The sequence below is a fragment of the Dasypus novemcinctus genome, chromosome 23 (assembly GCF_030445035.2).
Source record: "Dasypus novemcinctus isolate mDasNov1 chromosome 23, mDasNov1.1.hap2, whole genome shotgun sequence".
Lineage (NCBI taxonomy): Eukaryota > Metazoa > Chordata > Mammalia > Cingulata > Dasypodidae > Dasypus > Dasypus novemcinctus.
This window is the reverse complement of record NC_080695.1, coordinates 49386557-49457730: the sequence shown is the minus strand read 5'-3', so window position 1 is coordinate 49457730 and position 71174 is coordinate 49386557. Positions and strand designations below refer to the sequence as shown.

Sequence of the window (71174 nt, the reverse complement as noted above, 5' to 3'; positions counted from 1 at the left end):
TTCATATGTAAGTGTTATGTCTTCTCTTTGTCACTTTGTTCTTGTTACTTTACTTTTTTGTTGCTGGGTAAGTTCACTTTGAAGGAGAATAGTAGTGCCAGGAAAAGCAAAGTGAGTAAGAAAAGAAAATGTATAAAGTATTATTGGTAATATATGTTAACAGAGCAACAATGTGAAATCTAGGAGAGTGGATATTAGACTCATGTAAGTAGTGTAGAGTAATAGCAGTAAGTAGAGTACCTATAATGAGACATTCAACTGAATATAGGGAGGATTATAGTATGAATTAAAAGGCCAGTGTTTTCATTTGAGAGGGAAAGAGAATAGAAAGATAATAATATCAAAATGGATAAAAGACAGAAAACAGAACAAAGATATTAGAAATAAAAAGTCAGACAATTTGGGGGCCAAAGAAAGGGAGGTGGAATGTAAGAGAAACAGTAGATGATGGAGGATAGAAAGATGTAGGGGAAGGGGGTTATAGGTGGTCAAAATCAATACACACAGAAAAGAGGAAATGGAGAATGAGGTAACACAGCAAATGTGAAGCACTCCTTGCAGCACCTATTATATAAAGTAAATAAAATAAAAAAGAAGAAAAAGACAGAAAAAGGGGGGCAAAGAAAAAGGGGGGAAACAAGCAAGAACAAGAAAAAGAGGGAAAAAACTAAATAAATGAAAAAGTACCTTGGGGGATAAAATCGGAGAAAAGACCAGGAGAAAATGCAATATTAGCAACCATGACAGAAACAAACAAACACATAAACAAACAAAAAAAAGAACCAAGATTTCAAACTAGGAGTCCTCTTTGCAGTTAGATAATATGCTTAGGGATCTGATCTTCCCCTTTCCCTTCCTCACTTATCTCTCTCCCAGGGCTGCAGGAAAAATGCCTGAGAGGTTGGGTAGGAGATTCAAGTAGGTCCTTGTTGAACCAACTCAACACAGAAGACTATGACTCTTAATTTCCAGAATGAGTGCCCCTACACTTCACCAGAAACCCCAAATATGCTAGTGGAAGCTTGGATAGCAGGTCCTACAGTCCCTTCCCCTTAAGTGTGCTAGAGGAGGTCTAATTGGCTTTCTGATTCCACCTTCTCCCAGACCAAGTTTCCTATCCCAGGACATTTAGGTAAATTGGGCTTTCTCAGAAGATTCGGCTCTCCTTTCTTCCCAGACTCTCCCCAAGTCAGCTGGTACATTCCTCCAAGCTCAGGGATAAAGAAAGGAAAAAAGAAAACAAAACAAAACAACAACAACAAATGCGGAGGGCTAGGGTAATCAAGAACCTCAGACAGACCTCAGGATACGGTGGATTCAGGGATGGGAAGTCCGTGATACGGCAGGCTCAAGGTGTGTGAGTCTCCAGAGCATGGGCCACCAGGGTTTAGGTGACACAGACCTGGGAACCACGCATCCGGTTAACACCAGGTTTGGGAACACTGCAGCACAACAGAGATTTCAGGCATCACCACGGCTGGGCTGCCAGCCCCCAAGGGTTTTGGTGCACCCGAACACAACAAACATTTTGGATCGCTGCAGCTGGGCTGCCAGCCCTAGTGGGATGGGTTCCACCTACAACTTCTGACCTCCGTGTCAGAAACCCAAAATTCCACCTCTTGCAAGAATCTCCTTCATCACTGTCTCACCAAATCGACATCCAGACACCTCCTGCCCTGCAAGCCCCAGAAACAGCCCGCTCAGGGGTTGGGAACACCCCAGCACAAGAAAGCCTTCAGGAATTGCCGCTGTAGGATCGCCAGCCCCAGGGGGAAGGATCCCGCCCACAACCTCCGACCTCCATGCATGAGACCCAAAATTCTACCTCTTGAAAGAATCTCCTCTGTCACTGTCCCACCAAATCGACGTCCAGACACCTCCTGCCCTGCAAACACCCAAAACAGTGCAGTCTAGCAGGACTCCAACCCTACTGAGCCACTTCTTTGCAGGAGAGACTATGAGGTGCACTCACTCAGACACCATCTTGCCCTCCCTCCTCCCCTGTTTGGTTTTTATGAGATGTTTAAATGTATATGCCTGTATCTACAACACAATAAAACAATAAAATGAGCATCAATGTCATCACCACTCACTATAACAAACAATAGGATCAATGCATTTGAAGCCTCTGGTAGGCCCTTGTGCATCTCACCTTCTTCTTCCACTCCCCAAGTAATTACTATTCTGATGAATTCATGTTTATCATTCACTGGCTTCTTTACATAACTACCATATATAGATGAATTCCCATAGTAAACATATAAGTTTACCCCCTTTTGAATTTAAATGAATGAGATCATGAATTATATAAATGAAATATTATTTGTTCTCCAATGGCTTGGTTTGTGTTTTTTTTTTTTGCTTAATACTATGTTTCTGAGAGTGATGATGCTTTGATATCATCATTTTCATTTTTGTACGGTTTTCTGAAGGTGAATATAACACAGTTCACCCATACATGTGTTGAATATTTGAGTCATTTGCATTTTTTTGCTCTGACAAAAAATGCTGCTATGAAAATTCTTGTACATATTACTAGTATACATTTGGTCTTTTAAACTATCTGTATTCATGTTTTAGGATATCAGTTCCAAACAGCCTGTAGTTGGATTGTTTTTTAATTCAATAATAATTAAATAATTACCTTATCTTAATTTTAATTGGGCAGAGTATAGTCATATTTAATAGACTTACTGCTATATTTGAATTTAACTCTACCATCTTAAATTGTGGTTTCTAAGTGTTCCCCTTGTTTTCTTACCTTCTTTTTCTATTGATCAATTTTTATTTTCCCATTCTTTTATTTTAGTGGGTTCCCAAGAAATTTTAGCATGTATTTAAGTCTAATATTCTTACTTTCCTCTCCAGAATCTTAGAACATCTTAATATTGATTGTTCCCTCTGACTTACATTATGGCTGTCAAGTATTTTACATGTTGTTTCTTAAACCCTATAAAGTAGACATAATCATTATTTTGTTTTGTATACCAAATAGATTAAACAGTATTTTAACTTTATACAGTTCATGGTTGTTTATATTTACCCACACATTTAACAATATTATTATTATTATCTAATAAGTTTCCACAGGGATAATTTTCCTATATCCTAAAAAATTTTCTTGAAAATTACCTAAAGTGAGGATGTGTGATGGTTGGGTAATTGTTTATCAAGTATTTGATTCCTTTCCCCTTTTACTATGGATGGAGACTAGCCCTTTTGGTATTGGGTTTGAACATGTGACTTCTATTGCCAATGAGATATTATTAGGGGTGATACAAACAAAGGCTTGACCTTGTGTAAAAGGCCGACCTCCCTACCTTTCTGCTATAAGCATGATAAGGACATGCCTGCAGATCTTAGAAGAGGAAGAAGCACATGAAGCAGAATTGCCTCCGTAAACCTGAAGACCTGAATCTTCAAACAGACCCTCAAAAGTGTAAGAGTCAATATTCACATCTGTGCTCTAAAATAGTGTTGTTTCAGTTCACTCACATTATGTTCAAAGTTTTGGAGTGGCTTGTTATGCAGTGAGACTGACTGATACAAGCAAGGTCTCTGGTGGAAAACTCTCTCAAGTTGTTTTTTTCATTTTGTCCAAAGAACATTTAATCATCCTTTAATCCTAATGTTTAAATTTCTGAGTTGATAGTTGTTTTTTTCTCAATACTGTAAAGGTATAATTATACTATTTCTGGCTGACAATGTTCTGATATCCCTCAGACTGACACTTGTTCATGTCATCTTTCTGTCTTTGAAGTTGTAAAGTTCCACAATAGCCTATGTATGAATTTCCCTTCAATAGTCCTCCGTGGGATTTCTTGGGAATCTTGAATATGGAGATATTGCCATTATAATATTGAATATCACTCCTCTTCCATTCTCCCTGTTCCTGTCTTCTGGAATTTGAATCTGAGAAATGTATCTATGCACCATATCTTAACTTTCCTTTCATTATTTTTTATCTTTCGTCTGACTTCTGGGTAATTTTTTGAGTATCAACTTCCATAATCCTCTCTTCCTCAGTATCAAATTTTTTAAAACCTGTCATTCAGCATACTCATTATTGTGCTTTTATATTAGTTATAATGGATTTTTTCAAATATACTTGGTCCTTCATACGTTGTTTCATATTCATATTTCTTTTATTTTTAAACACATTAAACATATTCATAAATTGAATCTGATAATAATTACAATATCAAATGTAAATAAGTGGTTTGTGATGTTTTAAATTGAAATTCTCTTCCTCAGAGTTTTGCTATGCTATTTATTTGAGGTCTGCTTTGAAGGTACTTTCTTCAAGAGATCATCTGCATTTTATTTTCCCATGTGCCTGGAACAGTGGCAGCATTTGACATATTTAAAAGAAATTCTCAGTTTGAGGCAATTTAGACCACAAAGACATTGTGAATTTGTCTTTAGGCCAGATTTAACCTGCTTTTGATTATGAGTTTATTCATACGTTATATCCATCAGTGTCATCCAGAGATCTTATGTTTTCTTGGTGTCTGTTCACTCTGTGAGGCAAATTCATGTGTTTGTTTCATTCTCCTTACACTAAATATAGAAATCTTTGAAATTGTAGCCATATGATGACTTCTTTTCCTTTTCCTTTTCCTTCTCCTTGTTTTGAGGTACCAGGCATGGTGATTGAACCCGGGACCTTGTATATGGCAAGGCAGCGCTCATGCACTCTACCACATCGACTTCCTATAGTGGTTTTTTTTTTTTCATTTGTGTGCTTGTTGTTTGGTTTGTTTGTTTGTTTGTTTGTTTTCTTCTTTTTAGGACGCATCAGGAACCAAACCCGGGACCACCCATGTGGGAAGCAGGTGCTTAACTGCTTAAGCGACATCTGCTCACCTTCATGTTTTCTTTTCAATATTGGAAAGATCTTAGAATTTGCTTACCACTCCATGAGCCTTATAGGACTCTCTAAATGAGAGATGAATGTCACCTAGGATCAACAGATGCCCTCAAGACAAAGCCAGCTTCTGAGCTTCCATTAGCACTCTGTACTTCAACTTTCATATCATGTGGAGAGCTCTGAAGATTCTCCACTTTCTTGCAGGCTCACTGATGCATTTTAAAAGGTTAAAAATAAATCTTATCATATTCCTTTAGTATATTTATAGTGGATTACTTTCAAATATTTATTTTACTATAATACAGGAAATTGAAGCTCCTCACTCACAGTTATTTCTTAATCCCACAGCATAATGTCTAATACATCCTATTTGCCATCTTTATCATTGTTTTTATCAATATTAGTGTTTTTAGTAGAGGAATTCCCTTCGGAAATAATGTACCCCATGGAGATTAAGAATAAAGGAAGTGTTTGGGACTCAAAGTAGTTTTTTTTTTTTCCAATAGGAAAGAGCAGTAAATAAGAAATAAGTCACTTGAAAAAGAATTTTTAAAGTTTTACCCTCTTCTCCTATCAACAGCAAAGATGAGAGGACAGAAAAGTTAGGAAGTCAAGCATATCATTCCAAAACACTAGTATAGCAGTGAAGAGGAGATAAGATTAGAAGATACACAGTTTATAGTTAGATTGCCATAAATGTCACACTCATAAACAATGTTTATATTACAGAAGAATAACCACAGACTACAATCTCCAGAATCATAACTCATAGCAGCAATAATCCAGGCACCACAATAGCAATGGCATTAAACCAGTATTTTACAAGTTTTCTTGAATTTCTGTTTGAGTAAATTTCGTAAGAATCTAAGACCTACCTATGCTTTATCCTCACTGAGATTCCTCTGGGATTTAGATAACATCATAAGAAAACCCTACTTACTATATACAATCTTGTTCATTGATCCCCATATCACATCCTTAAAACAAATTTCATATTTCCATCAGAAAAGTGGCCACATGCATGATTAAGTACACATTTTCAGGTAACAGTTTCTGTCACAGTTTTATTAAAATAAATTAAGAAGTAAAGTTCAGAAAGTAAGCCAAGAAGATCAGCATGGACTTGAGTCTACTAATTTTAAAGGCCAAGAATTTTTTATAAAATTATTTCCCTTTCACAAATTTTTGCTCAACATACAATAAAAGCAAGATGCATAATACCCACTAAAGAAACTGTACAAAAGGTGCACAGATTTTCACATGGAAAAAAAATTCAATTGATATCAGTCTTTCAAAAACTAGTCCTGTACAATCTTTCTGACAGTTACTAATAGGTATCTGTTCCAATAAGTTTGGTAAATAGTGCATATTCTGGCTCCCTAGTCATGATTTACTTTGCACATTAAAGACTAAAGGTTCAGAGAAGTCCTATAGGAAAGAAACCATTTATTTTCATTGTTTAATCCAGGGGACCCTATATTTATGTGATTAGAAGCATATTTTCACCAGAAAACCTGTTAAAACTCTGCAAAACAAAGATCCACAGAATATTAGTGAATGACACACTAACATATTGAAATGGTTATATGTCCTTTACTAGTATGCAGTTTTACGCATTTTGAAAATACAACTGCTACTTCCATACCACATTTTAATTTGGAATATCTGTAATAATAGAGCACACTATTAAAAAGTTATGTATTCAGGATGGCAATGTTCCATAATAAACAGAAATACTGCATCTACATAACTAGCCAAAGCTTATATCAATTATATGAAAATGTGAGGTACAGCACAATGGTTGTGTATATATGTATGTGTTTATAGAGTATGCATATATTTGCTTTTGTATATCTACAAAGATTATTTGGGGTGATCAATAAATCAATCACTAAGTCTCTGCAGAGTTGAAATGAACCCTAATCCCTGACTTCTTTCTTGTGAAATTATGAAATAAAATAAAGTAGTTCCTAGATTTAAGTGAATTGGATTTAAAAAGCAAGAAGAAGGCTTGAGTGGGAAAACAATTTTTAACAATCCAGTAGGAAATACCATGATTAGGTTGCTGGAATAAATTTCATTTTATTTTCTTTAGTTTTTAATTGTGGAAGATAGTGCTGGGTCGAGGCAATAAAGTTCATTCTAAGACTAATAAAAACACCATCAACCAAAGACATTAAGTTGGGATCAGAAGATGCTTTTTCACCTTCAAGGTTATGACAAAGTTACTGATGAGCATGTACTCATTTCTCTCATATGATTGTATCCTTTTCCGCCCCACAACAAACATTTTTTAACTCATTTTTCTCTTAAATATGTTTCCTTAAATGGGATTTTGGTGCTCTGAATCTCTAGCTTCTTGCCTTAAAGAAGAAAACATTATTTTTCGTTGCATCAATTTTATCCTTCTATTGCCTTAGAAAAAGAAAACATTGTTCCTCAGGGGATGAATATTGTTTATGAATTTCCCACAGGGCTTCCCTGGAACACTTCAAGTCGTAAAGACACTTGCTGTACATCCATTAGTATCTAAGGGAATGTCCACACTATTTGTCCACTTGAATCCAGAACCATTTCAGTCAATTTTGAGCAACCCAAACCTAGAGCATGCACAATACATAAGAGCAATGGAGCTGGCCTTTTGTTTACAATAGGCAGCTATGATACTACAAAATTATAGTACCATAAGAAGCTGCGATAAACACAAATTTCTTTTCAATCAGATAATGTTTATGACACTAGGGACCCCCGATATATGTATTCTTTTATATTTTACCAAAATAAACAACAAGAATTTGGGCCATGTCCTAATAAATGCACAAAGTTCCTGTTTTCTTACTGCAGAAATATTTGAAAGCCTCTACATTTACTCTGTATGGCATAGATCAAACGTTCTCTATACATACAGAAAAATACCAAGAGTGACACCAATATACAATATACACAAGTAGATATATTTAATTCTTAGATTATAACATGACCTCATAAATATACCTTGTATCATTCAACATGTTAGAGAACACTATTATATTTAGGATGAGGCTTTAATGTGTACAAGAGTGTTGGTTAGGTGGAGATTATATTAGGGGACTGGTGAGATACTTCTTTTTTTTTTGGTAACCTGTGAAACTATTTCTTTTTATTAGTGGTATTCTCAGAATCATGCAGTATAACTTGATTTGCCTGGGGGGAAAGATGTAACTTAATATTTCTGTTTTAAGAGAGACAGGCTGTTCATAATAGCTTTTATATTTACAGAAGTGAATTTTGAAAAGGGCCCTTTTGTGAAAAAAGAGAATGAAATTCCAGTCCAGGTGCATATGACCCTGAGGTCGAGAAATACGTCTGGGTGGCCTCTGACCAGGTCAGCTCCTCCAAAGGGAAATTATGGTGGTGGGATGAATTTGAGGCTGCTCAGCCAGGGCTGAAGTATTTTGGAGGAGGCTTAATTCAACCCTGAACATTGTTGAGAAAATCAGCCCTTTAGGACTCAGGAGGATTGAGCTGGTGATGTGAAGTCAAACGAACTGTAAATCCAAGCTTTGAGCATCATCAGTTCATGATAGTAACAGAAGGATGCTTAAGAAATCTTTAACAGCTGTATGATGTGGCAGCAAGTGGTAACTGATGATATTCGAGAAATAAATTTACAGTGCCTACATACGAACCCCTACTCCTGCCAGGGTATTCAAAATTTTGGACTGTGTAAGCCATGAGTTTTATTTCTTGCACATTTCAAGAGAAAGGTGAAGAATCTTGAGAGGGAGATTCTGGATTTTATTCATATAAGAGCAGGAATAAGGATGGGAAGATATTTCAGAAGAACAATTGAGGAGTCTGGAGGAGGGAGTGGCCATAGCACTATTTTGAATTGGTGAAGCAGAACAGGAATTTCATTGAGTTACTAACTGACTGTATTTCCATCTCTGTAAATGCTACCACTGTCTGCCTAGTTGCTCCACCAAAATCCTAATACTTACTCCTGAGTCTCTCCTTTCCTACAGCAAACATCCTTTGGCACGCCCTGCCACATGACCTGTAAAGCACGCCCCACTTCATCACTGGCCTCCAGCATGATCACCACACCGTGCTCTGAAACACCCTTACGATGCCTTTCTTGTCTTTTCCCCTGCACAATCCATTCTCTAGTTCACGTCAACAATGCTTTTTTTAAAATATAAATCAGTTCATGTTATTGCCCTAACTCTAAACCTTTAGTGGGTTCCTATCACCCTAGCATAATACCCCAAATCCACACTCAAGTTCCGGTGGTCATTCATGATAAGGCCCCTGCCTATCTCCTTGTCTTCTCGTTCTTCCCTTGAAGTCAATAAATTCCTCTTTAGAATTCTTCACTAACTGCTCCTTTCCCTGAATCAATCCCTTCTCTGATCTTCGCAAGGCCAGAAACACCAGTTATTTGAGTCACCCTCAAATGTCAACATATCTGAAGGGCTTTCCATGACCATTAAAAAAGCCATTCACTCAGTAACTGTATAATACATTAAACTTTTCATTTTCCCTTTAGAATCCATTACTCTATTTTTCTGTCCAGCAATATTTACACAATTTCTGTTTCCCTACTAGACTGAAAGTCAGAACATTCATTATCTTGTCTAAGCTGTGTATATGGTGTTTAGCCCAGAACAGGCACTCAATGATTTGTGAAATGAATTAGAGTAGGTAAGTTTTTCTTTAAATAAAAGGTTTTAAAGTGAAATAACAAAAATTTCAAGTATAGAGAATTTTTGAATGAATTATTTTTAAATGTAAAGTATCTCTTTTATAGATATTAGTTATCCATATATTCAGTTTTGCATTTATCTCAGCCAAGATCTATTTGCAGAAGGTACTTTAAAGCAGCACACAATTTAATAAGAAAGTGACTCGTAATATATAATGACTGGTGCTGCCGCAGTATTTGTGCGATCCAAGAGAGGCATAGACATGGAAGACAAGCATCCAATAAGTGACACATGCAAAATCATTATGTTTTTATGAACCAAGTTAAAAACAAACCAAAAGTAAATACAAAATATAGGTATCATAAAAGCTAGTATATTATGAGGTAGATTATAAATGACAGAGTACAACTTTTATATAAAGAATTGGTTGGTGAAGCAATGCACAATATTGTGTCCAAATATCCTATCTTGCAGCCATCCCAAGTGAAAGTTGCTGATTATTCCCTTCTCCCAATGCATTATTGTTTCTTTTAGACTGATCTACAACTTTGTGGATAAAAGGACATGTCCCTTGAGGTTTCACTCATCTATTGAACCTGCTTTAATCTCACCCATTCTTTTCTATGCCTACTGTTCTATCTAATCTGCCAAATTAATCAACAACATTAGCTCAGTCTTTCAACTATGAGTCTCACCACCAAAGTTGATGTCTTCAACATTAACACTTCAGGAGCTCAGTGCCATGGCGACCGTCTACCCTATCAGCACACAGAGTCGCTGCAACATGTGTGTGTCTATGTCTACATGTATATCTCACATCTACATCCATATCCACAGCCTGCGCATATCCATAACTATATTACATTGAGATAGATATATAGAAATTACAGTTCAAAGACAATATCTTCTATTTTCCTCTTTAGAAAAGGATTATACAGAGAAGGCTACAAAAAAACTTTCATAAAGATACTCTTCTTAAATTAAATTATTTTTGTACAAAAATTGGTTCACTATGTGAAATTATGATTGATCAGCAATCATTTCTGTATTTGCGGGAAATGTGGGTTCTGAGAAAAACATTTGGGAAGTAAAGCTTCTTGGAAGAAAATTTTTTGACTGGGACACACAGAAGCAAATACTTTTTTTCTTTTTTGCAAGAAAGTAACATTTATTTAAAGAAGGGAGAGGTCATTTTTCCTGTTGCTCTCAGAAGCACGCGAAGGAAGATTTTGGATAAGTCCTCCTCAAGATTAGAAAGAAAATTTGCAAAGACAATAAGTCAAAGAGCAAAGGAGAAAGAAACAAGTCAACGGAACCACTCAAAACCCCCAAACCACCCCGCGAACCCGCCTGGTAGGGGCTTCCCAGCCGCAGAGAGAAGCGAGCAGGCCCAGGGCGACCGGGGCTGGGGAGCGGGAGGACCGAGGAGACTTGGCGGGAGCGAGAGGCGCCCTCCTGCCCCAGCCGCCCCGTGTCTAGCGCCTCAGGCTCCACTTACCCTGCAGCCACGAGCCCTCGGGGCGTCCATCGCTTCCAGGTCCCAAGTTTCCCTTCTCCAAGGTCGTCGGGCTACACCAGCGGCCGCCAACTGCCCGGGAGAGGCGCCGGGGCCGGAAGGGGTGCGCGGCGCCGGGGGGCGAGGGGGCGGCAGGGTGGGGGGCGGCCTCCGCCCGAGAGACCCCGCGGGGCAGGACGCACTGGCCGCCCGAGCCCCTGCAGCGGCGCCACCGAGCCCCCGCGCTGCCTGGCCCAGAGTCCCGCGGGTCAGAGCCCTCACCGCGGAGGCCCCGGTCCCAACAGCCAGCGCGTGAGAAGGGAGCGGGGGGACGCGGACAGCCCCGCCCGCCCTGGGGGCGCTCCCGCCGCCCAGGGTCCACTATCGCCGGGGGACCAGTCCTTTTCCTGGTGACCGCGGCTGCCACTGACCAGCTGCCACTGACTGACACTGACTAACAACTAACCCGTTCGTCGCCGCCGTCGTGGGCCCAGCGCCCCCCTGGCCTCTCGCCGCCCGCCGCCTCCAGCCCCGCGCGCCGCCCCTTGGAGCGCGCCTGTCCCCACGCTCCTCCAGCTCTGCCTAGAGATTAGCATAGAGATTTTTTGTACTCAGAAGAATTAGACTTGTCAATCTTAGATTTTCTTCGTCTATAGCAGGTAATTTAAAGTGAGATTACAACCCTACTACAGTGATCAGTTAATTTAAACATCATTTGCCTTTTCTCCTGGGACGTCTTCAACTCATACTTGAAAAGTTTGTGCATACGTAAGTGAGATACTGGAGTTGTAATCCCATTCTGAAATTTATTGAACTGATGAGTAAGATGTAAATATTACAATATCAACTGATTGATTTTCTCTTAAGCATCTAAAACAGGGGCTGGCAAAATGCAGCCAGCCCACAAGATAAAAATGGTTTTGTACATTTTAAAGTAATTGAAAAATATTACAATTTCATATCTGGTGAATTCAAATTTCAGTGTTCTATGATTTTATTGGAACAGAGCACAGTCATGCATTATGTATTGTAGATGGCTACTTTGGCACTACAGTGGCAGTGTTGACAAATTGCAACAAAGAAGATAGATCCCCAAAAGCCTGACATGTTTACTATATGGCTCATTATCGGAAAGGTTTGCTGAACCCTGGTACAAAACAAAAATTATACAATAACTCTTTGAATTTATATGACATTTTCCTTATGCTCTAGGTATATGAAAGGTATTATTTCCTTATCATCAATGTTCTTGATTTAAGAGAATTCAACAGGTATTTATCAGAGTCCTCACCTTGAATTCAACTCTTTTTTCAAAAAAATTATTGACGTATATCACTCATACATAAACATACATGAAGGAGAAGTATACAGTAATAGTTGTGAACTTACAAAACCAACTTATATAATGTATAACGTCATACAGGACTCACACCTCAACCTACCACTAATACCTATGATTGTTGTTTAACCTTTTAAAGTAATGATTAAAGTGCATTGTCAAAACATTCCTACTAATAGTAAATTGTTGTGAACTTATAAAGCAGACATGCATAACATCAGACAGGGTCCTCCCACCAACACCTTGCACTGCTGTGTGATGTTTGTTACAAAATAGGAAAGAATATTGTCAAAATCTTACTATTAATTATAGTGCTTATATTTGGTGTCTTCCCCCCAACTTACCCTATTATTATTTTTTAATATATTTTCTATGACAGAGGTTGTAAACTTATAAAACAATCATGCACAAGGGCAGAATTCCCAATCAACAGCCCTCTATGAACACACCGCCCTGTGGTGGAACTTTTGTTATGAATAATATAATATCATCTGATTGTTACCATGTCCATAGTGTACATTTGGCACACATTTTTCATACTGCCCATTATCAGCACAATATGTCTTTGGCATTGATGCAAGGATAATATATTATATTATTGCTGCTAACCACAGTCCATAGGTCACTTCAGTTGTATCTTTCCCTTGCTTCTCCGCATTCCCACCACCCTGGAATAATGACGTACATTTTTTCTAGCTAAAAAAGGACACTTTTGCATCTATGCCATCAATCACAATTCTTATCCACCTCTTGGTTTATTGTGCTATTGTATTCCTACAGTATTCTCTAGCATTCGGTCAATTGGCATTTACATACCTAGACTCCCATTTTCGGCCACATCCCCATTTATAAACTAGCTGTTACTATGTGCTACCATCCACTCTACACATTACCACACTTTTACAGTAGAGCTAATTAAAACTTTTACATACATTAAACATCAGTAGTCCATCTCAGTCCTCCTCTCAACTCCTTTAGAAATCCACCACCTTCCACCAGGTCTTGAAGCTATTTTCCTATACTTTCTTCCAGAAGCTTTATGGTTATCACTTTTAAGTTTAGATTTTTTGATCCATTTTGAGATAATTTTTGGATAAGGTGTGAGATAGGGGTCATCTTTGCTTCTTTTGACTGTGGATATCCAGGTCTTGCAGCACCAATTGTTGAATGGAGTGTTCTGCCCGAGCTGTGTGGGTTTGACCGGCTAGTCAAAATTCACTTGACCGTACATGTGAGGGTCTGTTTCTGAAACAACAATTTGTTTTCATTGGTCTATGTGTCCGTCTTTATGCCAGTACCATGCTGTTTTTTACCACTATAGCTAGGTAATTTAAAATCTGGAGAGGAGAGGTTGCTTTCCATTTTATGATGTTTCTGGCTATTCAGGACCACTTACCCTTTCAAATAAATTTGATAATCATGTTTTCAATTATAAAAAATACTGGTGGAGTTTTTATTGGTATTGCACAGAATCTTTTTGTCATTTTGAGTAGAATGAATATCATCTTAATGATAATGATATTTAGTCTTCCTCTCCATGAACATGGAGTGTATTCTGGTTATTTAGGTCTTTTTGGATTGCTTTTCACATTGAGCTGTAGTTTTCTGAATACAAGTGCTTTACATCTTTGGTTAAGTTTTTCTTGACTGTTTGAGTTTTATCTGTCATAATTTATCTTCATCATTTTTGAACACCTTTAGTTACTTTTATTGATGTAATATTCATTTTCAGACTCTCTTCTAGACCTCTATCTCCTTCTTTTATTTTCAGACTCTAGTCCACCCTTTAGAATTTCCTGAAAATCTCATCTCTTGTTTAGAAATTCTCTCAGTTTCTGTATATCTGTGAATATTCGAAACTCGTCCTCATTTATAAAAGACCATCTTGCTGGATATAAGATACTTGACTGGCAGTTTTTCTCTTGTAGTTTCTTAAAAATATCACACATTGGTCTTGCATCCATAGTTTTTGGTGAGAAATCAGCATTTAGTCTTATTCGGTATCCCTTATACGTTATTCATTGCTTTTCTCTTGCTCTTCTCAGAATTCTCACTTTGCCTTTAGCATCTGATATTCTGATTAGTATGTGTCTTGGAGTTTGTCTATTCAGATTTCTCAGATGCAATTTCGCTATGCTTCTTGGACATGGATATCTATGTCCTTCAATAGAGTTGGGAAATTTTCAACCATTAATTTTTCAAATATTCCTTCTGAACCTTTTCCCTTCTCTTCTCCTTCTGGGACACCCAGGACACCTATGTTTGCATGTCTGTTCCTGTCATTTAGTTCCCCGAGACCTTGTTCAATTTTTTTCCAATCTTTTCTTCATCTGTTCTTTTGTATGTTCACTTTCAGAGGTCATTTCTTCAAGCTCACCAATCATTTCTACTGCCTCTTCAAATTGGCTATTATAGGCATCCAATTTTTTTTAATTTCACTTATTGCATCTTTCATTCCCATAAGTTGTGCTATTTTTCTATGTATACTTTCAAATTCTTCTTTGTGCTCATCCAATGTCTTCTTAATATGTTTAATCTCTTTACCCATGTCATTGAATTTACTAAGGAGATTTGTGTGAACATCTGTAATTAGTTGTCTCAACTTCTTTTTGACATCTGGAGGCTTATCTTCTTTCTTTAACTGGGCCATATCTTCCCATTTCTTGGTGTGGCTTGTAATTTTTTGTTGGTGTCTTGGCATCTGGCTTATAAGAGTATTTATTCTGGGTGTAGTTTTGCCCTTTAGTTTAGGGCTTCCTGCCCTTTCTCCCTTGCTGGTTGTGTTGTAGGACCCAAGGCTGTAGTTGGTGCTATAAGCTCTGGAGGATCAAGCCATCCTCATTATCGCATGGGCCGATGAAGCTTCTCCCAACTCTCTCCTCTGCCAGGGGTAGGGACAGAGTCACAGCTGTGTGGAATAATCAGAGTTGTGCAGGCCTGGACTCTAATTGCCCAGAGAGACTGATGAAGCTTCATTTCCCTTTCACCCCTACCTGGGGTGGGGATGGAGTTGCAGATGTGGGCAGCAATCTATGCAGTGCAGGTCACAGCTGATCACAGTTGCTCCAATAGACTTTTGATTATTCAGTCTTTGCCAGCCAAATATACCTGCAGTTAATCTGGATAGACTGGTGCAGGGCCCACCGTCCATCCCCCTGCCAGAGGTGGGGATGAGGCCTAGGCTGGGACTTCAGGCCAATCTGGGTGAATGAAAATGGTTCCTACCATCACTGTGATTTTTGGACAGCCTGGCTTCCCCTCAGCCTGGGGGCAGAGTCAAAACGACAGCCATGAGCCTCTTTCCCACTTGGACAGATTCACACCCCAGCTGTTCCCAGGGTCCTATCTTAGCCAGCCAAATCCTCCAATTAATAGCTGAAATTGGTGGGCAACTGTCCGCTCCTCCCCTGTTTTTGGGAAATGGAACTTCCAATTCCAGGCACAGACAGCTTCTGGGGCGGCTTACACTGCCAAAGTAGAATGATCACCAGCCTCAATGGCTTGGCTGGTATTTTTCCAGAGAGGCTGGCACATGTTTCCCTAGCTTATTCCCTATGGGAGGTGGGGCTGGGGCTTAGGAAAGAGCTGCAATCTAATCTGGATGGAAAGAAACCTTTCCCTAAGAGCACTGGGATTTTCAGTGCGCCCCGTTTCCCCTCGTACCAGGTGCGGAGTTAAGATGGCAGCCACTGGCCTTTCTGACTTGAACAGGCTCAAACTTTAGCTGTTTTTAAGATTATACTCTGGCCCATCCATCATTAGCTGAAGTTTTGACCAAGTGTCTCTTCCTCCTTTTGGGAGAAAGTGGAACTTCATCCTTTTTGGGAAGTGGAACTTTCAATTCCAGCCTCAGAACCCCTCCTGAGGCATCTCACGCCTCCAGTGGAGGATGGGCACCGGCCACCCTGGTGTGGATTGGTCTACTTTGAGTCTTCTCTGCAGATGGGCAGTCTCCTCCTTCCATTCCTTCAAGGATATGGCCTCCTGGAGCCCCCAAACAGGTGCATCAGCTAGCTCCAGAGAGCTCTGGGTGTTACTAAGTGCCCTGTGGCAGAAGGTGGCTCTAGGAGCACCTTACTCTGTCTTCATTTTGGTGGTTGTCCTCCAAGTCTTTCTTTTTTGAACATTATTTTTAGAGAATTTCAGATTCACATTTACAGAAAAATTACACTGAAAGTATAAGGTATTCCCGTATAATCCCCCATCCCACATCCACACACCTAATTATCTCTATTATTGACCTCCTATATTATTATGGTACATTTGTTACAATTGATGAACCAATATTGAAAAAGTTGCATTTATATTATGATTTACACTTTGTGCTTTACAGTTTCATAGGCCTTGACAAATGTATAATGTCTTCTGTCATTGCAGTATTATGCAAAACAGTCTCACTGCCCCAAATATGCCCTGTTCTACCTATTTATTCCCAGACTCCCTTCTGAACCCCTGAAACTCCTATCTTTACATATTACAAGTTCTTCCTCCCACAAAAAAGAAACAACCACAATAGCAACTTACCATCATTTTATAGGTTGCACCCCTTCAGTAAGCTCTATGTGGGAATATGTGAAAATCTATTTTCTAATATAACATAGTTTTACTAATTTATAATTCCTCTACTCATGATTCTTCTACTCCCTTCATTTCAACCTATAATTTTCAATGTGCCAGTTAAGTATATTTCACAGAGATTTAAATCTTTAGCTGTTCAAATGTAGATGGAAGCCTGAATCTCAGTAGAAGAGTGATCAACTCTTACTCTTACTCTTCTTCATGCTTGCCCTGAGTTTAACCCTTTATGCACAAGATCAGGTTACCTACTTGAAAAGTTGCTCTTTTTGCACACGATTTTAGTTTCTTAAGTTTCATTGACTTTTTAGTTCACAGGATAAACACTAACCAGAAGGGGTTTTTTTGTTTATTGTTTTTGTTGTTGTTGTTGTTACGTATGCATTGGTGTTTCAGTGGTAGAAAATGTCTAAAAAACATACCAAAAGAGAAAATTAACTTATGGCAACAGAGTCCATTAATCCAATCCTGGTCTTGAAATTTTAAAAAGTAGATCTGAAATCTGTAACGTTCCACATAGTTAAATCTTAATAGTGCTGTTTTCATTTCTGCAAATGTCAAAGTGCTTCAATAATTGTAGATACTAAATTCACTGAAACCTAACACCTCTTGGAAGATTAGAAGCTGGTGCATACAGAAGAAATATTTTTGACAAATCTTTCTCTCTGTATTCTCAAAAGTAATACATATTTTCTAAGAAATATGGCTGGAGCAATAGACAATGAAAGAGAAAATAGACATAAATCTCACACCTTGTGCAAAAATCCACTCAAAATGGGTCATGGACCTAAGTACAAAAGATAAAATTATAAACCTTTTTAAAAAAACAGAAGAAAATATTTGGGATCTAGGACTTGGTAAATCATTTTTAGATATGATACATAAAATGAAATACTGACAAATTAGACTTCATAAAACTTTAAAACATTTGCTCTGCAGAAACTCTTTTAGGAGGGGAAAACACCAGTTATAAACTGGGGGAAAATATTTGTAAGTCAAATGTCTAATAAATAACTAATATCTCTGAGATATAAAGAACATGATTACTACTGTGAATAGATGCTTAGAAAATGATTTTGGGGGTTAAGGGTTCAAGTTTTTTTGTTTGATTTTGGTTTCAGGTATAATGAAATGAAAATTTCTTTTATTACCTGAGTCTAGTATCCTTCAGTTTCATGAGGATATACAAAACAAACTTTTGCAGTGCATTCAAAGTTTATATTAGATTAAACTTTGATTCTATTCAAGTGGTTTAAAAATAACTTTAAATAATATATCATTAAAATTTGAAGATCAAATACTGTTTTTATCCACAGATATATTTATTTGACATAATGAAAGGAAAATTACTTATTAGTACTTCTGTCTAAGAGCACTTGTATTTCCTTTATAAAAAAGGAAATTGTTAGTTCACAAAATAGTCTTAAGCTCTTAATTAAAATAAATCATTTAAGTATTTCTAAGAGTTTGATATTATTGATGAATTCCCAAAAGAAATAATGGATTATGTTTGTAAACTGGTCTTTTCCTTTGGGCATATGAGATTATATGGGATTCAGAGGTTTATTGATTAAGTAACTTAATCAAGCAAACCTCTTGTGTCAGTAGGGCATGGAGTCCTCATCCTTTGGTGGTTTTGGATTCACAGAAAAAAGGCATGGCAAAAGACAGAGGTGGGGGATTTTGATGTTGGAGTTTGATGCTGGAGCCTTAAGCTGGAGCCCAGGAAGTAAGGTCTTAAAAGAAAGAGAAGGGAGGAACTCTGAACCCAGAGAGAAGGAAGACCCTGGAAGGGAGGAACCCCGGAAGACTGAACCATCTTGCTCCAACAAGTGAAAATAGAGTTTGGTGAGGGAAGTAACTTATGTTTTATGGCCTGGTATCTGAAAGCTTTTACCCCAAATAAATACCATGTATAAAAACCAACCAATTTCTGGTATTTTGCATTAGGACCCCTTTGGCTGACTAATACAGTATGGTTGTGAATTAAGCTCTTATATTTTATGTATTTAATTTTTTTCCTAAGTGCGTTCTTTTATACAGTCTAACTTGAACTAAACAATACATATCTCTCAAAAATAGAGTTTCATACATAAAATAAAAATACCAAAATCTTTGTTTGCAAGAAATAGAAAAATAATTTGTCCTGTTGTTATTACCTAAGTTGGACATTTACTATAAATTGCCTTTATTTCCTTTCCAGAAATTGATTATGAGGCTCTTTCAATTACTTTGAGATATACAAGCATCCAATGCTTGTATATATAATTAAGCAAATTAGAACCCAACAATAAAACTTGAGTTAGCAGGAGAAAGATCACAAGTACAATTATTTTAAAAAGTAAGTGACACTTGAATTCAAGGATGAAAATTGGGGGTTGAGGGAGGTGATTTCTTGCCTAGTTTGATAGCTATTATGTCAATGGCAGTCCTTCAGTTATTATATTTTGATTACATTAGCATGAAACATTTTCCTAAAATTCAGGCTGGGTTTGGCTCATAATGAAATTCACATTCCCTTATTGTGTAAAATCAAAGTGATTGATTTATTTTTGTTGCATGTTGAAACTTTTAAAAATGAATGTGTAATTCAATTTAGACTTATAGTCCTACATTATGACATGCTTTCATAAATATTAAGTACTTATTAAATATAACCATAAAAGCAAATTTTCTGTTTTGAAATATTATTACAAAGAATTCTTGAGGGGCAGATCATAAAAGGTATTTCATGTTTTCTTATAATAATGTCAGTATTTCTGTTTACACATCTGTTTTAATACCTGCATAAACAAAATAAAATTTCGCATGTTTTCAAAGGTTTGACAAGTCTGTCCAGGGAATCCTTGTACTTCCATTGAAAAAAAAAACACTCTCTTTTGGTCACAGTAACAGCATTAACAGAGCCTCCTGGGTGAATATTAACTGTTCTAACTGGAAAGGACTTATGTTTTTTCGTCCAAGAGTAATGATCACTATGCACAGCGATAGGTGATGCTGACAATCAATCATGTGGAACTTCCAATTTGCCAATATTTACCAAGAGTTTTACAATTGTGAAATCCATATCTCTTTTTGACATGAACATAGTGTACAAGCACAGGATTTCTCTGTTGATTCTTAAGGATTCTTTAATACCTTTGTCATTTTCAGCTAAGCATGTATATATACATACGTTCATATAGTGAAGAGAATTTTAGAGAAAATGGTATGCATTTATTATATATATTCAAGTGACTATTGCATTTCAATATATGTAATTTATTTAAATTAAATGTTTTAACTTGAGATAACATGCAGTTGTAAGAAATAATATAGAGAGATCCTCACCAGTGTTTGATATTGTTGATTTATTTTATAATTTTTGCTGTACTTATCTTTATATTGCAATTTCTCTGGAGTTTTAATTTGCATTTATTCAGTGGCTACTGATTGTGAACATGTTTTTATGTGCTTATTTGCCATCTGTATATTTTCTTCAGTGGAATGTTTCTTCATGCCTAGATAAGGAAAAGAAAAGCAATGGCATGGATACCTCAAAAGAGCAAAGAATGTCCAGAAAGTGAGGAAGTGGTGATGGAAAGACAAGGAGATGCAGTGAAAGATTGACATGTTAACATTTAAATGAGGGGAAGCATGACCCAAAGTATGTCTATGAAGCTGGTTGACAAGTAAAGTAGAAACGAATGGCTACGAAGCCAGTAAGTGAGAATCACAGAGTCAGCTGGGTCATCCACCTGAATGTAAAAGATTTTGGAAGAGTTTGCAGTGGAACTAGACCAAAGGCCTTAATATATGGGGTAGGTAATTAGGCAGACAATAAATAGCAGACAGAGAGAGATTGAGATCTTCTTAGGGAATGGCATAAGTTTTAAGGGAGCACCAAGAAGTTAAACCCCCCAACCCATGCAAATCTGTGAGCATTCAGCATGTCAAACACATAGAGAGTCATCTTTGAGCCACTTCTCCTTTCAACATTCAGAGAAAGCCCTGACTGCCACGTGTTTGCTTAACTCTATTCCCAAAACACACTCTTCTGGGCTCAGATCCCTAAGAAAATTGATCCTGTGCTACATGTTCGAGATATTTGATAAATAAAGGTATTCATAATATTAGTCTGAAATCAACATTTCAATTTCTACTCGAGGTTAGCGTGGGTATATTTAATTAAACTGAACTAAGAAGGCCTTAGTGCTTTGCTGAACAAGTTTTCCTTAAGTTGCAAGCTCTTCTTTACACTTCCAGATCCAAAGTACAGATTCTTAAAGATGAGATTCTCACCCAAAGTTCTTTAGATGTTTTTCACAATGGAATGAGATGAAAGATCCATAACCTGAAAATGCCTCCAAAAATGGGGTCAATTTGATCACAAATAGGCTGAGTGTGGTTTCACTCAGATCTATTCTTGCAAGAGACCTGGAAGCACAGATGCCATTCTTCAGGCAGATAGCTTTCAGGGTCTGGTGAAAACCTTGGTTTCCTTTATTCCTTTCCTTTTTTCAAATGTCCTCAGTGCTCAATAAAGAAGTAGTCAGTATTACTATGTGGCTTTCTTTTGCCTGGTCTAAAGACACAGGTGTGAAAAAGAAAACACAGCTCATTAAATACCTGAGTTTGAAATAAGGGGAAGGCGTGAAAACTTTGGGTACATTTGTATAACAAAGCGAGTCTGGCCAGTTTTCCAAAAGAGTGAAGGGCCATAAAATTCAGATATATATGCACAATTAAAAACAGAAAGAAGTTAATGCCAATCACAAGAATGTAATTACACTGTGGTTAACTTCACATTTCATACAATGGCATCTAAACCACGAAACAGGAACATCTTTCACTTCTTCTTCACTGACCTTTTAGGTAAAATCTTAGGGACTTCAGGGTGACCGCCCACAGATACAGGTCAAGAGGCCATCTGGATTTCATCCCTCTACTGCCCAGTCTCTTAGAGCACAGCTGAACTGCCTCACTGACCCTGGCTCTTGGCCTAGAACTGTCACTACTATTCTATTTTACTGTCTAGGGGCTGGGTTCTTGGTCTACAGTTGTGGCAAGATGTCCTGAGCCTGACCGGTCATGGCTGCAATTATTCTGAGGCCAAATGAGCAGTCTCAGTGGCTTTGACACACTCAGTTGACAATTAAATAAAAAATTATCCCATTTTCTACTAGGAATCCACACATTAATAATTGAAATTGCACAGCCTTACTTCTTTTCCAGAAGCAGAGTCCCTGCTCTTTCCTCCCAGTTGCTCCTTTATGAGCTGCCACACAGCACTGAGAGTGGCATCCACACTGGTTTCACCAGTTCTGCCACCTACAAGGATACAAAGGGCTGTCGGGTGAACTGTGGGTGGCCATGTATGGATCCCACCTTCTGCATGTAGCCTATGGACACTACCCCAAAGACGCTGTACCTGCACATATTTATTTGTCAGCTTCACCTCATGTGCAGTGATCTCTGATAACACAAGTATATTCTAATAGACCATACATCCTCCTCAGAATGCCTTTGCACTATACTTTACACTTGGAAAACCCACTCCTCTTCTTCAGTTTTAATTAGTGTCAACAAGAACTTCCCATTCATCTGTAGATACCACCTACCAATAAGAATAATCCAAATGTTCACTGATCATAAATGTATACACATATAAACAAAAAGCTTATTATCAGTTAGGAAGATAGTAAATTTTTACATTCACGGTATCAAACAAGGAAAACAGAAGGTATTATTTCTATGAAACAGTGGGCAGAAAAGACTAGAAAAAGTGGAATATAAAATTGCATTTAAACCAAGAAAGGAGAAGGCAATTCAGGCCTTTTTTCCAGAAGTCATGGAAGTCACATTGGAGCACATTTAGGTAGAGGCTGGAGTCTGAAGGTAACCCAAACAGAGTTTCAGTGTAACCAATAGGCTATGTGGAGTCTCTTAGGATTTTGGAACAGAGTGAAATATAGAGTTTTGAAAGCAACAGAGTCCAGGGTGAATAGGAAGAGGATCTTTCAAAGGAAAGATCTTAAGCTACTGCATAAGTGATCATGAGGAGAGCAGAATAAGGACTTGAGATTCATCAGCTGTAGTATGATTGTAGAAGGACGGTTACAACAAATTGCTGAAAATGAGCGAACCTAAACAAAATTAAGAAACTTTCAATTTGTATATTCTGAGGAAAATGATTATAGCCAACCACTGAACAAATGGGTATGTTTTTACACTAAATGTCCTCTGGACATTATAAGACAGTTCATACCATATCTAGAATAGCAACATTTTAAAAACTGCACAAATGTCCACCAGAGACTAAATTCAAAAGGAGATCATGAAGTCACTAAAAATGATGAAAATATTCATAGGATATAGAGTGGGGGGGATGGACTAGGATATAAAATAGTATGAAGTATGAAATATAATATATGTAAAATACATTTATTAAAATGCTTATCTGCTCTTAATAACTCCTCCAAATGCATCAACAAAAAAGTTCCTATCACCTGTTAATATAATTTCCATTGACTTACTTGGAATTTCTTTTTCCTATCATCATGTTTGGATATTTAGAAACTTGTCATATGTGTGCATGGTACGAAATGTTTAAAGTATAAGGGGCATATTGTAAAATATCTTTCTTCCTCCCTTCCTGGAACCCCAGCCACCAAATCCTCCCCCCCCATGTTTTCATGTATCCTTTCAGTTACACACATGGGGTGTATTTTCTGTTTGCACAAATGAAAATATACTCTCTACAATACTCTGTTCCCTTCCCATACTCCCTGAACAATATACCTTAAAGATCTTCATGTATTACATATAAAACTCCTTCATTTTTAAAAACTGCTGTGGCCATCTCATTAGGCTCTCACTGGCTGCCACAGTAAACAATGCCTGAAGCAAGTGGGCTCCTGAGGGCTCTACAGACATCTAGACACCACAGGCAGGGCAGGCAATCTCAGCAACTCGGCACCTGTCAGTATGATTTACCTTGGAATATTTGCTTCCCAGTGTAACAGAGTTAGGCTCAATAATAATTTCCCTACACATGACTCTTGCCCTTTTTATTATTATTATTATTTTTTTTAAAGATTTATTTATTTATTTAATTTCCCCCCCTCCCCTGGTTGTCTGTTCTTGGTGTCTATTTGCTGCATCTTGTTTCTTTGTCCGCTTCTGTTGTCATCAGCGGCAAGGGAAGTGTGGGCGGCGCCATTCCTGGGCAGGCTGCACTTTCTTTTCACGCTGGGCAGCTTTCCTCACGGGCGCACTCCTTGCGCATGGGGCTCCCCCACGCGGGGGACACACTTGCGTGGCACGGCACTCCTTGTGCGCATCAGCACTGCGCATGGCCAGCTCCACACGGGTCAAGGAGGCCCGGGGTTTGAACCGTGGACCTCCCATATGGTAGACGGGCGCCCTAACCACTGGGCCAAAGTCCGTTTCCCTCTTGCCCTTTTTAGATGAACCTATGTTTAGCACTATACTCATTAAGTATATGTCCCAGAGACTTCAATTTTTGTTCTCTTCATACGCCGCTTGAACCCTGAATCTCAGCAGAGTTGCAACACCTACTCTCCAGTACTTTGGACTTGCCCAGGACAACTAACAAAAGAATATGATGGACAACATCCATTCCCAATAAACACAGAGTATCTACAATGGCAAGCAAGCCTGCTTCATCCCATCTGCACCATGTCTCTAAGCCCCTTCTTAATCAGAAACAGAGTGTCCATCACCATCCCAATATCCTCAAGATTGAGAATGAACAAACATAAGTGGGAGAAGCAATTTTGGACTAATGTAGAAATCATTTTTCCAGCAATGGAAGAACTTGTAACATTGTCATAAAGGCAGTGGCAACCAGAGATTCTAAGGCAAAGGATAGGGTGGAATTGGTGCAACACGGGCATTTCTGGGACAATGGAATTGTCCTGCATCGCATAGCAATGACAGACACAGATCATTTTATTTTCTGTCAAAACCTATAAAATTCTGCAGTGAAAAGTATCAACTATAATGTAAATTATACACTATGGCTAGTACAATGCCTCAATATGTGTTCATCAATTGTGACAAATATACTATAATAATGCAAGATGTTAATTGGGAAAAGTAAGGGAGGGATAGGGATGGATTTATGGAAATTGCCCCACATTTTTTTCTCTCTTTATTTTTCTTTTTAATGATACATTAAAAAATATGAGATGTCCATATAATGCCCACCCCCCACACACACCACTCTTCCCATATCAATAACCTCTTCCATCATTGTGGGACATTCATTACATTTGGTGAATACATTTTGGAACACTGATGCACCACATGGATAGTGGTTTACACTGCAGTCTACACTCTCCTCCAGTCCACCCAGAGGGCCATGGCAGGACATACAATGTCCAGCATCTGTCCTTGCAGTACCACCCAGGACAACTTGCGCCGCCGGCACAGATGTTGGTTTCGCTTCTCCGCCGCCGCCGCCGCCGTGGCTGCTGGAAGCCATCCTTGCACCGCCTTCATGAGCCACGGGCTGTCGACACACCTCACCAGCCGTGCGCCGGGGACTGCTGGCCGGGGCTGCTAGTCAGCGAAGGGGGACCGCGCTACAAACTCACTCAAGCCACTGGCCAGGAGAAGTAGACAGCTTTATTGGCAATAGTGGGGGAGCCAGGGTGCGCCGGCTTATGAGCGATCTGCGAGTAAGTCCGGGGAAGGGGTAGTTGATGGGAATTATATAGGGTGAATGCAGAAACATTATCTGATTGGTTGGGACAACAATATGTCTATATATGGTAACTATAGATTTACTAAACCAAACGGTGGAAGGAGATGAAATGGCAGCACAGCGCATGCGCACTGTCCTCGCCCCCTAACTCAGCACTTTGAAGACCATCCCTGAGTTTACTCAAGGGCGTGTGGGGGCTAGAGTTTACTCATAGTCCTGTGTCTTGTAGCACAAGTCTCATGGCTTGGACGGCTGAACGGTTGGGCCTTCCCTCAAACTCGAAGTCCTGAAAATGCCCCCACATCATATCTCTTCTTCCCTCTCCCTACCCTCAGCAGCTACCATGGACACTTTCCGCACATCAATGCTACAATTTCTTCCATTACTAACCACAATAATTCCATAGTAGAAAAACATTAAGGGCACTCTAATCCATACTCTATTCCTCCATCCCGTGCACCCTGGGATGTTTATGTCCACTCCACCTCTATCTTGAGAGGGAGCTTAGATTCCACATGGATGATGGATGTAATTCTCCTGCTTGCACTTGTAGGCATTCATGGCTCCCTGGTGTGGTGGTTGACGTTCTTTACCTCCCTGTTGGCTGACCAGAGTAAGAAAAGAAGCTCTGAATAGCTAAAGACATACTGAAAAAGAAAAATGAAATTGGAGGAATCACACTTCCTGACTTCCCCTACATTTTTGATGTAGCATTTATGTAATTTAAAGCTTCTTTCAAAATAAAATTTAAAAATAAAGATTGTGGCCCCTAAATGTTTGTGATTGTTTATATTACAAACATGGCTCAAGATGAATATCCTTGAATATATGACCCTTTGCCATCTATGAGACTATGTGCAGAAAATATTCATAGAATTGAATGGAACTAAGACAAAAATTATGTATACTCTTAATTTCAGTAGTTTCGAATCAACATCACAAAAATGCCCTGCAAACAGTGTAGTAATAATTTACATAAGCAATATAATAGAATACGTATTTCCCCATTCTCACTAAAATAAAATAAAAAAATTCAGCCCTGTGCAGCTACTGTGGAAACCAGTTCTTCAAAACGTGACCTGGAAATTCCATTCCAGGTATATTCCAAAAGAACTGGAAACTGGGACTCAGATACCTGTACACCAATGTTTAGAGCAGCATTATTCACAATAGTTAAAAGACAGGGGTAAAACCCATGTGTTCTCCAATGGAAAATGGATAAGCAAAATGTGGTATATATATAACAGAATATTATTACTCAGCCCTAAAAAGGAATGAAGTTCTAACACTTGTTACAATGTGGATGAATAGTGAACACATCATGTGGAGTGGAATAAGTGAGACAGAAAAGGACAAATGCTGTATGATTCTACTAAAGTGAAGTATCTAGATTAAGCAAATTCAGAGACAGAAAGTAGATCAGAGGTTGCCAGGATCTATGGGTAAGAAGAATGGGGAGTTAATGCTTTAATGGGTAGTTTCTGTTTTGGGAAATGGAAAAGCTTTGTAATGGATGGTGGTGATGGTAGCACATTGTACATGTAACTAATGCCACTGCATTGTATACTTTAAAATGGCAACTTTTGTTACATCTACGTTACCACAATAAAGGTAAACCACTCATTTATAGTAAATTAAGGATTACCCTAATTCAGTTTGGCCTCATTTTAACCAGTCACATCTTCAAAGACCCTATTTTCAAATAGATCCCACATTCAGAGACTAGGAGTTGTATATGAACCTGCCTTGTTAGGGTCATAATTCAGCCCATAATTTCTGTCATAAACAATCTTCAGAGTTCAAAGGCAAACTCTAATAAGAGCTCTTTAGAAAACTTCATCTTCATTGTTTAAAGTTTTCTAGTCCAACTGCCCATAAAAAGATAAAAATGTTTTGGAATTCTTCAGACCTGAAATAATAAAGAAAATATATTACAGCAACACACAGACTATGCTCAGAGAGTCTCAACTAGGGAGGCAGTGAAAGATGATCAAGTATGTCACTTCCACAATATAGCAGGCTAAGACCTCAACATAAAAGCAGCCTTCTGCTCCTGATCTACTTTAACACCTTCTCTAGTATCTTCTGAACTAATGCCCCTTAACCCAACTTTTATGTGAACATGTACCAAATCATGAAATATTCTAAGATAAACAAGATAAAGAGGTTCTTTCCACTGTAAGCAAGGGTTCAGCAAGATCTTTTTGTAAAGGATCATATTAGTAAATATTTTCAGTCCCATGGGCCACACTGTCTGTTGCAACTATTCAATTCTCTGTTTCATCATGAAAGAAACCAGACAACAAGCAGGCATGGCCATATTCCAAAAATCTCATGTACAAACAAGGGCAGTGGGCCAAATGCCGATCACTCAATTTTTATTAATTGACAAAACTATAATGTATTATTTTTCCAGAGCAGAAAAGATGCTTACTTAGAAAAATGAAAGAAATTGACCATTCCATAGAAATTAAAACCTGGGGATTCTGGAAGAAGGGATGTGTCTAAAGTTTTAGTTCCAAGAATTTTGACCCAGGTTTAGAGATGTACAAAATACACTGATAATTACCAAGTATTTATTACATGCTGTGACAATTTGAGATTATTTATGAACCCCAAAAAGAGAAAGGTTATGTTTGTAAACTTATCTGTTCCTTGGGTGTGATACCTTTGATAAGATTACTACTTAAGATTGCTTTCAGGGCTTTCTTTGATTGGACCACTGTCAGTATGGTGTGACTTGGATTGAGTTCCCCCCTTGCTGGGTTTGATATAAAAGAAAACACACTTGGAAGACACACAAGAGAGAACTTTGTCATTTTGATCTTGCCATGTGACAGAAAGAAGTCTCAAAGTTAAAACTGGTTTTATAGACCAGCGATATTGACCAGACTTTGAATAAAGTTCCAATTGAGAGCTTTATTAGCCACATGGCAACTGCCTCATCCTACACAGAGGAGAGAGCAGCCCCGGGTTGCAGGGGAAGTTTGCTTATATAAGCCTTTAGGTTGGGGGGGGCAATAGCTCAGCAAGCAAGCACATACAGAAGGAGATGTTTGCAGTTAATTAAGTGCTGGGGATTCTATCAGGTGAGACAAGCAGTTGGGGAGTTTTTGTTATTTAAAAGGGTCTGGGTCAGGTTGGTCTTTTGGCAGGGGCTGACAAGACTTTCTACAGGAGGAGGATTTGAGATAAGGTTTTAGAGTTGAGCAAGCTTGTTACAGAAGCAAGATATATGCGGTTAGGGGGCTGTGGAATTTTCCTCTTGGGTGGGGGTTGTCACAGGCTCCTACTTCTCCACACTGGGGGTAGACCATTTGCCTCATGGCTTACAGTTGACCATGGGAAGAGAGCCCACTATTGGAAGCCCAGAGGGGAAGGCTGAACCCTCACAGAGATTGCCCACCATTTTGCCTCAACACTGTGGCAGCGAAGTTTGGTGAGGAAGCACCTCTTATGATACCTTGTGTTGGAGTTTCCACAGCCTTAGGACTATAAGCTTTTACCCCAATAAATGCTCTTTATGAAAGCCAACAGATTTCTGGTACTTTGCATCTGCACTCTTTTGACAAACTAATACACAAGGTAACATATAATATTTTTCTCTGAACCTGTTTCTTATCTGTAAAATGGGGATGTGAAAAACAGGTTCAAGGAGGTTAGATTCTTCTCAGTTACAAATCCAGAGTGTGGGGAAGCTTAGCAGTTAAACACAGGCTGGGCTCTCTTCAAAGTTCACAGCCCATAGATTTTGCACTCCCTTGGGTTTCTCTTTACTGTTCTGACAGTGTTTGTTTATTTTTCTTCTATTGCCTGGACACAATGTAAAACACCAAATACAGATGATACAATAACTCTTTGTTTAGCTGTGATGCAGATTTCCCAACCCCCAAAGTTATACTTCACAGAGCAAATCTAAGATGTTAGAGTATTTTCATCCACTAATATATCCCATGCAACAAACTATTTTACATTAAATATTAATACAATTTTCTGTTTGAGATCCCTTAAATTAAACCACAGGACTATTCTATAAAAGAACAGTGTGACTGAAATTACACTTAGTCTTGAATTCTATTCTATTTTTACTTATCTCAGTTGACTCATAACAGATATTCATAATTTATCTATGCACACAACAAGGAGGATTGATGGTACCAACTTGTTATCAATAGTTTAGGAGACTAGCAGTTTTAATATGTTTACAAGGCATAAAAATTCAAGGACAGAATATTCTATAGTAATATTGATAGAAAGTTTAAATGAGGAAATTTAGGCAGAAATTTAACCTCTTTTAAGAATTTGGTGGGAATTCCCTTAGGGAAAATGAAACAAGAGTCTAAATTCTTTCTAGCTCACCTAGTCTCTGCACAGGAATAGCAGCAAACAGTTACATCTTATTTACTAGCTGACACGTCTGTACAGGTGTTAATCATTGCAACCCTAGAGAGGACTGTTGCCAACCCCATTGTACTGATGAAGAGAGGCTGGCCCTGGGGGTTAGTAACTGGCTAGTGAATGAGGGTGGAGGCGCCTTAGGCTGCAAACCCAGGCAAACTTATTGGGGTTAATGACTGTGCCTTGCAGGTGGCCCCAGCAAGCTGGGAGAAAGACAGATCCTCCACCTTTGCTCACTGTCATGGCTAAGGCAAATCAATTGACAATTCATCTGAGTTTGGGTTTAAATTCATTTCTTTTAAAGTTTAATCACAGAAAAGGGCTCCTGCTCATGCAAGATAAGCTTTTGGAAGGCGCTGTGCTGTGCCCCTTTTAAGAAACTACACGTTCTTATTTCAGGGCCAGATTCCAATTTGTCTGCTTTTCTCGAAGGAGCAAAGATCCCCCTGCCTTCAGGGGGCCCCTGGGCACATGGAGAGGCAGAGTACAAGCCCCAAGGGCCAGGCCTGGCCCAGGAGTTTGAGGGCCTTTGCCCCCCTGGCCTTGCACCACCACTCCCGCCTCCTGGGATGCCTGGCGTGGGGCCGGGGTCGGGGGTGCCCCCACCCAGCCCACCTGACTCCAGGTGAGGTCCCACCTGTGCGGGGCCTGGAAGGGAAGCCTCATGATCAGCCCGGGGTCTCCTCGCCTTACCCCATTCCCACTCTGACCCTGCAGGAGTCTGGCCTTCCTGCCCCAGCCTGCCCCTTGCCTGTGGAGGAGAGGGGTGGTGGGGCAGGGGAAGGAGGGACTGGGCAGGGCTAGGGGCAGCACCCTCTTCTTCCAGGGTCCCCTCTCCACACCCCTGCAGTTTGTCCTGGGTTTTTGGAACTGGCTCTATTTCACCACACACGCCCCTGTTGGAGTCTAGTCATTGGTTTCACTTTCTTTCAGTTCCTCCTCTCTCTTTTATGCTCTTGTTCCCATGTGCCCCTTTCCAGCCATTGCTCATGCTTGGGCTTTCCCCACCTGTCCCCTGGCCCCGGCCTCCCAAACCTCTTTGGGGAGAAGACCTTACTTTGGGCCCTCAAGGTCTCTAGGACCTTCTTGAATGACATGTTAATTTCTCTTATTCCCTGGCAGGTATTCAGTCAAAAACCCACTTGCAAAGCACATAGGATATGCCACATAATCTGACAAGTGTTCATTTGTAGAATTACGTTAGGAGTTCCTGTGTCCACGGCACCATCAGTGTGCAAAGTCTTTTACAGAGAGGACCTCATTCTCTGCAGAATCCTGAGGGGCTTCAGTGTTCCTCACTTACTGGGTTCCTTTTGTCACCCTAGGAGGGGCACTAGCATTGCTTTTGTACAGTCCTGTATTTTGTAAAACTGGCAAATCTAAAATAAAATTTTAAGCACACAGGTTAAGGCTGCTGTATCTTTCCAGTTTGATTTTTCTTCCTATGCTTGGAGAGGACTTGGGATTTTGCTTTGGTATTAATAAATTCTCTGTGGTGCTTAATGCATCCAAGAGCTCTGGCTAGAGATTTGTGGGGCCAGGGAGGTCCAGGAGTGGTGGTGGCTTGCAGGTCTTCTGAGGAAATGGCTCTAGAACCGAGTTTGAAAGATTTCTCAAGCAAATAAAGAGAAGTTCATTCCAGGCCTCCCAGCCCAAGGGAACAAAGTGGCCTTAACAAAGGGAGTGATGGAGGCAGAATGGGGTGAAGCCACCAGATCAATCCTGTGTGGCTGGAGCCCAGGGGTGAGGCTGACAGCACATGGCTCCTAATGCTTGTGTGGCCTGGGGAGACCCTCACGGCTTAGGTAGGCTGTCCTGGAGAAGCCCTCATTTCTGATACTGTAAGATCCCTTTGGGTTTTTTGATGCTGATGTAAAATCTAGCTGCTAGGGCAGCTGAGCCTAGAGAGAAACAAGCCCTGGGAGAGAGACAAGATGTCCCAGCCTATGGCTGAGATTGGAAGAAGCTGTGACCATGGAGCTTTGGGAGGAGGAAGACTGAGCCCTTGTGGACATCATCCACCACCTTGAAATGACACATGGCAATAGATTCAGGCTGAGAACGTACCTCTTGTGGCACCTTGAGTTGGACACTTCAGGGCCTGGTCACTGTAAGCTTCTACCCCAAATAAATATGCTTTATAAAAACCAACCAATTTCTGGTATTTTGCATCACAAATCATTTGGCTGGTTAATACAGAGGATGGAAAAATCTTAACTATTACAGGACCACAGTATATAAACCGATAACAAGTATATCTGTGGTATTAAAGTGGACTTACCCTGGTGAGCTGACAGGGAGGTGAAGAGGGTCAACCACCACACCAGGGAGCTAAGAGTGCCTACAGCTGCAAACAGGAGAATCGCATCCATCATCCATGTGGAATCTAAGCCCCCTCTTGATATAGAGGGGAACTGGACATAACCATTCTAGGGTCCACAGGATGGAGGAATAGAGTATAGATTACACTGAACTTACCGGTGTTCTGCTGGGGAACTATTGTGATTAGTAAGAGAAGAAATTTTAGTAGTGAACTGGAGTGAGTGGCCACAGTGGCTGCTGATGGAAGGAAGATGGAAGAAGAGATATGGTGTGGGGGCATTTTCAGGATTTGGAGTTGTCCTAGGTGGTGCTGCAGGGATGGATGCTGGATGTTGTGTTTCCTGCCATGGCCCACTGGGTGCACTGGGGGAGAGTGTAGACTACAATGTAGACCACTGTCCATATCATGCAGAGGTGCTCCAGAAGGTATTCGCCAGGTTCAGTGGATATTCCACAATGATGGCAGAAGTTGTTGATGTGGGAGGGTGGGGTGGATGTGGTGGGAGGTATATGGGATGGCATTTTTAAAAATGTATCATTTAAAAGAAAATAAACAAGAAAAATAAGTTTAATGAGGGAGAAGTTAATTAGGAAGAGAAATGTCTAAAAGGGCCCCTTATGGGAACAATAATGAAAAAGTTTGAAAAATGCTATACTAGAATAGTGCTGTCCAATAGAAATACAATGGGAGTCACATATATAATTTAAAATTTTCTAGGAGATGAATTAAAGTGAAAAGAACAGGTGAAAATGCAAAGAATATATTTTCTTTGATCCAAAATATCAAAAACATCCTTGCAACATGTAATAAACCTAAAATGATTAATAAATGTGGCATTGGTGTGGGAAGGGTGGCCATGGTGGCTGCTGGGTGCAGGGAATGGGAGGAAGAGATGAGATGGGGAAGCGTTTTCGGGACTTGGAGTTGTCCTGGGTGGTGCTTCACAGACAACAACAGGACATTGTAGATCCCCCAAGGGCCCACTGGATGGGATGTGGGAGAGTGTGGGCTATGATGTGGACCATTGACTATGGGGTGCAGCGATGCCCAGAGATGTACTTACCAGGTGCAATGGATGTGTCATGATGATGGGAGAGAGTGTTGCTGTGGGGGGAGTGGGGGGTGAGGGTGGTGGGGTTGAATGGGACTTCATATTTTTTTAATGTAAAATTTTTTTTAAATGAATAAAAAATTTAAAAAAAAAAGAAATTTTACCTTCTGTTTTTCCACTCTATTTGAATCAAGTGAGTATGCTACACTTACAGCACATCTCAATTAAAACTGGTCACATTTCAATTGGTCAATAGCCATAAGTAGCTAGTGGCTACTCTACTGGACAGCACAGTTCTTGACCTTCCTTGGAGTTGTCCAGTCATCCACTGAGTTTGGATTCTGAAGAGCAGCTAGAGAACAAGGACAGCCTTGGTTGGTTTATGGCCAAGCTTGGAAGTGCCAAACCTCACTTCCATCCATATTCCTTTGCCCAGAAACGAGTCATGTGGCCCTATCCTAATTGCACAGTGTTGGGTGTTGGAACTGGGAAATATAGTCTACCTCTGTGCCCAGCAAGAAGTAGGATTGGTTAGAATCAAGGCAATCTCTGCTGCAGCCCACCCCATGCTCTCCAAATATCCATAATAGAGCCCAGATTCAAGGGGAAGGGATATAGACCATACCTTTCAAAGGGAAGAAAGTCAAAGAATTTCAGGACTATGTATAAATGAGCCACAAGAAATTTAGGGACCATTGTTTAAAATAGCCTTTAGATATCTATTTTATTAGAGAAATTGGTCAGTTTTTCACAGATTGGAATGCCATTTCCCCACCTTTCTACTGTCAAAAGACTGCCCATTCTTTAAAGATTTTAAAGTGATTTTCCTTCTATTTCCTCTCAGTTACAATTAATCCTGGCCTCTTCTACTCTTCTGTAGCCTAGCTTACCTAGCCTTGCTTCCTCTGTTTCCACCATTGCACTGTAAACCACTGGACAGTAAAATTTAGAGTTAATCAATTTTCAGTCTTCATAGGGCCTGACAGATTGCACCATACATAGCAAGTGCTCAGTACATGAATGACAAATAAAGGATTGATAATTGGGCAGCTGGAAAGGGCAGAAAGAAGAGAAAGAGGGATCAGAGCAGGCAAGAGTCCCATTTTCTGTTTGAGGCCTCAGGCTATATGGTTGGACATTGCCTCCTCTTAAATAATAACCAGGTGAATTTATGATAACCAAACATCTAGAAAGAGGAAGTATTGTTAGAAAATGCATCACTTTCCCCTCTGTTGGGTCATAAGTATTTCTGTGGGTTCAAAGGTTCTAGCTCAGGGCAATAATGAATGATTTTTTATGTAATACAGCAAACAGATAACTCGACATATATTCCTTATGTGGGAGTCTTTCCTAAGAGAGGCATTTATAATAATAATAATAATAATAATACCTCCAACCTCTTGTTATTTAAAAAGTCAAATAGTAGGTAGGCCCAGGTACTGTCTCACTCACATTTGATTATAAATTCTCTCCTAGCTTTATATTCCTAAACAGTTTGCAAGGCACAATTTACTAAGCACAGCCCAAAAATGTGGCAGCAGTTCCAAAAGTGAGATCTGAGTTTGATTCATTAATAAATGAGATCTGAGTTTGATTCATTAATAAATGTTGCCACTCCATCAGTCTCAGAAGACAAGCAGTGATCAAAGCTTCTTGAGAAGAGAGAGTGTTTTATTTTTCTGAATCTCCTTCAAAGCCTTATTTACAGCTGAATCCCTAACACAGACAGTGAAAAACTTTTATCCCCACTTAGGGCCAATCTTTTGTCTTGGGTGGACTTGTACCAGTTTAGCCTGGGACTAGATCATGATGTGTAATATGCTGTGACCCATTTCTCCAGAAATAGACATGGTCTGTTAAAATCACCTTGCCCAGGTTTTCTTGTGTTTCAGAGGGTAAAGACTTGATACTAAACCAAAGGGACAAAACCAAGAGTTCAACCTAATTCATATCAGCTAGACTAACAGCCACACACTGGTTATCCCCTCTTCTCCACCCCAACCATCACTGTCTTTATTATTTCTCACTTGGACTACAGCAGCAGTCTCCTTGCCCTTTGCCATGTCTCTAGTCTCTCTCTGCCTCCAATTCATGGTCTGCAGTCTGCCAGGATGTTATTTCTCTCTCTTTTTTTAAAGATTTATTTATATATTTATTTCTCTCCCTTTCCCGCCTCCACCCCAGTTGTCTGTTCTCTGTGTCTATTTGCTGCGCCTTCTTCTTTGTCCACCTCTGTTGTCAGCATCATGGGAATCTCTGTATCTTTTTGTCGTGTCGTCTCTCTGTGTCAGCTCTCTGTGTGTGCGGCACCATTCCTGGACAGGCTGCACTTTCTTTTGTGCTGGTCGGCTCTCCTTACAGGGCACACTCCTTGCATGTGGGGCTCCCCTATGTGGGGCACATCCCTGCGTGGCAGGGCACTCCTTGCATGTATCAGTGCTGCACATGGGCCAGCTCTACGCAGGCCAATGAGGCCCAGGGTTTGAACCATGGACCTCCTATGTGGTAGACAGATGCCCTAACCACTGGGCCCAAGTCCGCCACCAGGATGTTATTTCTAAGGCTCACCTTCCTTTCCTTAAAACTTTGTAATAACTGCTCATGATCTTCAGAATAAAGTGGCAGAAGGTTAGGAAGAAGGTAAGAAATTGTTACTCAGTACTGAATGTGTGCCAAACACTTTTCCTTCTGCTTAATCAGTACCACCATCCACCCAGTTGCTGAAGCCAAAATTCAACTTCTTTTTCCATCACCAACTCCTGACATTCCTCTGCAAGTTCTGATACTCTCACTCCAAAACATGTTAAACATCTATCAATGTTTTTTAAAATCTCCCCACAACCACACCCACCCTAGGTCCAGTAGCTTCCTAGAGCAGTGCATGCTGGGGTGGGCCCTCTGACTCCCCCTTCAGGATGGAACCACTCATTCCTCCAGTTGCTGGGAAAGTTTGCTGCTGTTGTATCTTAGCTGAGAAACTCCATGGCTGAAAAGACCTGCCTTACCCAAGGTTATGTCCCCTCCCTGCGGTCAGCCCTCATGCAATGATTGCTTAATGTGGAGATACAAAGGACTGGTCTCTTTGCCCAAATTTGGGATAATTCTGAAGGGCCATCCCAGCTTCAAGAACCCCAGGTTTCAATGGAGTCCCTTGAAGCAACTGCGTCGTGATTGAATTTCTCTGTCTGCCCAACCTTATTTTTCTCACTCCCCCATGGGTGTGTTGCCTAGAGGACATGCCAGTGAACTTCCTGTGGGCAAATATCCCTCTCAGAATCTCCTTCCCAAGGGGCTTGACCTATTACACCTATCTAGTGTCTATTCTACCCCCTGTGTTGTAGGGCAAACATACAATTTGGATGGGATCAACCACACTCTTGGCTCTGGGATGGAATCTTACTAGCTTACAGCTGTCAGCAGAACTCTTTCTCCCTTGCAGCAGTTATTGGCTCAGGATGTTGAGGAATAAAAAGCATAACCTTGCAAAATATCTAACAAGTCAGTCCTGCCCCCACTTCTGTGGATCAACCTGTGAGGGCATCACCTTGCAGGAGAGTATCAAATACATAACTTCTGCCCCTGTTTCTGTAGATCAGCCTGTGGAAACATGGTCTAGTAGAAAGATATCAAATGCGTGACTTCACCCCTTACTTCTGTAAATCAACCTGCAAAATTGCAGCTACATTCTGCCTCTGCAACCCCACTGCTTACAAATTTTCACCTAGTATTGCATTAGCCAATCAACAAAAGTTGTGTTGATCCCACCAGAAATCCTATAAAAACCTATGAGAACTGAAAAATTGGGCTCAGAATTTGGAGATTGACTCTCCTCTGGGCCCACACATAAGAAAATTATCCATCCACCTTTCTGGCATGCTGGTTGAGAGTTTCTATGGTTCAGAACTTCTGGCTTTGCTGTAACATTTGATTCCCTGACCAGGAAACCCAACAGAGTTGACTCTTTGAGCCTGCAGTTTGGGGCTGGTGGGCATGGCCTGTGGAGAGATCTCCACACGAACAAGGCAGCAACAACTGTCCTCTTAATGGGGCCTGATTCAGGGAAAGGATCCCTGTGGGCCGCCTCATCCATCCTGGTCTGACTCAGTGGAGAGGTAGATTGAACATCAGGAATCATCAGAAATGTAAAGCCCCTGGGTTCTGTGTCCCAGTCTGGCCCATCTCTAGACGGAAGTGGAGATTGATCACCTTCCAACATCTTGAGGTTTGAAATTCCAGATAGGACAGTCCCTTGGGTGGGACTGCATAACCTCTGAGTGATTGAGTGAATGAATGGGGACTGCAGAGGCTTGCCTCACTGATCCAGTTTGTGGCTCCACGGCATGCGCTACGGAGTGTGAGTGGCCCCAACCTGCATTCCGCGGCCATGTCATATGGTGTAACAGCTAATCTGGACTCTACAGAGACACCCTAGCTAAGATGAGCCACAGGTCTCATGAGAGATGTGGATAGGCAGGCATCTGAGTGGCCTCATGAAGGGCCCCCCTCCTTTGTCCTGTGACACCAGTTCAGGGATGGGATCATCACAGTCCAAACACACAGTCTTAGAGGATATGATAAAAAAAAAAATTCAAGAAAGGTTTTCCCAGGGATTGTGGTATCCCTATGTCCCCCGGAACTCTCTGGACCTTGTGTGAGTTGGAGTGACCCACCTTTGGTGTAGACTGGCCCTCAGAAGGAGCCCTAGATGTAACCAAGGTTCATGCAGTTTGGCAGGCAGACACTGAAGCCCCTGGCCACCCTGATCAGTTTCCCTACATCAATTCCTGGTTAAAAATTGCCCAAACCCTGCCCCCTTAGGTTCAAATCTGTGTTGAAAGGAAGGGTCAGAGCAGGGTCTTAGTAGCTCAGGTGGCCCATCCTCAAAAGCCTATTATTCTACAAGGACCTCAGGAGGAAGACACTTTACCCTGCCATATGTTTCAGTCATTCCAGGGCATCTCCCTGCCCTAGAGCCTCCACAGGCAGATCTCCCAGAGACTCCTCCACCTTCAGTCTTCCTGGGCCCATAGGCCTCCCGGAAGGGGGGATCCTGAGTCCCCTTTGGCAAGAAAACTTCAATCTGCACAGCCTGCCCTTCAGATGCCCCTACATGTGACACAGAGCTTAGCCCAGATCAGTGCAGATGTGACTGTCCAACCCGGGAGACCAATCCTGTTTTATCAGCCTTTCACAACTATAGCTCTTTTAAACTGGAAGCACCACACCCCTTCATATTCAGAAAAGCCTCAGGCTCTTATCGACCTCATGGAGTTCATTTTCCAAACCCACCACCCCCCTTGGGATGATTGCCACCAATTCTTCCCAACTCTGGTCAATATGGAGGAGACGCAGACACAGGATCCACGGGGACTAGAAAGTGGTTGGAGAACAGGCCCCGCAGGTGTCTTGGAGCCACAGGAATGGGCCCGAGAGGTGGCACCGGAAGCCCAACAGGCCTGGGACTTTCACACAGATAGGGGGGGCTGCCCTTCAGCGGGATCAAGAAGCCTCCACTGAGAGTTACGGGAAGGAGTGAGGCAGCCACAAACATGTCCAAGATGGCCTCTGTCACTCAAAAGCCTGAAGAACCTCCAGAAAGTTTTTATAAGCTACTTCACAAAGCCTTCAAGACTTACACCCCCTTTGACACAGAAGCCCCAGAAAGCCAGAGAATGGTCAACACAGCTTGTATCATCCTGGCGGCACTGGACACCAAAAAAAAAAAAAAAAAATTACAAAACTGCTGAGGGGAAAACAAAAAGCAAATGAAGCAGGAGGTCAGGAGGTCTCCTTGTTAGTTGCAGCCTTAAAAATCCAGACCCAACAAATCGAAAAAGCCCACCAAAAAGGGGTGGGGAACACTCACCCCGAAACTCCCCACTGCTGCCAGTACCACCTGGGGCCACCAGGTTTATGTGTCCAGATTTAAAGGACTCAATTAACTTGGACTCAGGTCCCACAAAACTTAAAACAAACAAACAAAACTCCCCCACCACTTTTCCTATATCCTGACACTTTCCTGCTGATGGAAAGAGGAACTCCTGGGTGCAACTGTGCAAAAGTGACAAGAAGGTGTGTACCAGCCTCCCCAACCTCCAGCACAGGCCATTTCCTAGCCCAGATCAAACCCTGTTCACAAAGGGCAGTGGTTTTGTCAGAAATGAGGAGAGGCTTACTAAGGTGCAGTCGCCACAGCTAAGTAAGCAGTGAGGGCGGCTCCCCTGCCTGGGGGGTGGTCTGCACAGCAAGCGAACCCTGGGCACTGATTCAATCCCTACAACTGGCCACTGGGAAAACGGGGAACACTTGCACTAACTCTGAATATGCCTTCACCGCTGTACATGTCCATGGAGCAATTTACAAGGAGAAGGGACTTCTAACTGCAGGGGAGAAAAAAAAAAAGGAAATCCTTCAATTGATGAAGGTGGTCTGGGGGCCAGGCAATGTTGCTGTCATGCGTTGTCAGGAGCATCAGAGGAAAACAGATTCTGTTGCTGGGGAAAATGCACTGGCCAATGGGGTGGCTTGGCAAGCAACCAAGGCAGCCCTCAAGCTGCAACTCCACCACTGCTGCCCCACCTGTCCCTTTTAAAACAATGCATTGAAAGGCTGAAATGTCCCAGGGGAAGCAGTAGTGGGCAAGGAAGGCAGGGACACTTGTACAGCAAAGCCAGAAGTTCTGGACCATAGAAACTCACAACTGGCACTCCAGAAAGGTGGATGAACAGATGTATTATGTGCAGGCCCAGAGAAGAGTTAATCTCCAAATTCTGAGCCCTGTTTTTTAGTGGTCATAGGTTTATATAGGATTTCAGGTGGAATCAGCATAAGTTCTGTTCATTGGCTAACGCGTTGCTAGGTGAAATTTGCAAGCAGGGTTTATAGAGGCAGAATGCAGCTGCAAGTTTCCGGGCTGATTTACAGAAGCAGGTGGTGAAGTCACTCTTTTGATATCTTTCTCCTGGGCCATGTTTTCACAGGCTGATTTCCAGAAACAGGGTTAGGAGTTATTTGATATTTTCCTGCAAGGCCATGCCCTCGCAGGTGGATCCACAGAAGTGGGGGCAGGAGTGGCTTGTTAGATATTCTGCAAGTTTATGCTTTTTTTCCTCAACAACACCAGACCCCCGAGGGCGGCTGGCTACTCCCAGATGGCCAGGTCTTCATCCCAGAGTGGGCCACCTACATCCTTGTTCAACAATACCACCAGCTCAGCCACTTAAAATATAAAAACTGCTTTAAAGGCCCTGCTCAGAAAAGATTTCTACATTGCCAGGATGACCTCGCTCTGCACCACTGTTGGCAGCTGGTGCCAAACCTGCGCTGAGAGCAACCCCTCCCAGGTTCCCCAGCCCTGGCCAGCATCCAAAACATGCAAACTGCCTCTTTTCAAAACTTAACAATGGACTTTGCAGAAGTAAAACCAGGTCAAAAGTATAGGTGCTTCTTAGTAATAATGTGCACCTCCTCTGGCTGGGTCAAGACTTTTACCACCATACTGAAAAACAAAATGTAGCTAAAGCTTTGCTCTGAGAAATAGTTTTCCAGCACAGGATACCTTTATCCATAAGCAGCAACAATGGCCCAGCTCTCCTGTCAGCTGTAGTTCAAGAGCTGGCAAAATGTTAGGAATTAAATAAAAACTCCACACAGCATATAGGCCCCACAGCTCAGGGAAAGTAAAACTCCTAAGTCAAACCCTCAAAACCACCCTACCCAAGGTCTATAAAAATAAAAGATAAATAAATTAAAAACTGGCCGCCCATGAGTAAATCTACTCCCATTAACCATCCTTAAAGTCAAACTACAACTCTAGACCCTCAGGCTTTTGAACTTTTGAAGTTCTGTTTAAATAACCACCTCCCAATTTTTCAAACCTTCAAGAAAAATCTCAGGCTCCTAGGAAAAACTGACCAGGATTCTATCCTCCAGCAGTTGAAAAAACCCTTGTCCAAATACACAAAACTGTCCCATCTTGGGATCCCATCCCATTAGGAAACCTAAATTGAGTTTAAAAAACAACAACAACAAAAACAAACAAACAAAACAGAATTAATAATAATAACAAAATTTAATTTTATAACAAGGAAGCTTTTTGGCAGCCCGCCTCCCCTGCCAACTTGTTTCTAAAAGACTGTTTCTAGTATTACATGACAATAGGTATTTAAAATAAAAAGTTTTATTTGCATATAACCTCACTGAATTATTATTTTGACAAGTTTAGTTAGTGTTGATGGTAATTGTATGTTGTAAGAGTTTTGTTTTGAGACAGTTTCCAAAATCATTTTGATAATTCATGTATGTAGGGTATATAGAATGTGTTTGTATTATTAGGGAAACGGAAAGTAATTTTGTCCTAAGATAAAATGATTTGTTATTAAGAAAGAGTAAAATGTGGAACAAAACCTGAATGAATTCAGAAAGTGCAGAAGGTTTGTAAAAAAGGAATTTTTATGTTTAAAGTTAAGTAAGATTTAATGGGCCTATCTAAAAAATTCTAAAATCTTTAGTATCAAATAGTTACTAATGCAAAGTTAAAATTTTGTTCTTTCTCTGTTAGTGTGACAAAGTTTCTCAAGTCATTAGTCTGTTTTAGTAAAAGTTAATGGAGTTTTTCTCCTGAATAATCAGTATACAAAAAGTGTCGGTTTTATCAAAATAGCTTCTTGTATTTTATCCTTATCATTTCCTTGGTTTTCTGAGAAGAAAAAAGTCTCTTCTCTTTTTAAGGAACAAAATGTTCAAACCTGCTTTCTCAAAATGAGATCCTGAAAAATATCTTTTTATTTCAAACTATTGCAAAAGATTTGTTTTTTTTTTCCTTTAATATATTATAAATTGAATGGAAAGTGTTCAAAAGTGTTATAAAATTATAAAGATTGTTTGGCCCTCTGTTAATTAAGTTTGTATAAGTAGGGGGCTCCTATGAATACTTAAAGAGTATACAAAATTCCCAGAAATCTACCCGTGTGTCAGCATAGTGTTAGACAGAGGTACAATATTGTTCATCGTGGTTATAATTATTTAATAGTATATGTCACAAAACCTGAAAAAGAGCCCCTCCAACCTACCTGGATGAGCCCACATACTGTTATCCCTGTAACCCCCTCTGCTCTCAGAGTTTCAAGTATTGGTCCTTGGGGTCATCATACTAGAGTTAGAAAGCCACACTCCAAGAAGAAACAAAACAATGGGACAACTCACCCTGTACCTGACTGTCCCTTGAAAATCAGAATTGCCTGGAGCCACCGAGAATCGCCATCACCTGACTAGATGGGCTCCTATTCTTTTGGTTCCTAGTCCTCTTAGGACTGCTCAGCTTGCTGTTTGGAACTGGACTGGCAGCTACAGCTCTCAGAGACTGAAGTGTAGCTGAAAGGACACTAATCTTAAGAGTGTACTTGAGTCTTATAGGATGCTTTACTACCTGAAGTTGTTTTTCCATGTAGCAAAAGTGACGCCTTATAAAAAGTGATTAGGGGCATCAGAGGGGTGATTGTTGAGGAACAAAAAGCATAACCTTGCAAAATATCTAACAAGTCACTCCTGCTCCCACTTCTGTGGATGGGCCTGTGGGGGTATGACCTTGCAGGAGAGTATCAAATGTCTGAATTCATGCCCTAATTCTGTAAATCAGCCTGCAAACATGCAGCTGCATTCTGCCTCTATAAACCCACATGTTTATAAAATTTTACCTAGCAACCCATCAGCCAATGAATAAAAATTATGCTGATGCCATCTGAAATCCTATATAAACCTAGGAAAACTGAAAAATGGGGCTCAGAATTTGAAGATTGACTCTCCTCTGGGCCCACGCATAATAAAACTGTTCATCCACCTTTCTGGGGTGCCAGTTGTGAGTTTCTATGGTTCAGAACTCCGGCTTTGCTGTAACAAGGAATGTCTTGTTGAAGCCAGCTAGTAAGATAGGGAATCAATAGATCGATCTGGAACCTGGCAGAGTCTATGTGGACTTCAAAAACCTCCAAAATGGCTACAGAAGAACCTCCCTAAGATTCTACCACTGAGAAGATGACTTCCTCCAGAAGCCAGGAGAAGCCCTGGATATTCCCCAAGGACTTTATCTTTGGGCCCTCCTGGGAGATTGATGGGAGAAATAAGCAATCAAAACAGAGAACAGCTGGAACTCCTCCCCTGCCATTAGCAAAGGGGTGGAATAAGGAACAATTCAAAAGGCAGGCCCCAAGTCCAAGCTCTCCCTCATGTGCTCTCTTGTCTGTGGACCCCTGTCCTGCCCTCTGCACACTATTCTCACCATTTTTCCTGTGGCATGTGGCCACACAATTAAAACTTGGGTATTTATAACCTATAATGAGGACTTGTAGTCTGTAAATCAGCCCTCTTTATCACTTTTCAGCCCCTTCCTCTCTACTTGGACCTCTGGCCTGTTATTTTCTCCCATTTTTCATACCTGAATAAATTAATGTCCTAACTCACCCAATGTGTTCCTGAAATTAATTTCTGCAGCATAGTCAAGAAACTAGACAAAATCTGGTAACTTCGTTATCACTACCCACAGCTAAGACAATTGTCAATGACATTCCCATGCCACAGTGATTGTTTTAAAGGTAAGAATGTGACCTAATTTGGACCAAGGAGAGTGTTCTATGGCTTGGGGAAGAGAGCAGTTTCTCTCCTGGAAGCCTATAGCCCTGGTTGCTCCTAGAAGCCACCCTGCAATGTAACAGAAATCCAAGTGAGGATGAAGCTGACGCAAGGTAGAGGGTAAGGGCTAAGAACATTTTAGAGAAATGTTGAGAGGGGCTGGGTGGTCCTTGGTTCGGTTCACTTGCTTGGTGTGGAAGAAGAGAAAGACACACAAAAGTAGGTTAGGAAGGAAAGGAGGGTTTATTAGGCCTCATCCATCTGCAGAAATTGCAGTATTTTATAATTGGGGTGCTAATGAGTAGTTGCGGCAGAGCTTGACAAAGGTTCCTTTGTTAATAAACATTAAGGGACTGAACATGATGGGGTGGGTACCAAACCAGTGAGAGTTACAAAGTTACAACCATTATCAGAGATCAAGGTTCTGGGAGAGGAAATTACAGAATAGAGGTCAGGCACAAGGTTTTCCATGTGGCTATTAAACAGGAGGGTGGAGGGTTACTAGCACAATGGCAAGTACACACAAAGTGAGCCTAGCGCTGAAATAACCATAAACAATGGTAAATTCATTCTTGAATTATCATCACAATAGTAAATATATACAGGGGAGAGGCTAAGTCTAGAGAACCAGCCACAGGAGTGGGATCTGTTTAGAATGACCATCGTAATAGCAGGATTAGGCTAAATCTGGCCAGTTTCAGCAATTTCAGATATTGACCTTTTGCTATTTTATATAATATAAATATAAACTTTGTTTCACAATTATTTCTTAATTCTTAACTCTCAGTTACAGTTTTATAAAAAGCATTTTTGAGATATATTCATATACCATATTATTATCGAAACTGTATAATCAATGGCTTTCATTATAATCACAGTGTTTTGCATTCATCACCACAAAAAATTTAGAACAATTTCATTACTCCAAAAAGAAAAACTCCACAACCCATAGTAGTCACCTCTTGATCCCTCTCTCTTTCCCCAGCCCTACATAACCACTAATGTAATTTCCTCTTTATAAATTGATTTATATTTACATTTTATATAAGTGGAATCATGCAGTACATGGTCCTTTTGATTCAGGTTAGTATGGAGAAAGGGGGAGGCAGCTGAGGCCCTGCTGACCACATGGCCATGAGACCCCACCCAGAAACCTCCTGAGGGATACCTCAGACCCTGGCCATGAGAACCCCATTTGGAGTGAGAATCACATTTGGGGTCATGGGAGAGAACTGGATACCCTCAAAAGTACTCACAATTGGCCCCCTGGGAACTGACTGTCGGGGCAACCAATCAGAACAGGAAACACCTGGGGCACCCCCAACATTAAGAAGGGGGAGGAGGAAATGCTTTAAAAAGCCTGACCTGGGGCCACAGGTGCGCATCTCACTCTGCAGCACACCCTTGGCCCATGCCTCAGACTATGCACTTTCCCTCAAGCCCCTGCTGAAACAATGCCCTAGCACTAACTTCTTCCTTCCTGTGATTCCTTTACTTAGAGTCAACATGGTTTAGTTTCACCCTGAACACTTCAAGTCACAGGTGAATTTGCTAGGCAGTGGAGTGAGAATTAGACTTGACGTCAAACAGATTTGATTGACTCTGCGATCCCACAAGGCTAACTAGGAGCAGAACACTGCCGTGCACCCGCTCAGCCTTCCCCTTGACCCTGGGGCTAGGACCACCACATTGCCCAACGCCAGGGCCCCCATTCCCATTGTAGCCTATGTTTTGTGTTGTGAAACCTACTTGCCTAGTTGCTCTCCAACACCTAGCCCACCTCTGCAAAACCTCTGCAAACAGCTATGGAGGTTGCAAAGAATAAACCCCACTGGCCACGCTGCCTGGGCAGAAGGGACCCAGTCCCTTCATGAGTGTAAGTCTCTACAGGCATTGCGGGTATGCAGCCCCTCAGCTTGTAGCTGCCATTGAGCTGATGAACATTCTGGCATCTATGGGAGTTGTTTGAGAACAAAATCCCTCAAAGTGGTTATTATTATTTATGGAAGTTTGAGATAATTTTCTGAATTCCAGAAAAAGGAAAGATTATGTTATTTTTAACAAATAAATTTTATTGATGCATTTTGAAAAGCATAAATCCACACCAAGTATACAATCAGTAATATCTGGTATGGTCACATAGTTGTGCATTCATCTCTTCATTCATTATTAGAGTATTTTCGTATTCCAATAAAAATAATAATAATTAAAAAATCAATCAGACAAACAAAAGCTCATCACTTCTCAATCTGTCAGTTCTTCCCCTGCCATACATAGCTGCTACTGTGTCCATCTCTCTAGCTTATTTGTGTTGATATTTTGTAAAACAGTCTGATATATGCAATATCACTCATATTTGTCAAAATAATTCCAATTATGTGCACTGCATTAATGAATGGATACTGAAATGAAAGGATTACAAGAGCCCTGTGCCCAAAGGCAATAGAAAACTCTCCTCTGGCACCAGCACACCCACTGAGACCTCAAGACAATTTGGGAGAATTGACTAAATTAGGATAGTTCCTGCTGAACATTGGTCTTTACCAAAGCTACCCCAAACGTTGCTTGGCCTCAGCCAGAGAGCGATGGTGGCAAGTGGCTCTGCCTGCTGAACATTGGCTTGTTTGTGGATGCCCTAATGCAGGGCATCCCTCCTCCAAGGAATGCCCCATCCCCCCAGGGCTGGAAGGCAGCCTCGAGCATCACATCATAGCCAGGGCCAGCCTCAGCTGCACCCATGGCTGAGATCCCAGCTATTCAGAGAAGGTCTTCCCAGGGCCACCTCAGCTACTGTGCTGAAAGTAGGGGTATGTGGCATGGTTTGCCCTGAGTTCTTCATTAGATCTGGGAATGAGACTCCCATGGTCAGGGAGACCCCAGCCTTGAGCCCAGGGAGCTGTCACACATAATCTAGAATCTCCATATCCATCCCTTTCTCAGTCCTGTCCAAGGGATTGAGAGTCTCTCCCTCCTCTTCATCCTCCCCTACTCATCTTCCCAATAATCATACATCAGCTGCCCTTGCCCACCATCCACCTTGGCTGGGCTAGAGAAGAGAGCTGGAGCCAGAAGGACACAAGGCCTTGCATGTCCTCAGGGAAGGCTTTCTGATTGGTCCCCTGGTGCCCTAAACCATGTCCACAGGTCACCTGGAGAACCTGTGTAAAATGACAGGTGTCAGGGATCAAGCCCTCAAGAAGCTGCTTTGAGAAATATGGGGTGGAACCTGGGAATCTGTGGTTTTAATATAGGGACAAAAATCAAAATAGACAGGTTAGAAATCCATTTACCCAAAAAGCCTTGGGCAGGCTTCATGGTCACCTGAAGATAGTACAAGCCATTTTGTATAACTGCACTTTCCTGGTGCAAGCATCTGTTGGGCAATGAATCTCGGACTCCAGAAGAAATCAGCATTCCTATGGTGTGATCCCATTTACTAACAGGACATTTGAAGGTCCTAATATTATATAAGGTGTGGAATCATTTGTGAGTAGGATCTTGAAGACCTTACAAACAAAGGAACTTGGACATAGAGCCACAAGCCAAAAACCAGGAGAAGCCAGAGAGATGGGGGGGGGGGAGATAAGGAGAAAGAGGGAGGGTGAAAGGGAGAGAGAGAGAGAGAAAGAGAGAGAGAGAGAGAGAAAGAGAGAGAGAGAGAGAGAGAGATTGTCATGTGATAGAGATAGAAATGCATCTACAAACCACAGCAGAATATTACAGACTCTCAGAGAAAACAAGCACAGCCAGTGCCTTGGTTTTGGACTTCTAGTCTTCAAAACTTTGAGCCAATAAATTTCTGTAATTTAAGCCAACAAGTGCTGTTGAGGCAGAATCCCAACTGGGACACATCAGGCCTGCCCCAAGAACATGTCTGAAGGTTCTGTAAAGACCAGTGTCAGAAGAGATCAACATTTTATAGGCACTGAAGCTTTAACGTTTGAGAAGTACCACCTTAATGAATGACAGGTACAGATGTTCGCAGCCCCACGTGCCATGGGCCACTGCATCTTAATCTTCAGGTCCATCCTTAATGGTCAAGGCCTCCCTTTCCTCACCTTACAGTCCAACTTCAGTCATGATATGGCGGTTTGAAATTATTTTATGAATCCCAAAAGGAGAATGATTGTATTTTTAAACTAATGTATTCCCATGGGTGAAATTATTTTACGAATCCCAAAAGGAGAATGATTGTATTTTTAAACTAATGTATTCCCATGGGTGAAATTATTTTACGAATCCCAAAAGGAGAATGATTGTATTTTTAAACGAGTGTATTCCCATGGGTGTGGTGACTTTTGATTGCATTAAAAGCATTTGACAGTCCTCTGATTAGATTACTTGACAAGATTGCTTCAGGCCTTTGGTTTGGACTATGTCAGTGAGGCCTGACTCAGGTTGAACCTCTGCCCCTTGCTGGGTCTGATATAAATGGAAACACAGAAAGAGATACATAGAAAGACACAGGAAAATTATGCCACCATATTTGATCCTGCAATGCCGAGACTGAGGAGGAGACCCAGTGAGAGACAAGCCCTGTGCCAGGTTTGCCTGCAGCTGCAGAAAGGCAGAGAAGGCAGCAGAGACGTCTTGCTCCCCCTTGTGGCAGCTGATTTTGGTGAGAAAACACCTGTTCAGGTGCCTTGAGTTGGACTGTTTGTAGTGTTGTGAGCTTTTACCCCAAATAAGTCCCGTAAGAAATGCTAACCCATTTCTGGTTCTTGGCATCGGAAGGCCTTTGGCAAACTAGAACATGTGGCCTAAAGGGGCTGGCCCAGCACACCTGTGCTCACACTGCCCACTAGTCAGGCTGCTCTTTGCCCCATGCCTGTCCCACCACCTGAACAATGCCCAGGGTGTCACTGAGCTGCCAATTCCTCCAGGAAGCCTGCCTTGATGTGTCCCCTCTGGATTGGGTGACTTTCCTTGTTCCAGTCACACCTTCCTCTTGTCTCTGTGTTAGCATTTACCATATTGTTATGCCCAACTCTATCCTTCCCCAGTTGTCAGCAAAAACAGAGCACCGACAGGGCCTGACACCCTGTGCCATGGTGCTGGACACCCAGAAGGCACTTCACAAAGGATTGTTGAGTGACTGCATGACTGAGGCAGTGGAAAGAAAACAGATTGAGAAGGCATTCCCAGAACCACCTCTGAGCTGTGTATCACCAGGCTGGTAGCCGCATGCTGGTGAGCTCCTGAGGAGGATTAAATAACATAAAGGCCAGAAGCCCTCTCTGGGACTGACCTGCCTGAGCAGCTGCTTGACTCTTCGCACTGAGACTTGCAGCCAGCATGATCAAACCAGGGAGATCACTGAAGGACCCTCAGTGTTCACAGCAGACACTGAGGCAGGCCTCCCATCCATGGCAGGTGCTCAGTGGCCCAGGCCTGGGTGAAGGGAGTTCTTGTGCCCCCTCAGCTCCCCAGCTCTTGCTATTCTGGGTGCTGTGGTCAAGGAACCCTCCCTGGTGTGCTCCCCCACTCTGCATTCCAGCTTCATGGGAGCCTCCTTCAGCCTTAACCTGGCCAAGGCCATGCCAACATCTGACCCCCTGCCTGCAAGGCTGTTCTTCCAACCCACCCACATCCTCGGGCTCTTCTGTAGAGCATGGATTGTGCAGTCGCGGTGACTGGGGTTGAAACCCACAGCAGGAGTAGGTCACAGCCTGTGTCAATAACCCTGAACCTCAGGTTTCTTGAACGCAAAAGGAAACCAGTGACTCCATCTCAGGAGCGTGTGTTGTATTGGGGGTTAAAGAAGGGGAGCTGAAGGCTCCTCAAGAGTTTCAGTGGGGAGCACCCCACAGAGCATGCCAGGGACAAGGCCCTGCTCAGGAACAGGAACGGGCGAGAGCAGTGCTCGTGAGCCCATGTCGGAGGCTGGGCTTTCTCTCCTAGAGCTGGAGGACTTGATGCCGGGGCTGCCTGCTCACCCACCAATGGGGGACAAAGGCAGGGAGGGCTGGGAGGGCTCCTTATCTGCGTGAGTGTCCCCAACTCTCAGCGCTGGTGGTCTGCCTCCTCCACCCTTAGCTCCTCCTGCCCCTCTCACATCCCGCTGGCATTTGTGAGACACTGGGTGGAGTTCAGGTGCCCTGGGTCCTCTCCATGAGGACACTTGGGAGGAAATAGGAGAAGCACTTGCAAGGCTCACCTGCTTTCTTTCCTGCTGAGACTCACAAGGCTGTGCCCACCTCCAGGTCTGTCCCTTGAGGGCACCTCTCTCCATGTCCTGCATGAACACACGCTTATGCACTTCCACTTGCAACCAGACAGGTGCCATGTGGAAACTGAGGCCAAGAGGCATGCAGGAATGGTCTAGGTGCTCTGAGGTACGCAGACCACCAAGGGTAATTTAGGGTGACTTACTTCTAGGAAGGGTTATACCCTTCCTCCTGGTTTGCTTTCAGAATGAGGGCTCCTTGAAGACTGGGTCCACTGCTCAGTAATTTCCCTTATGAGGCAGTTTTCCTTTTGACATCCCTGCATGGCCCAGTGCAAACATGCCATCATGGCCATGGACCATGGGGCTGGGGTTGGAGGAGGAGAGGACCCCAGGGGTGTGAGCAGGGGTAACTGAGGAAAACTGGAAGCAGCTCTGCTGCTGGCCAATGCTCCCACTCTTCTCACAATGCCCATGGACTCATCCATGGGGATGGGGAGAGATGCCAAGCTGATGGGCAAGAGGATCACCAAGGATCCAGGGGCCTGCATGACTGGTGCTATCCCCAGGACAGCCTTGAACTGGCATGCCTGGTTCAGAGGGGCTCTGAGCTTCTGGAACCGGGATGAACCCCTCCCTAGAGAGGAAGTGGCTCCAGGAGGGAGGCCTCAGTCTCCTCCTCTGTCTATTGGGGTGTTTACAGTGGGTGACCCACTAGGGATCCACAGACCAGGGAGCTGTCCATTCACCCTGGCCCTCCTTCAATTTCCCACTGCTCTTCCAAGGGCCTAGGAGAGCTGCTGCCTTGAGGATATTCAAGCAAGCTGTGTGCTCACTCCTGTGGGTAGCCTCCTGGAGCTGCAGCGCTGATGCTGGGCAGCAGGGGGCAGGCAGCCACAGCTCCAGCTGTGCCCACTGTGCCTGCTGCAGCCTCTGGAAACTGGGAAGCATCATCCAGAGGCCTTTCTGGCTATCCACCTATTTCAGACACAACATGCACCTCCCATCATTTGCAGCCATCTCCACAATCTGAGCTGGGCTGAGGCTGGTAAAGGGCCTCTGAGAACATCTCAGTTATTCATACAGTGACTGTGCCAGGAGCACTCACCCTGCAGCAAGCTTTGTGTTCAGTCCTGGATGTGGAGTGAAAAGAATCCCTGTGGCCCCTGCCCAACAGGATCTATGCATCTGGAAGGGAAGGTGGACCAAAGCATGAGGGCAAACACAGGTTCAAGGAAAGAGCAAGTGGCATAGAGGAAGCTACACAGGGTGCTGGGAGGAGGGCTATGGCACCATCAAGTGGGGGGTGGGGTGGCCCAAATGACATATTGAAGTGACATTTTCACTGTGAGTAGAAAGATGAGAGGAGCCAGCTCTGTAAATGTGTGGTAAGAGGGTGCCTGGGAGAATGCACAGCAGGGGAAGAAGCAGTGGCAGAGGGACGGTAGCACTTTGATATGGTCATGAATTCTGAAAATAGATATTGGATTAAGTTTTTAATTTGGTCTGTCGCTGGGTATGATTGAGTTATGACTGGGGCTTTGATTGTGATTCATCCACATCATTAGGCCTTTGAGTCAGCACCACTTGGTGGATGGGGACTCACAGATAAAAGGCATGGCAAAGGTCAGATTTGAGGGGTTTTGATGTTTGAGTTTTGCTGTTGGAGTTTGATTTTGAAGCCTTAAGCTGGAGCCCCAGGAAGTAAGCTCACAGAGGAAAGAGGAGTAAGATGCTGGAGGGGAGGAACCCAGGAAGCCCAAACCCTCACAGACATCAGCAGCAATCTTGCTCCAACGTGAGAGAATAGACTTTGGTAAGGGAAGTAACTTATGCTTTATGGCCTCGTACCTGTAAGCTCCTACCCAAAATAAATACCCTCTATAAAAAGCAACCAATTTCTGGTATTTTGCATCAACAATCCTTTGGCTGACTAATATAGGGACCTTGGCCAGAGGAGGCTAAGAAGGACAATGCTGAAGGCAGAGCCTCACCTGAGGCTTACCTGGGGGAGCAGGTGCTTCCCAGCTCTGCTGTGTTGATCAGCAAGATTCACATTGGGATGGTGTCCAGAGAGGGAGACTTCACTCACAAGGGAGAGTGGTGAAGACAGAAAAGCACTTTGTGTAAGTCATAGCGGGACATCCACATTTAGCCATTTTGTTGAGAAGCGTGTCCCGAGGCCAGGACTGTCTCCAAGGGGGGTTCATGGGGCTGCTTGTACCTGGAGGTAAAGATGTCAGGGAAGGAGGGCACAGGCAGAACAGCACAGAAGTTGAGAGGACGCACTTGCTTCTGACCCTCAATATGGTGGGAAGCCTCTGGAAGGATTTCTGGCCCAGCAGCAATATCTGACTTTCATCTCATTTCAACCACATCAAGATACAGACTGAGACAGCAATCCAGGAGTGGGAGTGAGTTTATGAAGATCCCACAGCCCTGCCCAGGGCTGATTTGAGTTATATTCAATGTTCCCTCCATCACCTTCCTGTTTATTCCATGTCTATATCTGTGAATTCAATCTGTTACACAAGACTATGCGGTTTGCAGTGTTTGCCCCACATTGACTTCATCATGTGCCCAGGAAGCAGATGCTAGAATGATTCCCAGTGTATTGGGCAGGAGAGTTGGGAAGCCTCAGAAACTAGTGTGGTATCACAAAACTGAAAAGAAAAGGGAGCCAGGTCTGCACCCAGGTGCGTTTCCTCCTAGCCAGGGCCCGAGCTGAACACAGGCCTTCCAGGAAGCTGTGGGGAGGGACGTGTGGGCAGAACTTTGACCAGTTAACAAGATGATCTGTGTGAGGGGATAGACAGACAGACATGCAGAGGGAGTTTTGTGGAGTTTTTAGTCCTGAGAGGGCACTGGGAAGGGGACTGAAGGAGGTGACCTCACTGCCTTTGTCACAGACCCAACAGAACTTGGAACCCTGGTAACCAGGCCCCCAGATTCCAGAGGCAGCCCCTTCCCAGCTCACTTGGCAGGAGACGCTGGAGAGAGCAGGATGTTCTCCTGCTGCGTTCGCAGACCCCGAGGCTCAGGCCTCAACCAAAGTAGGAATGAGTCCTCTTCCGGTGGCTTTCGAAATTGGCTCAGGCCTCAGCCACAAAGCCCCAGGCCACTGACCAGGAGGTCCCCAAAGGTAACATGGGGTGACCTAGGAACAGCCAACTGAGCACCTGCCACTACTGAGCTCCTGCCTTGGCAGCCCCATGTCCCATCCACACCCAGTGTGGGAAGGCATAAGCAGGGGCCACGCTGGGAAGCAGCAGGCTGTCAGGGATGGGAACCCAGTAGGTCCTTCCCTGTCACCTGCCAGGCCATGGCTGGAAGGGTGGGAAGGTGTGTCTTGGGGGTGGCTCTCATGTGGACCAGTGTTAATACTGAGCCCTGAACTGTCATCTCCTCTCCAATGGGGCTGCAGGGAAAGGGTGACCTCCATTTGGGCCTGACCTGGATCTTGGCTCCAAAGAAGTGCTGCATCCCCTGTGGTTAGGGGAAGGCCTCTCACTGACCCTCTTGTCCCACCTGCTGGGCACTGTGTTTGCAGAACTCCATGCAGATGGTAGGGGAACAGCTGGAGGAGGGGCTCGTCTACGCCGTCTACATAGAGAAGGTGCAGGTCCGTCGAGGCCCTGGCCAGGGCCAGCGCTGGTACCAGGTGGGAGTAGGGATCAATGGGGTATGAAACAGCAGGGTGGGGGGGTTCCCCAGAGCCTATCTCCCATCTGGCATTCCCCACTTTCTCTCCCAGGGCTTTCTCCCCTGATGTGCCCAATAGCCCACTTCCCAAGGAACCTGGGGCCCCCCAACCCTCCACCACACTGCCACTCCATGGACCAGGGGGAGGTTACCTCAAAAGTTTAAGAACCTCAGAAAGGAGGCCTTAGCAGGGATTTCCCTTCAGGGTGGGATGAGGGTGGGCCCACATGAGATCTGTGTGCATTCGGCTGCTGTATTTCTGTTTCCACTCCTTGGCCCCATGTCCCCGGGCAGCAGTCTTCATGACTGTCCTCCCACACCTGCCCCAAGCCACACAGCTCCTCTCCTTAGGAGGGTTCTTGCCATCTCCCATGACCATCCTCTTGCTCTTCTCAGGTCAGGAGCTGAGGCCTGACTTGGCTGCCAATATTCCACAGCGAGGAGGCTTAGAGCAGCAGTTTGGCCTTCAGTGCTGCTGGAACTGGAACATTCCTTTCCTTTTCCCCTTTCAGCACTGGTGCCCTGTGCACCAACCATGGGTCCTAAGCAATATTCCCTCCCCCCACCCTGGTAGAGGCTCTTTGGAATGGGGGGTGGGGTGGGTAGAGGACACACAGACAGCCCTTTCACCAGCGAGGGACACGGGAACTGCCTAAGGCTGGAGCAGTTCCATCACCATTGGCTGTCTCTGTGGGTGGCAGCATCCCTGCAGCCCATATGGAATTGTCTCTTTGCATTTTCCTTTAGTTTCCTGGTCTTAGTTCTGGGTGGCAAATGGCATCATGTTGTGGCTTTGGCCCCATGAGCAGTGGAGGAAGTCGTTTACTGACCAGGTGGGTCTGCCAGACCCTGAGGTGTCAGTTCAGCTCCTTGGCCCTGCAGTGGGGTTCCTCCCCCCAGGGACACCCAGGCCCTTGTCCTTTGCCAGGTCTGGAGTCTCACCTTTCAATTACCTCCTCACCTCCAAATCAAAAGGAGGCTGAGGACCTTTCTCTGCTGGAGGCACGCACGTGACCCTGGCCTCAAGGCGCTGAGGGCTTGGATACAGCAGGATTGCCCAGAGCCCCAGCCCCACCCGGGGGTCCCCAGCTCTGCCCCTCAGCACATGTGACTCTTCTTCCCACCCTAGAGGATGAATGTCTGGGCCCGCTCGAGGGAGGAGCACCGCATGGTGCGCATGGTCAAGGCAGGCCCGTGGGAGAACCTGGCCGAGCACCTGGTGCCCGCCTTCCAGGAGGGGGACCTTGTCTTTGTAAAGACCTTCCTGGGGACATACCGTGTGTTCACCACCACCGAGCAGGTCCTGCACCTGTTGTTCAGAAGGTGAGTGCCCGCCCCGTCCCTGCTGACTTGACTGCTCCGCCCTCAACTTGTGTCTCAGAACTGTCATTTCACCCACTGGCCTCAGTTTCCTCCTTGGGCAGGAGGGGGGTCAGGGTACCTATCTGCAGGGTTGATTGTAAGGACTAAGAGGGAGGATGCATGGAAAGTGCTTCCCTGAGCCTGGGTCCCTGGGCAGGGAGGCTGGCGGGGCAGGGGTGTTCCTTAACAGGATTTTCCTTCTCCCAGTGAAGAGGCTCCTGGGCTCCCCACCTTAGTGACCCCGAGTTTCCTCTTTACTCAGGGAGTTTGAGGTCCCTTTTGGGCCTCTGACTTTGGTGGGTAAGAGGAAGGACCAGTGTAGCCTGTCAGAGGGTCCACGCCCACCCTATGTCTGAGAAGGTGCCACTTAGGGCACTTCTTCATCAAGTATATACATCAAGTGTCTACTAGGTACAGGCACTTCCTTAGGCAGCTTCACGCAGTGAACAAAGCCAGCCAAAGTCCCTGCCCTTCTGGGTTCCATTGGAGTTGGGGCTGCAGGCTGTAACAGGTGTCACCTTAAGCAGGGGTACTCTCAAAGAGAGTCAGCCGTGACATGCCCACGTCTCCCCTAGATATGGACGGAGCCTCCGTGGCAGAGACAGGCAAGGAGGAGGCCTGGAAATGAGGAAGTGAGTGCACTTGGGGGAGGGGGAGGGGCTCTCCTCTCCAGAGACCAGTGTTGGAGTTTGGGGGACAGGTGGCAGGGAAGGACTGGGCAGAGCACAAAGCCCCGCCCATCTTATGAGCTCCCTTGAGAGTAGAGTCCAGAGGGCTTTCCCCTCCACTTGGAAAGGCGTCAAGGGAAGCTGTGGGTGGGGTCCTGGGGCACTGGCTGCAGAGGACACTTGCCCAGCACAGCCCAATCACACCCCAGGAGCCCAAACACCACCTTGTGCAGACCCACAACAGGAGGTGGTGAGCAGCCAGCTCCAAAGCTGCCCTGACCTCACTCCTGTCTGCCTGCATGGATGGTAGGGTGGCTGCACTGCTGACGTTTGGGAGGGCAGTGTCAGTGGGAAGAAGAGACACACACGGTGCATGGCAGAGGATGAGGCAGCTGTGCAGGGCAGAAGTTGCTTGGGGGGAGGGCCACGAGGGCCCGGGTTAGGAGGACAGATCTTCTTCCCTTATCCCTGACATACTGAAGAAGCTCCCACTGTGTGTCCATGCCCGGCTATGGAGAGAGCAGTCAAAACCTCTCCTGTCCTTATGGACCTGATTTTCCAATGGGAGGGTCCCTGGGGCAGCGTGGAAGGAAAGGCCCGTGTCTGACTCTGCTGCCCCCTCCTGTCCTCAGCACCGTCTCCTCGCTGCTGGGCACCTGGATGGACCAGTATGCTGAGGATTTCACAGAACCTACAGGCTTGCCCTGCCTCAAGCTGCTGGTGGGCTACGTCCAGGTGTATCTTCCTGGCTCTACCCTGGAGTGCCGAGCCATAGCTCTACTGTCATGGAGGAACCATCTGGAGTCCATTGAGGCAGAGCCAAAGGGTGAGGGCGCCTCAGGATGGGAGCATGTGAGCTTGTGGGGTGAGGACCAGGACTGGACCCATAGGCAGGGACTACCAGGGGTTGCCACCAGGTCAGGAACAAAGAGGAGCCCCAGAGAAGTCACCTGGAGACTGATGTCTGGGAAGAGTTTTGGGGGCTGGATCTTCCCCAGAAGGTAGTGGGAGCTTCAAGTGGGAGCTTAAAGACACTTACCTTGGTTTGGAACTTACCTCTTCTGCAGCTCATTTGTCAGCCCCAGAGCAGCAAATGCCTCCAGGACAACATCCACTGCCAGTTCCACCACCTGTGGCAGTCACAGGGGCACTTCCAGAGCCTGAAGAAGCTCCATCTCCTCCTCTGCTGCCAGCTCCTGAGTTTGTCCCAGTGCTTGGGCAACAAATAGAGCCTGAAGCATTAGGTGATATAGCACCAGCTCCGGAGCTGAAGGTGGCTCTAGCACCACCACCACTTCTACCCACAGTGCTAGGGCCTGTGACACCTGTGGAGGTACCATCAATGCCGACTCTGATGGTAGAGACAGCTCCATCCTCAGATGTTCCCCCTGCAGCCATGCTGGAAGAAGTCACATCACCATCTCTATCACCAGTTCCTGAACTGGAGGCACTCCCACCGCCACCTCCAGTGTCACCTACACATTTCAAGTCAGTGCCCTTTATGGAACCACAGCCTCTTAACTTGGCTTCAGCAGCAATGGCTCTTGAGGGGGAGGCAAGTCTGGCACCACCACCAGAGCCAGTGCCAAGGCTCGACCCAGCACTGGGGCAGGCCACAACCCCAGAACCTTCCTGCACTTGTACTTTGCCTTTGGAAATCAGGCTGAGTGAGGAGAATGCTAACCTCCTGGCTTTCCCTCCGGAGCTGGTGGCACAGCAGCTGACCCGAATGGATGTGGTGAGCAGCTGGACATGATAGGGTGGGGCTGGGAGGCTCTTCCTTCTGGGAACTGCTGCTCACCTTACCACCCCCTGAATCAGAATCTTAGGATCTGGGTTCAAACACTGGCTCCACTCCCAGAATTTCAACCTGGGCAAGTTTACTACTCCCTAAGCCCATGCTTCACTCCTCTGGAGAGTAGATATTGGACAGTAACCATCTCTACCTCATGCACTGACTGGGAACATGACATGAGAGCAAAGAAATAGAAAGCCTGAGGGGGCTTCATCATGGAGGCTTGAAGGAGCTCACTGTGGTGCAGCCAACCCCATGGTGTCCCACACAGTGCTGGTGCTCTCCATCACATTGACACTAGATAGGCCCTTATGTGTACTGGATCCTTAGGCAGGGACCCAGAGGCTTGGGTCCCCACAGGGACCATGCACCTGACCACATGGCATCCGAGGATGCATTATAATGAGGGTTGATGGTGCTACCTGGGCCTGTGGAAGTCTGAGGCACCTTGGGGGCTGGGGGCTGTGAGATGGACTTGAAAATGGAGCTCTCTCCCCTGCAGGCCTTGGGGCTGAGGACTCTAGAGTGCTAGGTCCCCTCAGGGAACAATGAACACACCCTGTCCTCAGCCTGCCATGCCCCACCTGAGAGCACTGGACCCTGGCCTAGGTCAGGAGGGCCTAGGGAATCTGAGCTTGGCATGGTTCCTGACATCCCCTCCTCCCCAGGATCTCTTCAAGAAGGTGGTGCCCTATCACTGCCTGGGCTCCATCTGGTCCCAGCGTAACAAAAAATGCAAAGAAGAAATGGCGCCCACCGTCCATGCCACCATCACCCATTTCAACCGGGTGATAAACTGCGTCATGTCCACCTGCGTCGGGAACCAGAGCATGAAGGACCCAGCCAGAGCCAGGGTGGTGGAGCACTGGATCGAGGTGGCCAGGGTATGTTCAGGGGGCTCTCTCTGGTGTCCTGAAACCCCACTTTATACTTATTGGCTCTCAGGACCACAGGCCCTCCCGGCCTGTAGCACAGTCCTGCACTATCCTCCCTTCCCAACAAGGCTACCTCTTCAGGACGGCTGTGGGTGTCACTCTGTGTCCATGACGTGCCTCAGGGCCTCTGTCAGTGTCTATCTCATCCAGGGAGTGGATATCAGCTGTGGGAGCTGAAGCTGGAGCAGGGGGACACTCACACCCACTCTCATGGTGTATCTTTCTCCCTCCCAGGAGTGCCGAATCCTCCATAACCAATCGTCCTTCTATGCCGTCATCTCTGGTCTCCAGAGCTATCCACTCCTCTGTCTATTGAAGACATGGGAGGAAGTTTCCAGGTGGGCAGGCCTCTCTCTAGGGGACATAAGATTGGGCCAGGGACCTGGGGAAATCGCCACTTAGGGAGTCTGGGAGGCAGCAGCTCCTGGGTAGGGCCAGGCAGATTGTAGCTCTAGGTCTCCATATCACCTGAGGTGAGCTGTTTTGCCTCAACACCGCTTCCCTCCTCCATCCCTTATGGAGTGGAGCCAAATGGGAGCATGTTAAGTGTTAGCTTCTCAGCAACACACTCTGTCCAAATGAAAAAAGCATGTGCAAAAAGAGCTGCTCATGGAAAGGGATGGGAGTCCCTGCTGTGCACACATGAGAGCTCAGCTCACTAGTCCACACTGTCCTGCAGTGCTCAGATTTACCCAGTTTCAACACCACCCACCCAGGCAGTCCGAGTCCCAAGCAGCTAAAAGAAGGTGGTTCAGCCCTTACTACCCCCCCCACTCCAACCTTTTCCTTCCTTCTTGCCCTCCCCTAGGGACAGCTTCTGCCTCTTTCTGACTCTGTCAGAGATTTACTGGAAGGAGCACAACCTCTCCCATGGCAGTGAGCTGATCATCAAGGTAAAGAGGAGGCTGGGGTCAGGGCTCAGGAGGTGGGGTGGTTAGTTTTTCACTGAAAGTTTCTGTGAAAACATCCAGCCTGGCCTATTCTGGAAGAAGATGAAGAAGGATGTTTGGCTCATGGGCAGGGGGAGGGGATCATTGTAGGGCTCAGTGCTGTGTCCTCACAGCATGGATGAAAAAACGGGCTCAAGAGAGCAGTCCGCATGCACAAGGTCATGCTGGGGACATTGTGCACGTGGTAGCTGCAGATTTCCCGCAGTCCACTATTCCCAGGTGCTCAAGACCCACAGGACAATGGGTGAGGGGGAGGGCCTCACTGACCTCATTCTCCACCCTGGCAGAGGTCCATCTCTAAATTCTCCACCCTGGAGGCAAATCCCCAAATAGTCCAGAGGCAGCACCAGCAGCAAGAGAGGAGGGTGAGTGTGCCTGAGGCCAAAGGAGTTGGGGTGAGGTGGCCTCCAAATCAGGATGGGGGCCCTTCTCAAGCCTGTCCCTCCAGTCCACTGAGCCTGGAAAGCCTCCCTTCAATGTCCCTTCTCCTGGCCTTAGGACGGTGAGCTGTGGGAATCCTGGGGGTCTCCTTGCAGCCAGTCAGAGCAAGAGCCTTGAGGAGCTGGCTCAGGGTGGCTGGAGTAGGGGAGGGGTACACATGGTTACTGAAGAAAAGTCAGTCCTGGGAGGTGGCTGCAGAGAAATTTGGGGTCTTTGGAGGCTTTAAGGGGAACTTAAGGGTTACAGCAAAGTGTCCTAGAGGAAGGCTGGGTGGTCCCTGGAGTCTGAGACTGAGGAAGTCTTGGGGTCTTGGGGGCACCTGAGAGCCTGTGCTCATCCCCACCCTATCCAATGCCACAGGGTGACATCCAAGGTGTGGTCCCATGCCTGAGAACTTTCCTCACACAATTTTTGCTTTTGGAGTATGCCATGCCAGAGTATCTGGATGTGAGTTGTTCGGGGGCCAGGGTAGGGTGGGAAAGGGGCCCTGAGGCTTGGGTGGACAGGTCCTTCTGTGAGCCCTGAGCCCTCAGCAGTGAGCACATCATGTCTCCTGGGAGCCTCACAGATGCCCTGGGAGCTGGGGTGCCATGAACTTCTTACAGAAGAGTAGATGGAGGCTGGTCCAAGGGGCCTTCTCTCCATTGGTTCATCACAACTTGGACTGGAAGGTCTCTGTCACCACTCCCAGTCCCCACTAAAGGAACCGAGGGGCTTGCCTGAGTCCATCTGTGGTCTGGGCTGCCCAGTGCATGTTGAACCTGCAGTAGTAAAGCATGACAGGGGCAGAGGGGCAATGGGCTTGGCAATGGCTAGGAGCCCCTTTATGATGAATGCAAATTCTCTGCCTTCCAGGGAAGGAAGATCAATTTTGAAAAAAAAAGGAAGGTGAGTAGCTGTGGCCATCACTACAGGGGTGGGGCTGGGGTGGGGTCAGGGTGATAAACAGAGACCCTCCTGGGCAGGACCCCCCAGGGCTGCTCATAGCTTCCTCTGAAATTGAGGGGGATAGTGGGTGGGGTTGTGCATGGGATGAAGAACAGCTTCTAGGAGGATGAGCTGTGTGAAGTCAGCCCTGAGGGCAGGCAGAGCCTGGAAGGGAGTGAAGAGGTGGGGGATCCACAGGATTAAAACCAGCCCCTGGACCCCGTCCCACCCAGCAAGCCCACCCAGGTTTTGATGATACATCTTCCTTTCCTTGGCCCCAGGAATACCAGATGGTGGAGGAGCTCCAGCAGCTCCAGGCGGGCTGCTGCTATGAGGCCCTTGTGCCGCATGAATCATTTGGAGCCTGGTTTGCGGCCATGGAGCAGCTCAGTGAGAAGGACCAGTGAGGTCAGGACAGAATCAGGCCATAGTAGGAGCGGGATGCTCCTGGTGGCTCCTGGGTCACCATAAGACCCTGCAGTTGGCTCCTTTCATGTTTGAAAACCTGTCCTGTGGGTTTGGGTCCATTCCTTGCTCTCCAGGATGCAAGAATTGTCAGGGACCTCTCATGCACTTCCTGTCCAAAACCTGGACTCACACAACCTCCCAGGTGCCCTCTTCTCTTTCCATGTAAAATAGCATTTAGAGACCAAAATCTACACATGAGAGGAGGATTTTGCTACCAGATTTTCTTTACTTACAGGCCTGTTCAATAAAGAGAGCTAGAAGCTCTTTTTTATTTATCGAGAAAGTGGGTTATTTCAGATATAGATCAGGGACATATCAGGGAAGTGCCTGCCTGGCCTGGCCCACTGAGGTTGGGGTGAGCAAAACTACTTGGCCAGGCAGACCTGGGAAGGGGGACCCTGAGCTGGCAGGCATCAGGGCCATTTAGAATTTCCCCTTTTGGAACTTGGGTCCCTTCTGCATACTCCCCAGAAGGGCTGAGGTAGCTCTGTTCTTCACCTTGGCATCCACAGGTGTGTTTTGCTTCAGGAGAAGAAGATGGTGATGGGCTGAGGGCTCCATAGTGTAGTAAACTTTTGCACTGTGTGGGATCTGCAGCACTGGGGGGTGGGACAGAAGGGGGGTCAGCTGTGCCCTGGAGGACCCCAGGACACCCCAACACTTGTGCCCACATGAGAGAAGGCCCCAGCCAGGGACCTCAATTCCCTATTCCAACTCCAGGACCATAAAGGAGCCCTGGGAGTGACACCTGCCTGAAGGAAAGACTCTGCAGAGGTGCAGCTAACAATGAAGGACACTTATTTAAAGAGTGACTCTGACTCCTAACTGCCATCCTCAGAATGGAGCTGCCATGAGGTCATGTACTCTCACCCCCATGTCCTGCCAGCTTCACTGCTCAGGATCTAGGGGCTGAAATTGACTTTCTAGAACCCAGTGCACATACACCAAATCCAGCACTACCCAGGACAAGACCACTAAGGCCCAGCAAAGACCACCTGAGCCAGGCCTTCTGAGCGGGATCCTAAAGTATTTACACTTTGACCCTATTTTCCAACTGTCTTTGTGGCCTAGAACAAGCTAGAGAGAAACACCAGGCTGGAGTTCCTGCTCTGGCTTCAGTGACATGGTGACTCATCTCCTTTCTTAATTGCTCCAGTCCTCAGTCTTCCTGTTCTGTAGGACAGGTCCTTCTGCCCTATTTCACACCTCCCAGCTGCAATTTCTCATTTCAAAGATGGGAGAGGATTTCGAACCTCCTCCTAGGAAAGGTGGGAGTTATTTTACTTTGCCTGGGTTAATGGCTGGGAGAGGAGGATCAGCTCACTGAGAATAAGTTACCCTCACTGTGCACAGGCATGCTATGTGTGCATTCGATGCTGAATTTTCTCTCCCCTATGGGGATAAGGAGCAGGCCCAGGAGTGTGATTAACTGATCTAAGAGCTCAGAGTCAGGAAGTCTGGCTCTGGGTCAGTGCTATTCGGGATTCTTTCACTTCCCCGCTTCCTAGAATACTGAGGGGGCTCCCTCAAGCCTCCAGAGGGGATTGAGGAGACTTTGTCTAGTTTTCACTATCATAACAAGATGGTCTGTGCATATTTGGCACTTGTGTCCATCAGTCATGGTGCTTTTGGAGGTGCAGTATCACAGAACACCCTTCAAGTTGAGCCCCTCTTCTTCACCATCTTGTGAAAAGCCCTTTCTTTGGGAACCTCAATGGTGTTAGCTTTGATCTAGGTTCCCAATGCCTGGGTCTCATCCAGGGAAGGGTACACAAGGGAGATAGAGCAGATAGGGAGAAGGTGCTGTGGGCCCTGTGGGCTGCCATCGGCACCTTGTTTTTGGACAGGGTGCCTTCTCACCCTGCTGTCAGGTATACTGGAACCAGTGGGCCTCGGATCTTTAGGCTGTGGACAGGGCTCATGCCTACCCCCTCCAACACCACCCTCTCCAACACTCCTCCTGACTTACTTCGATTGTCTGATATAATTTGCACCAGCTTGTAGTCTTCTGGCTTGTCTTGATGCAGGCTGTGTTCTTCCAGGGCCTTGCTGATCCCAGCTAGAGCCCTATCTTGGCTGGTCACCTGTGGTGGATCAGGGACAGACTCTCAGGGCCTGAGTCCTAGAGCCTGATCCCTCACAGTGCAGCTGCCAGAAATCCTATGAGCCAAGTCTATTCAGGGTGGGGTCTATAGGGGCCACATGCTCTTCCCTTGGACCCACAAGAGATCATGGAATGAGGCCAAGAACTCAGGGGCCAAAGAGTGACCATGCAACAGACTGTGGGAACTGAGGAGTGAAATCTGACCCTCACGCTCTCACTTCCTGCCTCCCAGTCATGGGAGATGGTGTTCCCCTGCCCTGCCCCTGACCCTCCAGGACCCCTCCAGATAGCAGTGAACACCCAGGAAATAGCACACATCCAGTGTGAGCCCAAATGTCAGAGAGGAGGAGGGGCTGAAAGATATGCTACAGGTCAGCAGGCCTGCCCTGGGCTCCAGGATGCAATTGTGGTCAGCAAGGTCTAGAATGCAGTTACCTTGACATGAGGGCCAATCTGGAGACAGGATCAGGACATGGGTCAGACAAGTGAGAGCTTAGTGAAACTACCCCTGCTCCTGGCCACAAGAGAGGAGCACCCAGGGTGGTTATGGAACAAGGTTCCTAGGCCCAGTCTCTGTGCAGGGGGCCAGGCGTGGCTCCATATGCACATCCCATCCAGCATCTACCCCTGCTCACACCTTCATGGCCACTGTCCTGGGGCAGACACGGTTGTCCATGCTGGTCACAGCAGCAGCCCTAACTGGCTGGTATCTGCATGCATCAGCTCAACCTCCACTTTGAGGCCAAAAGACACCTGCTATCCCTGTTCTCCTCTGACCCTTCAGTGGCTCTGTCTCCCCCCAAGAGAAAGTCAAGCTCTGTCTAGCAGTCACAGGGCCTGATGTGACCCACACCTCTTTGGACCCACCTCTTCCCCTTGTTTCCTGTTCCTTCAGGCCCTGGGCTCCTGGCTGATCCAGGGGCTGTCCAGCACATGTCTTCCTTGGGCCTGGTGGGCTGTCCCCTCCCTGATCCTCTCTGGGCCACCTCAGCAAGCTCTTCCCAGGCTGTGCTCACTCCACGTGCCAGCCTCAGCCCCTATGTCCACTATCCTTAGCCCTGACTGCCATTGAACTCACACTCTTCCTGCCTCTGCAGGTGGTTGTCTGTCTTTCACCATCCACCAGGAAGTCTGCTCCATGAAGGCAGGGAGGGAACATGTTCTTCCTTATGTGTCAACTGCCTGAACCACTGAGGGGCCCCAGGGGATTTCCACATGCCCAGCTCACCAGGATATTCTTGTACTTGACGTTGTCCTCATACAGGCTGACATGGACAATGCAGCAGGGCCCCCCTTGCCATTTATAGAGCACACGTGAGTAACCATGCATGTGGTTGGTCTGCATGGCCCTGGATTGGATGGAGGGAGATGAAGAAGGCATTCCTCCAGATGCTGATGTGACTACGGACGAGTTCTGTGATGGGGAATACAAAGATAAGCAGAAGGTCTGGGAGCTCAGGGCAGCCCTGGGCTGCTCTAGAAGCTCCTATCAGTTCTAGAAGTTCTTTAGCAGTCAACAATCATCAAGACCTTTGTGGATGGGGGTGGCAAACAGGTACAGGGAAGGGAGGGTGAGGGGAGGGCCAACAGGGAGAGGAGGTGGGCATTCACTTTAAATTCCTGGCCATCTTTGGAATCTGAGACATGGTCCAGGTGGATTTTACCTTAGAACTGGAGGCATCAGCTGTATGTATAGGACACGAGTCAGCTGCATCCCTGCTGCTGCAGCCTTGGCTCCACCTGTGCTGGATACTGGAGTGGATGGTGCTGACACCACTGGATTCAGGGACATGGTGGCTGGAAATGAGGGTCAGCTTACTTTGGGGGCTTCCCCCAGGATGCAAACAAATCCCTACACAGCTCCCACTGCACCCTGCTAAATGCTCTGACTACCTCAGAGATCATGCAGCATCATCCCATTTCACAGAATAGGAAACAGGCCCAGGGATGGGGCAACTTGCCCCAGTCACAGGGTTGTTTTGGTATAGAGCTGAGATCCTGTGGCTAAATCATCAGTCTTCCCAAGCCCATGCTTAGTCTGATGGTTCCCTGAGTTGAAAGACAACCCACCCTTAATGTCCAGGACAGGGAAATCACTTTTTTCTCTAAAGCTTGATGCTTTCCGGTAGGTGTTTGGCTTTGAATCTCTTACTGGCCAACTGGGATGGGGGCTCTAGCTCCTGAGACAGGTGCTAGCTACAGCACAGAGTGGCAGCTGTGAGCTTCCCAGAGCCACACCTCATGTATCCCTCCCGGTGCCCACACAGCAACTGTCATTTACATGCCCCAGATGTCTTCAGGTAAAGGTCTTATGGTCAAATCTGGAACATTTGGTATCATCATAGCCAGAAAATACCAACAACTCCAATGGCCATAAATGATGAAGGCTTACAGAGAATGTAGTTGATGCATCAAATGGGATATTCTCAGCCATAAGGCATAATGAAGTAGAGATACATGCTGGAACAGAAGGGGCCTGAAGAACATAATGGTAAGTGAAAGAAGCTGGACACTAGTGGCCACTTACAGGATTCCTTTGGTATGAAGGTTCCACACTGGGCAAATCCACACAGAGAAGATAGATTAGAGGTTGCTAGGGGCTGGGTTGAGGGTCATAGGGGGGGAGTTAGTACTATTGGATCCAGGATTTCATTTGGAATTATTGAAACTTTTCTGCGATTAGGTAGTCGTTATGGTTTTACAACCTTCTGAATACACTAAATACTCTGACAATGGCCCTTTAAAAGGCTAAAGTTATGTTAATTTTTTTTTAAAGATTTATTTTATTACTCTCCCCTTTCATCCTCCCCTCCTCTCTGTGTCCATTCGTGTGTGTTCTGAGGCTGCTTGCATTCTCCGCGGCACTGGGAATCTGTCTCTTTTTTTTTAATTAATCACAGATAATTTTATTTTTTTAAGATTTATTTCTCTCCCCTTCTCCCCCCTCACCCCAGTTGTTTGTTCTCTGTGTCTATTTGCTGCGTGTTGTTTGTCCACATCTGTTGTTGTCAATGGCATGGGAATCTGTCTTTTTGTTGTGTCATCTTGCTACATCTGCTCTCCTTGTGGGTGGCCCCACTCGTGGGTGGGCTGCACTTTCTTCATGTGGGGCAGCTCAATATGGGGTGCACTCCTTGATCGTGGGGTTCCCTATGTGGGGGACACCCCTGCATGGCATGGCACTCCTTGTAGCAGTGCTGCATGTGGTCCCGCTCACCACATGGCCAGGAGGCCCTGGGTTGGAACCATGGACCTCCCATGTAGTAGGCAGGCACTCTATCAGTTGAGCCATGTCCATTTCCCTGGTGTGTTAATTATATCTCAATAAGACCGAGGTGAAGTCCATACTGGAAGTCCATAATATAGTTTGCCCTGAGTGGGCCTGGACAGCTTGTGAAATAGACAAACACCTGCACATTCACTGCTGGGCTTAAGAAAGCCTCAGGGGCTTTCAGAGACTAGAGGATTGGGGAGTGGCCAGGTGAGTGGCTCTGACCCTGGCTCTGATCTTTGCCCTGGATTGCATCTGTCCCCACCCCCTCCCCACCCTGGCTGGCCTCCTGGGAATGGCATCTCCCCTCATTTATTTTGTGTGGAGCTCAAAGAGTAACTTCTCCTTACCCTGAGCTTCTGTGCAAGCTGTTTGATTCTGTGAGTCTGCCACAGGGAAGAAAATGTCTTTGTGGGAATTTGTGAAACAGCAGGTGGTGACAGTTGTCAGGCACTACTGTACTGGTTGGTAAACTACCATGGCCTTGAGTCCCCCAAGCACCAGCCTAGACTCCCTGCCCCTTTTTTGGGACCCCAGGACCTCCCTATGATCTGTCACCTAAAGGGTTCATGCTTCATGGCAGGGGCCTCAGGACCCCGACCAGGACTGGTTTTCTTTGTCTTGACCAAGCTGCCTGCGTAGCTCCTTGTGTGCCTCTGCCCACTCTCAGCCTTGTCCTGACTACCTCAAAACTAAATCTGTAGCTGTGGGACTACAGAGAAAATCCATCCACAATTCAGAAAAACAAAGGAGAGAAGGTACTCTCAGGCCCTAACATTTCTTAATCTCACACTGGTCCCTGATCTTCTCCTTCCTGCTCCCCCTGCTCAGGCCTTTAGGCTCTCCTTGGGCTGAGAGGCTGCTGACCAGGCAGTTCCTTCCCTGCCTCTTCCTCTCCTCCAGCCTCCAGAACCCCAGGAGGCCACATCACTGCTGAGGAAATCCCTCCACACTGGGGTACTCTTGGCAGCAGCCTCAGTCAATCCCTCACCCCAGGTGTGACCCCTGATCCAGTCTTCCTGGGGTTTCTGCTCACCCACCCCCAGCCTCACAGAGCAGGCTGGCCTGTGCTTCAGTGGAATTTGTTCTGTCTCTCCCCAATCAGCATGGTAATGATGAATTCATCCTTGCCTGTTGCACAAATCTGGGGCAAGTTTTGTTTTGACAACACCCAGTGTGTCTAGGGTCTTTGTCTATTCTGATAGGCTAGGATGAAATATGCTGATTACCACCCCAATACAAGAAAGTTTACACACACACTCACATAGGACCATGGGGAACGGACAGAGAAAGGAGCCAGCCTTGCCAAGAGTTCATTTTAAAGAAACCTCTGTCCTCTCAAGAAAACATTGCACTGTTGCTATCTTAATTTTCAAGCTACTGTAAACCTTTTCTTTCATTTGACCCATGAACCCTGTGAAAAATATTTGGATAGACCTTCACGTTGACACATTGCTTTTTTTAAAATTGTTTCCAGAGAGCCCACTTATTCCTAGCAAATACCAAGGTCTACATTTTCTTTCCCATCTTACATGTGAAGAAATGTGAGGCCCAGGGAATGAAAGAGACACATCAGAGTCTCAGCAGAGAGAAGAGGAGCTGCCTTGGGAACGTGGGCTTCTAAGCCCCAAGCTCCATTTTCCTTTTCCACCATAGAAATAGATGAGTGTGGCTCCCAGGCAAGTGTGGCTAAAAGAACCCAAATTTAATGTAGATGATTTCTGTTTTTACCATGCCTTCTTCTATCCTATGTTTAAAAAAGCAAAGCCATTTCAGTCATTGTGAGGCCAGGAAGAATGAAAGAACCTAGTGGCCACACCAGGAAGTCACAGTTGCCAGGAAATAACAGGTGGGGGCATCAGGGAGCTAATTGGAAGCAGGAGCCCCACCAAGGTTGCCCTTTGGCCTACAGGTTAAAAAACAAGATGGCGTGGCCCTAGTGCTCACTCTGCTGGCCAAAGCCTATCCAAACTTTAACTGCTCATGTCTAGGAGGCACCAAGGCCTCCTGGGGGTGATGGGTGGTTGTTTGCAGAAGGGCCCCAGAAAGACCCTGTGTCCCCAAGAAGGGGAGGGAGGGTAACTTAGAAAGGAGTTTTCCATGGTCAGTGGAAGAAAGAGTAGTTGCATGTGTGCTGGAGGTGGATTCAGTGGTCTATGTGGGTGGGGGTCAGTCCCCAATGCCCCCAGATGTTTCAAGGGTTGTGGGAAAAACAATGACCACTTTCACTATACAAACATTGAAATGTAACATTTTTAAGCACCTAAAGGAAGGGTGTGGCTAATAAACATGGCTTGCAAGCTGAAGAGATGAAGGAGTTGAGCCAAGAAGTAAGGTGAGAAATTCAGTTAAGAAAGAGAGAAAAGGTACAGTGAGGCAGGGAGGAGAAGGTGGGGCATGAGAGGAGCTGAGCTGGTGTCCATGGGAGACAGAGAAAAAGAGAACAGCCAGGCACCAGTCTCCTTGTCCCACTGTCATCTGCCCTATTCTTACCCCAGGGCTACAAGAACTAGTTTGCCTGGGCTTCTGCTTCTTGAACCAAATTACTGGGCAACGTAGAATTTAACCAAGAGTGGGTGCCCAGGGACTTTTGAACCCATGCTCATAGGTGCATGGGTTTTCCAAGTGATCCTATCTGTGCATCTCCCTAAAACCATTGCTGACAATAAGAAAAAGGTGGCTTCTGAGGATCAGGAGTTGTGATTCAAGGGATGCCTGCATCCTGGAGGTTCCCAAGGTCTCTGCAACATCCCTAGTGTCATGTATGATCCTGGACACAGGAGGAGTCAGCTTGGGACACAGAAGAACAGCTACTCCTGGCTCTCCACCTCCTGAGATTTGATCAGTTCCTTGAAATGTCATCACACTTGTCCTCATCCACTATGTCTGCCCTTGTCTGGAACCCTGGATGAAAGAGGAGTTGATAGCACTGAGATGAGCTTCCTCCTTTGTACTTATCTTGCTTAATAAGACCTCACACTTCCAGACTGAATGTCAGTGCTGAAGGATCTCCTTGTCCTCCATTCATCAGGCATAAGGAATGCCCTCTGGCACATTCGGTGGAACAAAGCTCATTTGTCACCTCTTCTAGGAAGATTTCCCTGGCATTCCACAGGCAGCATGAACAGTTTCCTCCTCCAAGTTCCATAGAACATTTCAGGTCCATTTATTAGAATACTCATGCCCTTGAATCACGGACAGTTGTTTTCCTCTTGTTGTTCCTTCCTGTGGACTTCCAAGAGGTAGTCATGCTTTATCCATTCAAACCCCTCCTAGCCCTGGTGTACACCGGCACCTGCTGGGCACTGGGATTCAGTGCTGAGTGGGACTGGATCCTGTCCTTCGGGAGCTCAGAAGCCATTGGGGAGGGATGTTTAGATTCCCTGCAGCAAGAACACCGAGTGAGGCCTCTGCTGATGGCAGGACCGGGTCCTGGGAGCCATCCTGCATCCATGCAGAGGAGCCTACATGGAGCTGGAGCTTGGTCAGCCCTGGCTGAGGGCAAATGTGGAGGCTTGGTGGCAGTGGTAGCCTTAGATCTTGTTTAGGTTAACTCAATCCAAGACAGTGGTAGGGAAGGGACTACAACGAGTACTCCTGACCTCAGGTCTATTGGCCACTCCAGCATGATTGTTACCAGTAAGTGAAGTTATAGCTAAGCAATTCATCCATCATTTGCCTCATTTCTCTAGTCCTGCCAGGGGCCCACCATGTTACAGCCCAGAATCGGGGAAAAAATTGGAAAGGATTCTTTCTCCATGGAGCTGACAGCTTAGAGATGGGCAGGCAGACCCTGCACAAGACATCACAAAATATCACAATATAGATACCAATCACTGATACTTACTGGGAGTTTAGGATATATCAGGCACTAACTTTAAAGTGCTTGAACTTCATCATCAAAACAATTTGGAAGTCAGAGTGTACTGCCCTCTTTTAATATAAATAAGGAAGCTGAAGTACAGAGAGGTAAAGGAACTTGATCAAGTTCTCAGCACTGAGAAGTGGTACACCGAGGGTTTGAACACTCTGAGCCCCAGTTTTCTAACTTTATAAAGGTAGGATTACAATGGTTAACAACAGGATTGGTTTAGCATCAGTGCTCTATAGCGATGCTGGAATTTCAATGCTCTGCGATGGCTGAAGTGGGCAGAGTCTTACCTCTGTCCTCTTCTTGGCATCCTGGGCCCTTTCATGTTCTGCTCAAGGGATTTTAAATAGTCAGACATTGAGTGAGTATAACTCAGTGGGTGACCACCTGTTCCCCATGAAGAATTCCTGGGTTTAATCCCAGGAACCTGACAAAAATAAAA

At 44.7% G+C, this 71174-nt stretch overlaps 3 protein-coding genes across 3 annotated transcripts; 2 read left to right on the top strand and 1 right to left on the bottom strand.

Moving 5' to 3' along the window:
* Positions 1–53174: 53174 nt before the first annotated feature.
* LOC131275546 (ral guanine nucleotide dissociation stimulator-like) lies at positions 53175–55938 on the top strand. The gene is made up of 4 exons (XM_058286223.1): positions 53175–53380; positions 53789–53899; positions 55070–55263; positions 55878–55938. The coding sequence occupies exons 1-4, from the start codon at positions 53243–53245 to the stop codon at positions 55936–55938; spliced, it is 504 nt and encodes a 167-aa protein (XP_058142206.1). The 5' UTR covers positions 53175–53242.
* A 685-nt stretch (positions 55939–56623) lies between these two features.
* Positions 56624–61761, top strand: LOC131275601 (ral guanine nucleotide dissociation stimulator-like). Its single transcript, XM_058286336.1, has 9 exons — positions 56624–56796; positions 57038–57708; positions 58434–58649; positions 58935–59038; positions 59509–59593; positions 59938–60015; positions 60452–60538; positions 60947–60979; positions 61300–61761. The coding sequence occupies exons 1-9, from the start codon at positions 56631–56633 to the stop codon at positions 61423–61425; spliced, it is 1566 nt and encodes a 521-aa protein (XP_058142319.1). The 5' UTR covers positions 56624–56630; the 3' UTR covers positions 61426–61761.
* LOC131275602 (ral guanine nucleotide dissociation stimulator-like) lies at positions 61706–65432 on the bottom strand. Its single transcript, XM_058286337.1, has 4 exons — positions 65255–65432; positions 64819–65004; positions 63456–63570; positions 61706–62085 (listed from the first exon to the last, which is right to left on the bottom strand). Exons 2-4 carry the CDS (start codon positions 64969–64971, stop codon positions 61910–61912), a joined length of 444 nt encoding a protein of 147 aa, XP_058142320.1. The 5' UTR covers positions 64972–65004; positions 65255–65432; the 3' UTR covers positions 61706–61909.
* Positions 65433–71174: the final 5742 nt, after the last annotated feature.

What these genes read in the sequence shown, in the direction of transcription:
- LOC131275546 (XM_058286223.1), top strand. Translation starts at nt 53,243, where the DNA reads ATGTTCTCCTGCTGCGTTCGCAGACCCCGAGGCTCAGGCCTCAACCAA. An exon ending in TGACCAGGAGGTCCCCAAAG is followed by an intron (nt 53,381 to 53,788) that starts GTAACATGGGGT and finishes CTGTGTTTGCAG; the next exon opens with AACTCCATGCAGATGGTAGG. An exon ending in CTGCACCTGTTGTTCAGAAG is followed by an intron (nt 55,264 to 55,877) that starts GTGAGTGCCCGC and finishes CGTCTCCCCTAG; the next exon opens with ATATGGACGGAGCCTCCGTG.
- LOC131275601 (XM_058286336.1), top strand. Translation starts at nt 56,631, where the DNA reads ATGGACCAGTATGCTGAGGATTTCACAGAACCTACAGGCTTGCCCTGC. An exon ending in CATTGAGGCAGAGCCAAAGG is followed by an intron (nt 56,797 to 57,037) that starts GTGAGGGCGCCT and finishes CCTCTTCTGCAG; the next exon opens with CTCATTTGTCAGCCCCAGAG. An exon ending in ACCAGCAGCAAGAGAGGAGG is followed by an intron (nt 60,016 to 60,451) that starts GTGAGTGTGCCT and finishes CCAATGCCACAG; the next exon opens with GGTGACATCCAAGGTGTGGT.
- LOC131275602 (XM_058286337.1), bottom strand. Translation starts at nt 64,971, where the DNA reads ATGCCTTCTTCATCTCCCTCCATCCAATCCAGGGCCATGCAGACCAAC. An exon ending in TCAAGTACAAGAATATCCTG is followed by an intron (nt 63,571 to 64,818) that starts GTGAGCTGGGCA and finishes GATCCACCACAG; the next exon opens with GTGACCAGCCAAGATAGGGC. An exon ending in AATTATATCAGACAATCGAA is followed by an intron (nt 62,086 to 63,455) that starts GTAAGTCAGGAG and finishes CCCACCCCCCAG; the next exon opens with TGCTGCAGATCCCACACAGT.